The sequence below is a fragment of the Phaenicophaeus curvirostris genome, chromosome Z (genome assembly GCF_032191515.1).
Source record: "Phaenicophaeus curvirostris isolate KB17595 chromosome Z, BPBGC_Pcur_1.0, whole genome shotgun sequence".
In the NCBI taxonomy this organism is placed as follows: domain Eukaryota; kingdom Metazoa; phylum Chordata; class Aves; order Cuculiformes; family Cuculidae; genus Phaenicophaeus; species Phaenicophaeus curvirostris.
The window spans coordinates 12094713-12155660 of record NC_091431.1 but is presented as its reverse complement, the minus strand read 5'-3'; the positions used below and the strand labels follow the sequence as shown (position 1 = coordinate 12155660).

The 60948-nt window shown below is 44.5% G+C and overlaps 2 protein-coding genes across 2 annotated transcripts; both read left to right on the top strand.

Moving 5' to 3' along the window:
- The first annotated feature begins 1692 nt into the window (after positions 1-1692).
- Positions 1693-29180, top strand: ACOT12 (acyl-CoA thioesterase 12). The gene is given in 16 exon segments (XM_069880651.1): positions 1693-1783; positions 3683-3752; positions 8049-8109; positions 9198-9254; positions 9257-9316; positions 10953-11097; positions 12963-13113; positions 16467-16480; positions 16483-16536; positions 16539-16590; positions 23458-23604; positions 25471-25529; positions 25910-25992; positions 27433-27516; positions 28500-28568; positions 28860-29180. Coding segments are annotated over 16 exon segments (1518 nt in total).
- Positions 29181-47135: 17955 nt separating this feature from the next.
- On the top strand, positions 47136-48616 carry EMC4 (ER membrane protein complex subunit 4). The gene is made up of 5 exons (XM_069880019.1): positions 47136-47243; positions 47333-47432; positions 47535-47688; positions 48252-48412; positions 48532-48616. Exons 1-5 carry the CDS (start codon positions 47176-47178, stop codon positions 48565-48567), a joined length of 519 nt encoding a protein of 172 aa, XP_069736120.1. The 5' UTR covers positions 47136-47175; the 3' UTR covers positions 48568-48616.
- The last annotated feature ends 12332 nt before the right edge of the window (positions 48617-60948 follow it).

Sequence of the window (60948 nt, the reverse complement as noted above, 5' to 3'; positions counted from 1 at the left end):
AGTCCAGATCATTTATAAAGATGATAATAATAATAATAATGATAGTAGTAGTAATAATCATCATCATCATCATCATCATCATCATCAAAGCCCAAACTGACAAACTTCTAAAAGTTTGTGGAATCATAGACTCATAGAAACACAGGCTGGAAAAGACCTCCAGGATCATCATGTCCAACGATTCCTATCTGCCACTAAACCATGTCCCTGAGCACCTCTTCTAACCATCTTTTAAACACCTCCAGGGAAGGTGACTCAACCACCTCCCTGGGTAGCCTCTGCCAGTGCCCAATGACCCTTTCCATGAAAAATTTTTTCCTAATGTCCAGCCTAAACCTCCCCTGGTGGAGCTTGAGGCCATTCCATCTCGTCCTGTCCCCTGTCACTTGGGAGAAGAGGCCAGCACCCTCCTCTCTACAACCTCCTTTCAGGCAGTTACAGAGAGCAATGGGGTCTCCCCTCAGCCTCCTCTTCTCCAGGCTAAACAACCCCAGCTCTCTCAGCCATTCCTCATAAGACCTGCTCTCCAGCCCCCTCACCAGCTTTGTTGCTTTTCTCTGGACTCACTCCAGAGCCTCAACATCCTTCTTGTGGTGAAGGGCCCAGAACTGAACACAGGATTCGAGGAGCGGTCTCACCAGTGCCGAGTACAGAGGGAGAATAACCTCCCTGGACCTGCTGGTCACACCGTTTCTGATACAAGCCAAGATGCCATTGGCCTTCTTGGCCACCTGGGCACACTGCTGGCTCACGTTCAGTCGCTGTCAACCAACACACCCAGGTCCTTCTCCTCCAGGCAGCTTTCTAGACAGACTTCTCCTAGTCTGTAGCTGCACAGGGTTGTTGTGCCCCAAGTGCAGGACCCGGCATTTGGCCTTGTTAAACCTCATGCCATTGGTCTCAGCCCAGCGGCCCAGCCTGTTCTGATCCTTTTGCCAAGCCCCTTGCCCTCCAGCAGATCCCCTCCTCTCCACTGCAGAGCCCCGTCCCAGTGGCCGCTGGGGGTGATGGATCACAGCTCACTCTGCTTGTGGGAAATTATGGGACATCCCATAATTTCCGGTGTCAGGACGTTCCACTGTTTGTTTCCCAGTGTTGGGACATCCTAGTGTTTGCTTGCCGGTGTTTACTGGTTATGGGACATGCCAGTGTTTGCCGGTGCTGGGACATGCCGGTGTTTACTGGTGATGGGCGAGAAGGAGATGGAATTTTGCCCTTGTGGAGCTGGGAGAGGAGGGGTCCCAAGGGAAGGTTTGAGCCAGCGAGGGGGAGTGTGTGAGATTTGTGGGTTCAGATAAGGAACAGGCATCCAGAGAGTGAAAAATCTCAAGGGGCTGGGAGAGGAGTGTGAGGTCTCAGGGAAGAGCAGAGAGGTGATAGAGTGGTTAGTGTGAGGAGAGTTTAAAAAAGAAAGCAGCCGAAGCGGAAAAGGGGAGGGAGAAAGAAGCAGTTTAGAAAGAGAAGTACAAGTATAAGAATATTGGTGCATTTGGGGAGGAAAAAACCCAACCCGCAAAGCAAACCAGCATGCAGAGCGCTGTGTCTGGTGTAACCCTGCTTCAAAAACTTTTAGAATCTCCTCAGCTAACTTCTGGAAGTGAAAGCTGCATCTAAAGCACCAAGAAAACCCTGCCATCTCTGCTGTCACTGAACTCCGTTTCCAAGTACAGCTGCATATATTAGCAGCCCATAATGAGCCTTGCGGAGAACAGCGAGTATATTTGGGGAACTCATGTCTGGATGGCGTCTCTGTGCGATGGGGTGGCCGTGGTGCGCCTGCTGCGTAGGCGTGTGCTGCACTTGGCGCAGCTTTACGTAATCCACTTTTCATATATAGAAAGAGTTGGGATCCTGGAGAACATGTCCCACACGATAGCCCGAAACCTATCTGGTGTGTAGCAACTTCCCAATGCTATCATTTTTGGTTTGGGTTTTTTTTGAGATCTATTCTAACACAAAAGAGTTGCTTGATTTCAGCACTTCAGTGATTTACCCTGTAACAGCGCTCTTTATGGACAGCCTCTGAGCTGATCTCAGCAGTGCCCAAACTTGAGTCCCTACTCTGCAGTGGCAGAGTCCCAGCTGCTACAAAGGCTCATCCTTGCTCCCTGGACTTCTTTTAAGCTGTGATGATCTTCCTCAGCTGTCAATCCACCACTGGAGTTCACTTTCAATACGCCTTTCATAATTGCATTTACTTGCTTGGGATTAGGACAGCAGCAGCCATTCACCCCATAGTGCTAATCCTGTTGCACACAAAGGATTTTTAACACCTTTCCTTGCTTTACTTTTTGTGTCACAGCAAACTCAACATGTCAGGCAGAGATTCACTCAGCTTTACCATCTTTCTACCACATTAGTGACAGCTGGTGCTCGGGCTTTGCACCTTCCTCATGTCATATCCTGCTGCTTTAGATGTGATCTGCCTGGCTGGCAGCTTCCTCATATTTGAGACAACTTGTGACTATCACCATCTTGCATTACCTGTCACAGTGGTGACCTCAGCCTCTCAGTCATTACTAACCTCTTCCCTTTCATCACAGTTTGCTGTGTTCCTGGCAAGTGACTTCATATGGTTTTTCCCTCTGTTTTCAAAGGGACCTCCTCAGGTACTGATCCAAGTTGTGCACCATCCCCTCTCTAATTCCTCCAAGCTTTTTCTTGCAATGCTCTCTAAAAAGATCGAGCTGCTTGGCAGTGAGATCTCTTGCCTTGTGGATGCTGCTACCTTCTAGGTTTCCTGCAACTCCTCTCTTTTGCCTCTGTTACTCAGGCAACCTCCTGTAGCGGCTATTCCCTGTGTTTATACAGCTCCTGATGTGGTGGAGATCTGGCCTGTGACTTGGAATTCAAGAGGCTACAGTCAAATAAGTAACAAATCACAATAAGTAACAAATCACAATAACTTACTGCAAAAACATAACTATTAGGCCATTGAGTATTAGTAGTAAAGAAAGCGTTTACCTTTTCCAGATTAACTTTCATAATTAATACATATAAGGTGCACTTTCTTTTCATAATTAAATGCATCCTAGAGAACACAGTTCATATTTCAGTAACTTACAGTATTGGTATTTTACAATAAGTAGATACTTGGTTTTGATGTTTTTGAAATCTAGTTTGTATTTGTTTTTATTTAACTTCTGCATTTTTAGTACAGCACTGAGGACATGTACTTGCCTGCTTTCCACTGTTGTGACCACACTAATCAGCCGGTCAGTCTTTTTCCTGTGTCTGACAATCCTCAGCTGATATAAAACTTCCACACTGTTAATATAGCCAGATTTGGGACAACCTCTTTTGAGGGACATTGCTGAGATTCCTGTAGGCTTGATAATGCTTTCTGACTCTTTTTGTCCTGCAATGTGCTTGTTAGCTCTCTCTTACCAGAGTGTTCATTTTCAGAAAAAGACCTTAAGCAGAACTTTTAACTGAGTGGGATCATCATCATCATCTAGTCTCATCTCCTGATGTTACTCTGATACTATGGTAAATATTAACTTTAATCTTCTTTAGCTGTTCTTTTTTTCTAGGACATCCACTGCAGACTTGCATTAGGGCAATCAAAAAAAGAACTGGGACCTGCTGTGTTTCATCGCTACCCCTCATGCAGAAGGATATAGGTGAATGGCTTGCTGCAGATGCGGTGTGGTAATTGTGTGTCCCTGTGTCTCTTTTGAAGCTGGGAAACATGCTGGTGCGTCTTGCATGACAGCATCTATGGATGACATACAGTTTGACTAGTCTGCCAGGCACAGAACCAGCTAACAACAATCAAATGTTTTCATTCTAGAGATTCTTATTTGGCAGAGATAAACTAAGGCATTATAAAATCTGAGGCCAGTGAACCCCCTAGAGTCACACAATTAAGTCTCAGAATTGCAGTTTTCTCTCTGTGATAGCCTGACCCACCTAAAAAAGGGATTAATTTCACAGGCCAACAGTAAGCTGTAGTTACTTTGACTTGGCCACCTAGATACCAGGTCAGAAAGTGATGGCCTACTAATCTTTGGCTCTAGTTTAAGTGAACTAACTGCAGGCCATTACTTACCTCTGTTAAATAAGGTATACATACCTATAACAGTTATTACATGAATTTTTTATTGTTGCAAGTGCTCTTTCAGTTTGTTGCATACTACTGCTTCCTTTCAGCTCTTTTAAAACAATATGTGTTCTAACAAAGCAGAAATGTTTCGCACTTTTGATCACCAAACAATGACCAAGCCTACAGGATAATACAGAGCTTAATTTGAACAGGCAGCACCAGCTGTCAGATGTACAGCTGATGTCAGTTTAAAATTGCACCACACGAGTGTAAAATAAGCATCCACTCACACTTCTAAGTACCTTTTAGACTGGTGGTCATTAGGTTGAGAACTAGAACCAGTAACAAAGAAGAGAACATGGTCTGCAGTCTAGAACTGAGAGAGAAATTCTTTGTCTGTCTTACAAGATTCAAGTGTTGATCCTGCTTGTAATTGTTCTGTGTTTTGTTTTGCCCTTAGCAAAACACCCTTTCTGTGACAACTGCAGTCAAAGAGTTCTAAGAATGTAGTCAGGGTAATGTTTTTCTTTCAGGCAAAACAATTCAGAGTTCAGTTGCATTAGAGCAATTTTTTCTCTTGTTTCTGAGAGCAGAACAGAACTTCTAAAATATAATGAAAAGCCTTACAAATTTGTTTCCAAATATGTCTCTTCTTCTCCTCCCACTTATGATGCCAACATTTCATATTTAACAAGAAGTTAGAGTACAAGCCCAATAACTGTGAAGTGGATTCAGCAATTATTTTTTATCCTTAGGTCATCCCTAATATCCTGTTTGTAGCTTACTGTGTAGTTTCCTCAGTTCTGCCAGCTCTTGTTGATTATGCAGACATCTTGCATCAATAACAGAGCTCTTGCATCTCCGTCTAGTAAATAAAAAAGGTGTTTGCAAGTTACCTGCTCTAAGGTTTCATTTACCTAGGTCAGGTTACTGAATGTTCTGTAAGGGTTAACTCCTCTGTGCATATTTCTTTTCAGCTGACAAAGAAACAGACGAATTCATGTATTGCAAACCTCAGGTTTATGTCATGAGAACAAATAAATCCCTCTTCCTTGTCTTTTCATATGAGCAGTTAAGTGATAGCAAGAAAATCAGATTTTAAATTGCATTTATTTAAATTTTGTGAGTGCTCCATATGTGAACCATATTCAGTTCATTCTTATCTATTTCAAAAGCTTTCGGCTGGTTACAACTGCAATTGTGGTGTTCCGCGACTTCTGCCCTTACATATCTTTTTAAATGCCCTAAGCTGATCAGTTTTCTGGGCTTAAATAAATCAGTTTGTCCAAAGTCAGAATACATGATAAAAGGTAGAATATTTCACTTTGAAACAGCTCCCGAAAGCTGTTTCCCTGTAAGTTCTAAGTTCTGCTATCTTTATTGACTGCCCTGGAGCACCAGGGCAGATGCCAGTCAGTCAGACAGAAAATCTAATGTCTGTGAAGTCCAGACCCACCTTATGGTGGTGGGTCTCTTAGGCTGAGTCAGGTGACATCCAGCTTTTTTCTGTTGTTCCCAACCCTGCAGTTTCCTCAAAGGTGGACAGACTTAGGCGTACCTCTCTCAACCTCTCCTGAGCAATGTTCACGCACAGAGGAAGGGAAGTCACCAGGGAGGTGTCACCGACAAAGGTGAAATAAACCATCTTTGGAAAGAAGAATAGTGCTCTGCCAGTAAGCCTGAGGTAGAGACCTATTGCAGTCCATGCTGGGACCTCATGGACTATCCAGTATCATGATGTGCTCAGCAGGGACCATGATGTCCTCAACAAGCATTTGTAGAGACTCTGAAGTCTCTGTCTTTTTAAAGCTCTCTATCAGTATCTGTTCTGTTCAATCGTAGAGGTTATTTAAGTGATATTTTATGTCTTTTTTCACCTTGTTCTTGTCATGGCCTCTACTGCTGCCTTGCTGTAATCCTCTTGGGAGTTTTAGGATAGATAGAGTCTTCAGAGGTGTTTCAGGGTACTTGGCTGATTTCTGTCTCTAAGCTTTCTAAACCCTTTTTATAATTTTATATAAAGATAACTTCTTTTCCAAGCTTGAACATAAATATTTCATTACTGCTCCGAACACATTCTCCTTTTTGTAAATGAGCTGTGCTTCCCTTAGCTGTGCAGTTTAGAACTATTAGGTTATGATGGTGCTTTTTCTTTGTAGTGAATGATAGAAAAAATCCTTCTGAATGTTCTTCAAAAAGGAACAAGGGTTGTGTATCTGCAGATGGTCTTAATTCTTTCCTCTAACCATTGTCCCTGTCTACTCAAAGGCATCCACTTGTGTTCTTGAATGTGAATAAGAAAAAGTTTCTGTGTAGTTGGTTGTTTCTGTCTGGTACAGGTTTCCTGTTCCCCATTCTAGTGTTTGGTAGCAATTCATTTGGAGTTCTGACACTAAGAGAAGCAATTTGAATGTCAAGACCCTATCCACTAAATTAGGAAGAAATTACAAAGATTTTTTTTTTTAATATAAACTGAGTTCATAACTGTGCCAAATCCAAAGCTGTAAATGTCTGTCTTATAGGTACTTAGGTGGTCTCAGTTGCATTTTGCAGTCTCAGATGCAGCAAGCTGCTCTTTGCCAGTTCTGATCTTTAGCAGTTGTAAGTCAGTTTAAATTTCCTAAAGTGAGTGGACTGATGCCCAGTTATTGTGGCTGTGGTTCTAGCTTAACCATGCACATCATGTCCTTTTACTACTCTGCATCTTAAAGCTTTAGGGGAAACTACTTTCTTTCCACCCTTTCAGCGTCACATTCTATTTAGGGTGTTAAGGGTTTGAAAACAAGGTTTACTCTTGTTTATCAACATGTAAATTCTGTTAGGAAAGAAATTATTTTCTCATTTAAATTTGATTCTATACAGGTAAAAAGATATATTTCTGTCGAGGTATTCTGTGTAGTAGAGTAGTTGTTCAGGAGTACATTGTTAGGACAGAAGGGACGTGCTGCAGCCCTGTTATTGGCCAAAACTTGGAAAGGGAATTCTTTCCCCATTCTTCTAAGGCGTCAAAGAACACATTTTGTACTGGGGTTATTTCCTCATATGCATGTGTCTGTATGCTAGGGTATGCACATGGAGTATTTCTTTTGTGGATTTGCAGCTGGATATACTTGATGATTTGGTGTAACTTATAGCAAGATGTACTGCAAGTGCAAAAGCAGAATAGAGACCAACATTTACTTGGGGACTGCTAAGAGAAATGAGAAAATATGATAAGTACATCCATATAGGGCTTAGATATTATTGATAGTTGATTGTGATAAACAGAGTATTGTATTAAGAGTATAATAAGAGCAGGTGTTGGAAACCAATCTGTATGACAACTACAAGAATACTGCTCAGTTGTCCCATGTGCAGACCCAGTCCAGCTGAATCAACAGATTGTTTAAGAAATGTTAGACTCAGAACACAGGTATTAGATTTTTATGACTGGAGGAGGGACATGACTTGTTGAAGCATCACTTCTGAGGGAGAACCGAAAGAAGACAGCAGAGATGAATTATCAAGGTAGACTTTTGCGGACCTTCGAATTAATGAAGAATAAAGAACTAGGAGCACATGGAAAACCACCAAGAACTTTTCAAAATACCTATTGTATAATGCTATATAAATACCTGAAGATTTTGTGTGGGCCTTTGTCACTTACTGAGGTGGTGGCTCTACTTTGAGCTGTAAATAAAGCAAGCCTGGAGTTACCCAGTGCCTGGTGAAAATCCTCTGACAGGGAACTGGAACACATCTGAGGTCATACAGACATCAGCAAGGAGAAGGGGGGGCTAGTATTAAGCTTATGCAGGTTTTGAGTGACTGAAATTGTTATTGAACTCGACGGAAATCCCAGTGATGAATAACAGTGCTAAACTGTTTCAGTGCATTTTCAGTACAGAATGGAAAACACAAAAAGAGATTTTCTTCACTACTGATAGGAATACCTAGAAAGGCAGGTTCAAACCCTTATGAAGAAGCATGGTTACATAGCATAAGAGGTTATTCTTCTTTATAGAATTGGACAGATAATTACCATCAAAGCAAAGGTGAGCAGAGCGTTCAAAACCAGCATGGAGGTAAGAGGTCATCACTGTTATTCCTGATGATATTTAAAAAATAGAAAATAGGTGGGAGAAGCAGACGTATGCAACATGCATCCAGTCTCCTTTGTTCCAGAAGGAGCTTTGCGCAGACATCTAAACAGTAACAGTTAGTGCTTAAAGAAACTCCAGTTTCATAATGACTGTTACAATTGCATGTTTCCTGTAAAATAATCCATGTGAAAAATAAAAACTGGACCCTGGAGACTTAAAATCTTTGACAGGTGCAATGGACAGAATGGGATAGGTGGTGTTTATCCAGCTTGAAGATAAGCAGTCTTTAGATCAGAGCCAGGATGCACTGAATAGGTAGACTACTAGGTATTTTTGAAACTTTGGACGCAATATCATTTATGTCAGGCGCATGCATGTTCTTACTTTTCATATTGTAACAGGCATGGGATGTATTGCCCAATCACTTACTTGAAATCAGAATTGAGCATTAAGGGTACTTTTCTCTGCATTGTGCCTGAGTCCAATTCCTGCTAATATTAATAGGAGTTGTGCACCTCACAGACAATGAGAACCAAAAGGTTCTGAAAATTAGAAAAAAAATCTGAAGCTTTGATGCATGTCAGGCCTGTCTCACGGGATTAAATACCGTATTAAATTGTCAAGCATTTCATTGTGTTTTGTGTGTTTATACAGATTTTTTTGCTTATACAGATCTTAGAAAGATTCAGATGGGGACTCCAAATGGCACACAAGTAAATGCAAAGAGGTATCCATAGAATCATAGAATAGTTTGGGCTAGAAGTGACATTAAAGATCATCTGGTTCCAACCCCCATCCATACCCATGGAACTAAATCTAAGCATCATTCCTATTTTTATTTTACCCTACAAGTGATGCTAAACATACATACACTGTTGTTGTACGAAAGAACTTTTAAGAGCTCAGTGAATATTGTCATGGTTTTATGTGTTCAGAGATGTATCAGTGAGAGCAGAGAAGGGTTTTTTTTTCCTCTTTTCCTGTAGGTTTTTAGAGACTGCATGTGATAGCATTTTGTCTCAACTCAACTGACAATGATGTAAATACCTTTTTTGTCTCCTTCCTTGTAGGTTGGCATCGAAGTTACAGTGTGAGAAGTTTTGACTAATGTTGAAAAAATGGTGAGTCTGAAAAAATGGTGAGTCTGGCATATGCAACATATGTAGCCAAACCAGCTGGTGCTGGAAAGGTATTCTTCCTGTTTTCTTCTATGCTTGAAGTTACTCAGAATGAGTTTCTATGAAATAACCCAAGATTTCTGGTTGTAAAACACAGGAGGGTGTTCATACCTGATTATCCTGATCAGTAACGAGAAAACAGCATGAAGTCCAGACTATACAGAGACATTCTTTTTTTTCCACATCTCTGCTCTGAAATTGTTAAGCTATTTTTATTGTTTCCACTTTCTCTTCAATATTTGCTAGTAACAGAAATGGTGTCTTTGACAGTATTGACAGAGGCAGGCACTGTAAGAGAGATCCCCGTGAGTCTGCAAGGTCTCTCTCCTTTTCAGAAATGGATACGTTTACATCTTGAAACTTGCAAGGGTGTTGGAGATGAAGTTGCTTTATTGTGCATGCTGTCTTTTGAGGAGTTTATTCAAACATTACTGTTCAGATATAAGACATTATTTTTAAGCTAGCTTTCAATCTAAATTAACTCCTTACCATTTATGCTAATTAATTCTCATGTCAATGTTGTTTTTTCTTGCCAGTGCTTGGCTCCCTGGAGGTATTTAGAAATCAGTCATGGTACTGCTTAGTCCTCACACTGTTGTGTGAAACAGGCACAGCTCTTTTAAGGTTTTCATATGGGAAAGGCCAAATGTTCCTCAGATCCTCTTAATAAACTCCCTTTGTACGTAGTATTCTACTTTCTTGAACACGAGTGACTAGAATAATGTATCTGACTTTCCTGTCTCATTGAATGTGTTATGACAATGAATCTTTCTTTTAAACATCTACTTCAGATTGGCAGAAAGTAGTCATCCTGTGAGCAATTAATATATACACAAAATTTCTCCTTTCTGTTCTGCAATGATATATTGCAAGTTGCTGAAAAAACAGATCTGAGCATGTCTCTGAAAGGTTAATGGCTAAAGTGGTTAACCTGAAATAAAATAGTATAAAATAAAGATTGTATAATACTGGTTTTATATCATTTCCATGGGATCAACCTTTTGAGCTTTTGCCCAGATTTACAGAGAGGTTAATTCAGGATTAAATTGGTGATGATTAACTAAGATTAGACTTAAAACAGAAATACCCCAGAGGGAGTTTGAGACATTGGTTCAAATTAATTTCTCCAAGACTTTAAAGAACATTTTTTCAAATCCGCTTTTTGGAGCAGCTATGGCTACAGTTGTGCAGAAAGTGACAGTATGCACTCTCAATCTTTTAACTGGGCCATCTGGAAGAAGCTAGGAAGCTCTTGAGGAGGGACAGAAAGGAGACAAGGAAACTGCAAGAGGGTTTGAGTAAACACTTAAAAGACTGAGAAACATTAGCGGCATCACTGCAGGACACAAAGTGTTGCATTTTTCTTTGTTGCGGTGCTTGTGCCTTATTTTATGTTTTCTCTCTGTTCTGAAGCCAGAGCTTGTAGACAAACCACACAGGTGACTGATCAGTGGTACATTATTCTGAAAGGATAATATAGAATCTCTTGAACTTGAACTCTGTGTTTGTTTACATTAATAGAATTTGTCATCTTGGATAGCTGATAGTAAAAGGTTGTAGAAAATACTGATGCCATTTTAAGTTCAAGTGCACTTTGCTATGATTATGGCATTCAGGTTTGTGATTGTTTTTTTTTCATTTGCATAGATTCAATTAGAACCTGTCAAGCTTCTGTCTGCAGAAGACCACCTGGAGCACACTCTGGCTATTGAGAGTCGAAGAATCTGACTGCACTATAAACAGGTCTTTCAGAGCCTAATGCAGAAGAGTAATGAGGAAGGTGATTACTGTGGTAATGGAACAAATGACTTATGGGCAGCTAGAAGGGAGGAAAAATCAGACAAAACATCTGAGTAGAGCCCCTTGAAGTTGTGGTATCCTGTAGAAAATCATGTGCCATATTTGTAAGGGTTTTTCTAATAGAGTGATACTTCTTTGTCTTTCAGAAATCACAGATTTAAAAATGCAGTATTGAAGGCCAAGCATACATTAAACAGATGTGAAATGCAGGTCTTGACATAGGTTATATGTGTAAGGTTTAACAGTTCACATGGAACTTTGCCATACAGTGATAAAGTCCTATGACTCTAGTTGTAACGTGGATAGGAGGATAAAATTCATTCAGGTTTATGGCTGTCTTTGCAAGAAGGCGCTAAGAACTATGTGCTGTCAGATCATTCCCAGCAAGCAGGAGTTACTCCATTACATGGGGTTCAAAACAGGTAAAAAAGATTGAAGTTCCTCGTAACCAAAGTAGAAAAATTGAGCCAAGAAACTACAAGAGTCCTTCTTTATTTCTAAAGGTAATCTCTGTTCCTAAAGACAGTTGTGCTCAAAAGTTGCTGTGTTCCCCTGCAAAAGAAATTGTTCACAACAATTACAAATACACTGGTATTTGGAAAATCTGAGCTGTAAATCCATGTGTAAACAACAGACATTACATTGAGGAAAGATGAAACCTATTGTAAATATAAATTCTAAACTTAACAATTTACTAAGATGGTGTAGAAGTGAAGAGACTTGCTTGCTACAAGCAAACAAGTTATTTGTCTTCATGGCAACTGTCTCATGGAAGACAGCTTAATACCATGAAAGACAAATCAGAGGTTGATGGTTTTGGTTTCCACTGCATTGCCTGGAAACTTCCTTGAAGGATCTGATCAATGTTCTGCTCTAATTCACCTCTTAAAGGAGACAGAACAAGTGAAACAGGGGAAAGAGAGAAGAAAATATTGCATGTATAGGCTGCCAGTTAACAAAATAGGTATAAATCATAGCCAGAAGGTGAAGTTTGTTGTCTCTGTTGATCTTATGCAACAACTCAAGTAGGTCCAAACTGCAAGTTAGTCAAATGTATCCACACATTTATGTAACCATAAAGTTAGTTAATTATGGCAAAAGTCGGAAGTACAATTCAGGACAAGAAGCTTCTATCAAAGACAGGCAGTTTTGAAATGATTGACATAATCTCATGCCTAAATCTGTTCTTGCAAAATATAACTGAAAAAAACAAAGATTAAAGTGAGGATGTATGGTTAAACATGTGAAAGTGGAACTGGAAGTGCTCAGATAATGGAAGATGGTTACTGACTAAGATCATATTTCTCTTTTGTGTGTTCTATATTTTCTTGAGTAATCACAAGATTCGTAACGTGTTATGGAATAATGATGTTATACTCTAACCTTACTTAGGTACATTTGCGCAGTTGCCGGTCGTTCATGGTAGTCAAAGCCTACAAAAGGCATTCAAATGAGTGATAAACTGCTCCGACCACATCTATTACAGATGATGCATAGCAACCGTGCAAGGACATGCTGAGCCATTTGGCTGCCTGCATTCACAGCTAGCCAGCTTTCACAGTAACTGCTTCAGACACAGAGCCTTTGAAGGATATAGTCAGGGCTGGGAAGGATCACTGTGCTGTGACAGACTGTGGGCTGTGCTGTCCCTGGTCTTTCACATCTTTTGGAAGAACAATAAACCTTCAGCCTCTTGCTTTCCTTGCAAAGAATAGAGCTCTTCAGTGTCTTTCTTTTTTTCTTCTTTTCATTGTATCTGAAGCAAATTGCACACTTCACTTGCTGGGTGTCTTTTCTTCTTGGCCATCAGAATTACTAGCTGACATAGTTTATTAATTAATTGCAGCCGTATATCAGATATGTTTGAAGAGGAAGATGCAGTTTCAACTGAGCTTACTTACGTACAGAACATTGAGCTTGTCCAGCCTCCTCATGCAAACCATCATGGAAACACTTTGGGTGGCCAGGTCGTGGCTTGGATGGAGGCAGTGGCAAGTATTTCAGCAAGGTAGTTTTCTACATCACAGTCTTTGCATATGATTCTAAATGGATTTGTTCTATGAAAAATACAGACCCAAACTTTTATGACTTTTCTTTCTCCTCAGATTGCAGTTAGCCTCTGAACTATTGGTGTGGTACATATCCCACAACTGTGGGAGTCAAAGATTATTCTTCTTCTGTTTTACATGCATACCCTGAGGCAAAAGAGGCCATGTTATCCTCCTGAAACTCTGCAGAGAATCAGCATTTGAAACAGGAATAGAAACCTGGCCTCCTTGTGGTTGTTCCAGTGTTCTAAATGCAGAGTCAGTCATTAAATCAGGATAAAACTGATGCTGAACCTGTATCAAATGATACTCAAAAATGAGCAGCCTTCTAACCATTAGTCTGCAGATCCTTATGCAGCTAGAAAGAATGAGTCAGAAAAGAAGAATCTAAAGGAACAGGTTCTGTTTTGTTTGTGTGCACACAAAATGGATGCATAACCTTCAGCAAGTTATTTAACCTTTCAGTATCTCTGGGTCCCATATCTTGTGGGTTGTAATATTTTTAGCAGTTTAAAGAGCTCTTACCTGTAGGTAACATAGCTTTAAGCAATAAGTGCAAAGTATTTTTGTGATACTGCCTGGCATCACTTGTTAGAATGGCCTAGACATAGAAGCGTTTAATTTCTCTTCCTCTGGAATCAAACTGTTGTTTTTCTCCCTCCTTGTTCTTGGACTCTGTACAAAGCTTCTTTGTAAGCAACACTTGAGATTAATTTTGAATTCTCCTTGCATACCAAGTGACCTAATTCACTGCAGGGATGTTAGATATGTTTTCGCTTTTTAACTTTAATAATTAAATGACTTCCCATTCATTATTCATGTAGTTTTGATTTGTAGCCGGTAGTTGTACTGATAACAACCGATCTTCTGTAGTGGTTGGATAAATAGCTTGCTTTAGTCACATTAGAATGCACTGACCTTACCCCAGTGTGTGATTTCATTGGCTTCAAAGGGATTGTTTCAGATTTTTGCCCTAGTATGACCCAAAATATTTACCTGTTTTCATCTGATAAATTTCACCTAGTGAGAGTCACATTTAGGTTTTAGAAAAGGTGGAAAACAACATCAAACCCAGTACTGAAAAAGTTTTCTTTTAAATAATGGATGTCAAACATGATTTGCCATGTTGAAAATCCCAGGAATAATAGCTGATAACAGGAGGGTGTTGAAAACAGAGATTTCGTAGTTTACATTTGAGAAATAGCCAGTATCACTACGAACTGTTTGTAAGGCCACACACTACCAGACCTGACCTTTGAAGGTGCCTGTTAAGAGTTGCTATGACCAAAAACTCCGATGGAGGGAGAGAAGAGGAGGGATAACCCTTGACAAAGAAGTTTCTAAGGGCATTTTACAGTTTATTCACCCTCTTTCTCCCCTCTATCCTTGCCCTCGTGTTTTTGGCTGGACAGTAAATAAAAATCTTGCAGGTAGAAATAAAACCATTTGAATATTACTAATATTAGTTTGGACTGCAACTGCGCTTTCTTACACTTGAAGTAAAAGCATTCAGGCCAAAGATTTTTTTTTGAAAATTGAATATTTAGGCCAAATATGTGGTTTGTTCCTTTGTTACTTTCAATAATATTGTGTTTGCATCTTTATATTGAATATTGTTAATAAGATCAGAAGAGCAGATTATTTTTAATGAAATTACAAAGTCATTTGAATGTATTAGTCTATTAAAAAGGTGTACCAGTCAGTTAATCAGCTACAGATAATTGTCTCTGTTCAATCATACTGGCACATTAGTTTGCAGAGTTCAGTTGAGTTGAAAGCTAGGAATGCTATGAAGCTGTATTTTCGAGTTTAAAAACTGCACGATGGAAAGTCTTTTTTTGGCTGAGAATGTGAGATCTTTATTGGGGAGTTTTGTACACATGCATGGGGACAGAGCATGTTTTCTCAAAGGATGAAAAAAAATGGCTTTACTGTATATTGTTCCCCGTTAATGTGATGCAGAGATTCCAGTAAAGAGTGGGGCTTTGACTACATTTAGAACTGCTGAAGAAATCTAATTTTTGCTCCCTCCAGAGAGGTTGAAAACTAGATTCCAATTTCACGCAGCCTTAATCTGTATCTTACAGAAGACTTTTTTCTGGAATGTCTGTCAAGGTCAGAGAAGTGTTGTTTGAGTTCCCTGATGTGGATGACAGAGTATTGGCAGAACATTTCCTTTAGCAGTGTAGCTGGGTTTGATCAGGTGTGTATCTGTTTGACTGCTATCCTGATCCGAAGTGCAGTTTTTCTAGTGTTCTAGTGGAAAGGATACTGACCTGGCACAGACAATATTCTGTACTAGGCCAGCAGAATTTTACCAGAGTGGCTGCAGCCTATTTCACAAGCAGTTCAAAAAGATCCTGTAGGACAATGCAGCTGAACCTGACTACATCTAATGGAACACAGTACAAGATCAGGGCTGAAAAAAGAAAAGGCAGGTAAGTTGGATGCACTATGCAAATGGAAGGAAGCAAGGGAATAAAATTACTGATATCTGTGTGTTTGAAATATACTGCTGTGCCCTTAGCTTCTGAAATTTAACCAGCCTGTTCCGTGTTTCTGAACTGATCTGTGATCAGTTCAACATCTTTCTACCCCTTGGTATGTGCAAAGATGAGTTTCCCAGCTCAACGCTAGCAGTGAACTGCACATAATTCAGTAAACCACACCCAACTAAAAAAAAAAACAAACCCAAAACAAATAACCGAAAACCCACCATGCATTAGACAGCTGTATGAGTAGCTTTTTATACTATTTCATATAACACCAGCAGAAACAATCTGATAAACAAGTTTTAAAGTACAAATATTAAAAAGAATAGATAGATTGACATTGCTTTGCTTCAACATTGTTTCTGGTGCTCAACCTTTATACTCAGGCTTATTTTAGTTGTTTAAAGGCTTTGTGCTCCAGTATTTTTACATACTGAGCAATATTCTACTCCCCATGCAGTCATATAGAAATTAATGGAACCATGAAGTAAGTGGTTACTCTATAGGTAAGGGATTCGTGGTCTGGCTCCAAAAGAAGGTAATAGCAAGCAGTGAGAATTAAGTAGTCGGTGTTTGTAAAGTGTGTTGAAAATGAAACAGCGTGACATAAGTGGTATCATTATGTTTGAAGGTCGTATTATATGCTGTTGTAGCTGAACATGTTAACTGTATTTCAGTGGGTTGTGGAATAAATTAGTGTGATGCAGTTATCTTCTAGATTGTGCAAACCTTGTTGCCCTAATCACTGCCCACTTAAAACCTGACAAAGGAGGTTCTTTAACAAAGCTGTATGTTTTGCTCTCTCTCCCTTTCTTTTTCAGCTGCCTTTGTCGTTCACCTCAATATTGAAATCAGTCAATATGTTTAAATTCTGGCGACCATCTGTTGTGGGCTGTGCCTTGTCTTCAATGCAATTGTGAACAATTCATTTCAGAACAGGAAAATGTCCTAATCTACTTGTCTTCCTTGACTTTTCCAGCAATAACCTTAACTGTATCTTTCACGTTTCAGCTATCAGTAGAATTTGTGTAATTGAAGGATTTATTTTTTCAGCTGGAGCTTGAGGGATATATCTGTCTGTCTGTGTGTGCCTGTTTTACTTTTCTCAGTTTTGAAAAAAAATTATGCTCTGAGTTTCAGTTTAAAGATCCTTTGTAACCAGATGCTAATCCTTCATTCTCAGGCTATAAATATCTCTTTGAAATTCAGGGATTTTCAAGGGATGAGTTGGGCCTACAGCTTTGCTTCTTCAGAAGGCTCCACCTTGTTGCTAGGATCTTCCTATCTTGGCATATGTTGACAGATGCCGGTTTTATTTCTTTTTGGTTACTGGCAAAATTCATATTTTGTTTTGTTTATTTATTCCTAATGTTGGTTTGGGTGTATGCAGGGGTGAGTCTCAGCAAATGCAGTTTGGAACGAATGGTTACAACCTGTGCTGAAATTCTATGTTTCGTTGAGTATGTGGTCACTGTAAGCATGAAACAGACTCTGGCACACTCAATATCTTGCTCTTGGAATTTAGTGGTGTGGCTGTTGACTAGTTGTGCACAGGTCCTGCTGATTTCTACTCTCTCTTTCTCTCTCCTATGTATGTGCTATCTCCCCTGCAGTTTTAGGGCTTCTGTTGTGTTTCATAGAATCATAGAACTGCTAGGTTGGAAAAGACCTTTGAGATCATTGAGTCCAACCACACCTGTCCACCACTAAATCCCTAAGCACCCCATCTACCTGTCTTTTAAACACCTCAAGGGATGTTGACGCAATCTCCTCCCTGAGCAGCTCTTCCAGTGCCTAATAAGCTTTTCAGTGAATAAATTTTTCCTAATATATAATTTGAACCTCCCCTGTGTGCCATTCCCTCTCATCCAATGACCTATTGCTTGGGGGAAGAGACCTACACACACCTCTCTACAACCTCCTTTTAGGTAGTTGTAGACAGTGATAATGTTTCCCCTCAGCCTCCTTTTCTATAGGCTAAGCAACCCCAGTTCCCTCAGCTACTTCTCATAAGACTTGTTCTCCAGACCCTTCACCAGCTTAATTGCCCTTCTCTGGACATGCTTTAGGATCTCTGTGTCTTTGAGGAAGTGAGAGACTACAAAGCATTTGAGGTGCAGTCTCACCAGTGCCAAGTGCAGAGGGAGAATAACCTCCCTGGACCTGCTGGTCACACCATTTCTGATACAAGCCAAGATGCCATTGGCCTTCTTGGCCACCTGGGCCACTGCTGGCTCATGTTCAGTCGGCTGTCAACCAACACCCCCAGGTCCCTCTCCTCCAGGCAGCTTTCTAGACAGACTTCTCCTAGTCTGTAGCTGCACAGGGTTCTTGTGCCCCAAGTGCAGGACCCGGCATTTGGCCTTGTTAAACCTCATGCCATTTGACTCTGCCCAGCGGTCCAGCCTGTTCAGATTCTTTTGGAGCCTCCCTACCCTCCAGCAGATCCACACTTCTACCCAGCTTGATGTCATCTGCAAACTTGCTAAGGGTGCACTCAATGCCTTCATCCAGGTCATTGATAAAGACATTGAACAGGGCTGGACCCAGCACTGAGCCCTGGGGACACCACTTGCAAGTGCCCTCCAGCTGGAGTTAACTGCATTTATCACAACTCTTTCAGTTTGGCCATTCAACCAGTTTTTTATCCAGCAGAGGGTGCACCCATCCAGGCCAGAGGCAGCCAGATTCTCAAGTACAATGCTGTGAGGAACAGTGTCAAAGGCTTTACTAAAGTCCAGGTACACTACATGCACAGCCTTTCCTTCATCCACTAAGAGGGTAACCTTGTCAGAGAAGAAGATGAGGTTACTTTAGCAGGATCTGCCTCTGATAAACACGTTTACTGGGCCTGATCACCTGGTTGTCTCATGTATGCTGCGCAATAGCACTCAAGATCACCTGTTCCATGACTTTTCCCAGCACTGAGGTCAGACTGACAGGCCTGTAGTTCCCTGGATCCTCCCTCCAACCCTTCTTTTAAATGAGCGTCATATTCAGAATTTTAGAAACACAGAATCATAGAATAGTTTGGATTGGAAGGGACCTTAAAGATCATCCAGTTCCAGCTCCCAGACCATGGGCAGGGACACCTTGCACTTGACCAGGCTGCTCCAACCTGGCCTTGAACACTTCTAGGGATGGGGCAGCCGCAACTTCCCTGGGTAACCTGTGCCAGTGCCTCCCCACTCTCAGCATGAAGAATTTCCTCATTATGTTTAGTCTAAATCTTCCCCCCTCCAATTTAAAGCCATTCTCCCTCATCCTATCTCCATAAGCCTTTGTGAACAGTCCCTCCCCAGATTTCCTGTAGCCCTTTCAGGTACTGAAAGGCCACTATAAGGTCTCCTTGGAGCCTTCTCTTCTCCAGGCTGAACAAGCCCAACTCTCTCAGCCTGTCCTGGTATGGGAGGTGCTCCAGTCCCCTGAGCATCTCTGTCGCCCTCCTCTGGACACATTTCAGTACTTATCCATATCTTTCTTATGTTGGGGATTCCAAAACTGGACACAGGACTCCAGGTAGGGTCTCACGAGAGTGGAATAGAGGGGTAGAATCCATGATATTGCCAGGCACAGAAGTGGGGCTGACAGGTCAGTAGTTCCCAGGGTCATCTTTTCTACCATATTTAAAAATGGGCACAATGTTGCTCTTCTTCCAGTCACCAGGGACTTCTCCTGATTGCCAGGACTTTTCAGATATCATGGAGAGTGGCTTGACAACCACATCTGCCAATTCCCTCGGGACTCGGGGTTGCATCTCATCAGGTCCCGTAGACTTAAATATGTTCAGGTTCCTCAGGTGGTCCTCTCCTACGCTAGGAGGGGCTTTACTCCCCTGGTCCTCTTCTTCTTGTCCATTGACCCAGGAGAGGTGAGGAGTGCAGTTGTCGGTGAAGACTGAGGCAAAAATATTGTTGAGTACCTCAGCCTGTTCCTCGTCTGTTGACATGAGGTCACCATTTTCATTCATCAGTTAAATACACTTCCTTTAACTTTCCTTTTCTGATTGACGTACCTGTCGTTGCCAAGTGCAGCTCCAGCTGCGCCTTGGCCTTCTTGACCCCACGCCTACACAACCAGGCAGCGTTCCTAGACACGTCCCAGGTTATCTGTCCGTGCTTGCACTGCTTGTGCCTTTCCTTCTTGCACTTCAGTTTGACCAGCAGGTCTTGACTCAGCCACACTGATCTCTTCCGTTCTCTGCCTGGTTTCCTTCATCTGGGGACTGAGCACTCTTGTACACCATGGAAAGCATCCTTAAATATTTTCCAGCTCTGTTCGGCTCCCTTATCCCTGAGGACTGCATCCCAAGGGGGTCCTACTGACTAACTCCTTGAAGAGCTGGAAGTGCTTTCCTAAAATTTAGGGTCGTGACTCCTTGTCTGTCCCATATCTCTCAGGACCTTCAACTCCACCAGTGCATGATCACTGCAGCCCAGGCTTGACAACCTCCAGTCAAGTGGAACTTCCCCAGTCAGCCAGGACTCCTCGTAGGTGATGGAAAGGGGTTAGGCGAGCATCTCTGACAGCTCCCATAATGCCCTTGGGTGGATCTTGTCCAGCCCCATGGACTTGTGAATGTCTAATTAGTTGAGCAGATCTCTAGCAATTTCCTCTTGGATCACTGGGGTTTTGTTCTGCTCCCGGTCTCTGTCTCCTGTCTCAGGAGGTCGAGTACCCAGGGAACACAGAATCATAAAATCATAGGATCAGCAGATTGGAAAAAACCTCTTAGATCACGAAATCATAGAATCATAGAATCATCAGGTTGGAAAAGACCCATCGGATCATTGAGTCCAACCATTCCTATCAATCACTAAACCATGCCCCTCAGCAGCTCGTCCACCCGTCCCTTAAACACCTTCAGGGAAAGTGACTCAACCAACTCCCTGGGTAGCCTCTGCCAGTGCCCAATGTCCATTTCCATGAAAAATTTTTTCCTAATGTTCAGCCTAAACCTCCCCTGGTGGAGCTTGAGGCCATTCCCTCTCGCCCTGTCCCCTGTCACTTGGGAGAAGAGGCCAGCACCCTCCTCTCTACAGCCTCCTTTCAGGTAGTTGTAGAGAGCAATAAGGTCTCCCCTCAGCCTCCTCTTCTCCAGGCTAAACAACCCCAGCTCTCTCAGCCGTTCCTCATAAGGCCTGTTCTCCAGCCCCCTCACCAGCTTCGTTGCTCTTCTCTGGACTCGCTCCAGAGCCTCAACATCCTTCCTGTGGTGAGGGGCCCAGAACTGAACACAGGATTCGAGGAGCGGTCTCACCAGTGCCAAGTGCAGAGGGAGAATAACCTCCCTGATTCTGCTGGTCACGCCATTTCTGATACAAGCCAAGAAGCCATTGGCCTTCTTGGCCACCTGGGCACACTGCTGGCTCATGTTCAGTCGCTGTCAACCAACACCCCCAGGTCCTTCTCCTCCAGGCAGGTCTCAAGCCAGACTTCTCCTAGTCTGTAGCTGCACAGGGTTGTTGAGCCCCAAGTGCAGGACCCAACATAAAACCTCCTGCCATTGGTCTCAGCCCAGCGGTCCAGCCTGTTCAGATCCCTTTGGAGCCTCCCTATCCTCCAGCAGATCCACACTTCCACCCAGCTTAGTGTCATCTGCAAACTTGCTAAGGGTGCACTCGATGCCTTCATCCAGGTCATTGATAAAGACATTTAACAGGGCTGGACCCAGCACTGAGCCCTGGGTACACCACTTGTCACTGGCCTCCAGCTGGATTTCACACCATTTCCCACCACTCTCTGGGCCCGGCCATCCAACCAGTTTTCCACCCAGTAAAGCGTGCGTCTCTCCAGGCCAGAGGCTGACAGTTTCCGAAGCAGAATGCTGTGAGAAACTGTGTCAAAGGCTTTACTGAAGTCCAGGAAGACCACATCCACAGCCTTTCCCTTGTCCAGTAGTTGAGCCACTTTATCATAGAAGGCGTTCAGATTAGTTTGGCAAGACCTGCCTTTCGTGAACCTGTGTTGACTGGGCCTGATCACCTGGTTCTCTTGCATGTGCTTCATGATAGCACTCAAGATCACCTGCTCCATGGCTTTCCCTGGCACTGAGGTCAGACTGACAGGATCCAGTTCCCTGGATCCTCCCTGCGACCCTTCTTGTAGATGGGCATAACATCCCCCAGCCTCCAGTCCAGTGGGACTTCCCCAGTCTTCCAGGACTGTTGGAAGATGATGGAAAGGGGCTTGGCCAGCACATCCACCAGCTCCTTCAATACGGTGTCCAACCATCCCTATCTGACACTAAACCATGTCCCCGAGCACCTTGTCTACCTGTCTTTTAAACACCTTCAGGGTGATTTAAACACCTCAACCATCTCCCTGGGCAGCCTCTGCCAGTGCCCAATGACCCTTTCTCTGAAAAATTTCTTCCTTATGTCCAGCCTAACCCTCCCCCTGGCAGAGTTTGAGGCCATTCCCTCTCGTCCTGTCCCCTGCCACTTGGGAGAAGAGCCCAGCTCCCTCCTCTCCACAACCTCCTTTCAGGTAGTTGTAGAGAGCAATGAGGTCTCCCCTCAACCTCTTCCTCTCCAGGCTAAACTACCCCAGCTCTCTCAGCTGCTCCCGAGGCAAAGAAGACATTAAGTGCCTCAGCCTTATCCTCATCCTTTCTCATTACTGTTCCCCCTGCATCCATTTGAGGATGGAGATTTTCCTTGGCCTTCTTACTGTTGTTGATAGATTTGCAGAAATATTTTTTATTATCTTTCACAGATTTGGCCAACTTAAGTTCTAGTTGGGCTTTAGCCCTTTTGATATTTTTTCTGCATGATCTCGCTTCATTCTTGTAGTCCTCCTGAGATGCCTGCCCCTTCCTCTCAGGCTCATATGTTTTCCTCTTTTTTTCTGAGGCCCACCCAGATCTCTTTGCTTAGCCAAGATGGTTTTCTTCCCTTCTTGCTCATTTTCCAGCACGGCTTGCTCTTATGCCACTGGGATTTCCTTCTTGAAGAGCATCCAGCCCTCTTGGGCTCCTTTGCCCTTAAGAATTGTCTCCTCAGGAACTTTATCAACCAGCCTTCTGAACAGTCCAAAGTCTGCCCTCCAGAAGTCCAAGGTGGCCAATCTGCTGACCCCCTGTCTTACTTCTTGTAGAACTGAGAATTCCATCATTTTGTGATCGCTGTGCCCCAGGCATCCTCCAACTGTCACATCTCCCACAAGGCCTTCTCTGTTTGCCTCACAGAGAATGACTCTTGGGAAAATGATGGCACCTCTCTTCTAGGCTGTTTCCTCATTTACAGAAATGGCACTTTGGGCCCCAGACTCTCTGGTTATGCTAGGGGTCCCCTCCAGTGGGAGGATATATTCAGAAGTTTCAAGAGGTGTAGCAAGACAAGCCACTAGAAGGCAGAAACTAAAGTAATTCCTCCTTCAAATTTTGTGTACGGGACAAATGTTACCCCAGCATTGCTGTTTTATGTCCGCCTTCTCTGCAGGTATATTTGGTCCCCACAGAATCCCAGCAAGTCATGAATTACCTTCAGACTATGCTTCCAATGAATGACTAGTCAATAGCATCCAGTTCATTTTTGCTGTTTATTCTCACAGTATGCTTACTGGTGTGCATATTTTGCTATTTGGCTTAGTTTTCCCTCTTGTTATTAATGCTATTTATCTAGTGTCAGCTTTATTTTATTTCTGAAATGTGTCTGTCCAGACTGAGTAGTTTATTTTGTATGCTATAGACGTATTTGAAATAGGCTTCCTGCACACAGGAGGGTGTACAGCAACCCCTTGTAGCGTGTCTCAGGGCTGCTTCTGCATCACTTGTAGTAGTTCAATAATTAATTTAAACTTTCATTTCAGTGTGGAGGTTGGTGTCCGTGTTGAGGCTTGTAACTGTGAAGAATGAATCAAGGACCAAGCACGGCATATAGACAGTGCATTTCTCATTTTTAATGCTGTAAATGACAAAGGAGAGCTGCTCACGTTCCGCAGAATCAAGCCTGCTACAAAGATCAGCTTTTATCCTGAGGACTAGGCTGAATGCATACATGAGGTTATGTGGTACAACCCAGCACACTGTGTGTCACACAGCCAGCCACCACAACTTTGCCTGGAAAGCAAGGACTAAACAGGGCTGTGCAGTGAAATAAATTTGCTTGCAGAAGAGAAGAGCTCTAAATGAAATGTGTGCTTTTGCATGAGGGTTCATCGTTGTTAACTGCAGTCATCCAAACCTGGGAGATGTAGTGGAGGGTAGTCATTACAAATTCTGTAAAGGAAGCATCTGTTCTTCACAGATTTTTGCACCTGCCTCTATCTGTCTTGTGCAACCTTCATTGATCGGAAACTGCCCAGATAGCAGAAAACTGACTGAAACTCTTAAGTGTTCAGTGAATAAAGTTATTTTTACAAACCCTTAATGAAGATGAGAAATAGTTAATAGAGAAGTCTGTAGGAACAAATTCCATGACATAGATGGGTTTCTTTGACATGGAGATCTTGGTGTGTGTTTCCCTGAGTGGTTCCTGAAGCACTCCGAGTAGTTTGAATGTTATCGTTGAAATAATTGTTGTCACGTCAACCATCATGAACCTTCCTGCTCCAATTATGAGATTTTTAGAGAGCCAGGATAGACAGAAATGAAGTGATTATTTAACACCAGGGAATTTAGATTTTATAGGATGGCAACTAGACAAATAAATCAGTCAAGGTGTTCTATGTACTAGACAAGGCAACAAGGTTCGCTACTACTCATTACAGGCTGTACAAGAGGGAAAACGAACTCTTCCTCATTAAAAACAAAAACAAAACCAAACATGCGGGCAAACAAAAAAAGCAAACGAATTAACCTACCAACCAAACCTAAAACAAAATTCCCCAAAAAACCATAGCAGCTTAGCTTCTGTCAGGAAAGCCTTAAAGATCTGCCTAGAGGGACATCCAGAAGCTAAGCATCAAGACTGGAACACATACATCCTTGAGAATCAAGCAACCAAATCTTGGAAAAATAGTATGTGCTTGTTTAATAGGAAGTGACAGCTGATATGGTAGTGCTCTACAAAACAGGCAAGAGAAGCCTTCAAAAGTATGATGCAGTCCTTGGTTTAAGGAAGGCCAAGATCTGGAAATTCTTATCCCAGAAGTTACACGTCAGTTCTTAAAAGCAGAGAAAAAGAAGCTTTTCCCAAAGCAAACTCTTCAAGATAACAAGTCCTATTGACTTGTAATGCAATTTAGTGTGGTGCATGCTCTTGTGTCACTTCCATGACTCAAAAAAAAAAAACCAAACAAACTCCACCCTGGCAGACTAACAATAAGGAAGGGAAAGACCTGCCGCCTTGAAGGGCAGATCACACCATTTGTACAGTGCTTGCTCTGTGTCTCACATCTGTGTGTGCTAAAATAGGAATTCTTCTGCACTTCCTTCATTCTTTAACCATCAGATGACAGTGAACTGGATAAATAGTTCAATTGGTGGGTGGCACACTTATAAAGAACAGAATGTGTGCGGTGTACTGTGCAGCTGCCACCGGTTTAGGACCAAAAAATGCTAGGAGTGTGCCACTGTGATAGAACTTTTTTATTGGATTGGTTTTGCGAACTTCAGGGAATATTGTCAAGGGAATACTGCTCAGGGACATGGTGTAGAGGCAGATAGGAATGTTTGGACTCGATGATCCAAGTGGTCTTTTCCAGCCTGGTGATTCTATGATTCTAAGCCAAAAATGAATTGCTGACTTGTCTTAATCAAGGAAAACTCCATAGACTAAAATTCTTCACTTATTTGTAATACATCTCTAGTATTTGTCCATCTTTAATAAATAGTTTTTAGTTGCTTTTAGAGAGTGACCTAAGATACTTAGATGTTTTTATAAAGGATGGTATGAGATGATACCATGGAGCTATTCCCCGAAGGAGAAGTTGACTAGCCAGGTATAGCTGAGTTACAATGAAAACTTGGTTTTGAAAACTTATCTTCTAAAAAAATGATCATTTGCTAAGTAGTCAAAGTCTCCTCAAATATAACAGTTGTGTTTCTTAACTTTATAAATAATATTGCCTGAGTTGCATTGAAATTATTGGAGGCTGCTCATCTCAAAAAGACTTTGCTTGTTATGTTAATTCGGTTTCTCATCTTTCTTGGCAATAAAAAGGTGTTATTGCAAAACTGTCTCATGACCAAAACTTGATAAAATATCTATAAATTACCTAGAAGACACTTAAGCCTATAGAAATGATTGTTTCTATCATATATTGAAGGAAGTGTAAAGAACCAATTCATGCTATTCTATTTCTTTTAACATTTGTTTTGGAAAATGCACTCTGTCTGCTGAAGAGGACAAACCTTCTGATCTCTGGGAGAGAAGCAATCAGATAATCTGTAGATTGTGTCCTGTTGGCTACTTGCATTGAATGGTGTATTTGTACACACTTTTTGGATGTTTAAAATAGTTGTACGGCCTGTATCAGTCTCCAAAGTGGTCCTGCTGTACTTAAGCATTATGCTAAGCATAGAAGAATGGATAAACGTGTAATAAGATGAATGTTGTTTTTATTTCTGATAGAAGAGAGTTGATGATTTAAGAGTAAGTTTCATACAAAACATAAGAAATGTCATTAAGATAAGACTCGCTTAGCAAGTGGTCCCTCAAACAGCCAAGCAGGTCTCCTGCAGATTTATATGTCGGTGCCCTCAGCTTTTAAAAAGCTGAATTCTCCTGTAGAGGAATTAGCTGGTTGGTTTTTTTTTTCCTTTACCTGGCCACTGACTTCCTAAAAATTACTGTGATGAGACCATTTACTAAATAGCAATAGCTGGGGGTGAGACATGGCTTTACCAACAGAGACATGAACGATGAAAAAGTGTAAGCTTTGTTTCTATGGGAAAGACAGGTGAAAAAAATACATGTTCTTTCCTAGATACTCTGCATTGAATAGTACCTGTCTCTGGCACAGGCATGCTAGGCCATAGAATGTGCCTGCATCATGAAATGAATAGTGATAACCTGAATTTAGGTGAATCTATAGACACCCTAAATGTCATTTCAGTGTTGAATTTTTGTGGTTATATTTTCATTTTATTTAAGATGTCAGTGACTCACAGAAATTTTACTATGTCTTTTTTCATTATATGAAAAAATAAATAATTAAGAATTATAAAGCAGGAATTGATTCGCTAATAACAGTGGCATCTCCACTACATGCAGTAGCATTTCTTTTTTCAAAACAAGAAATATAGATATGCACACAATGATAAAAAAGACTTACTTAAGGTTTATTTCACATTTAAAACCTGTCATTTCAGACTCTGAGGTTGTGTTCTCTTTATACAGTGGTAAATGAGAAATCCATCCACCATAATCAAGCATAAATAATGGATATGTTTGCACTTGCTCTGCTCTAAGCCTGCTGTGTAAAGCTGTTGCCAAGAGAGACCACAGCTTGATAGTGATGAAGAGGTTAATTTTCTAGTAGTTTGTAATTACTTAGGAGGAGGATGGACAGAACTATTAATTTACTGGCCTGAGAGGTTACTTGTGTTATCTCTCCAGTGCTCACAGTTTTTCTCCCCTGCTTTACAATTGCTTTACAATTTTGTTGTTGTTTAATTAGGGTTGTTCTGCCAGCAGCCCTGTGAGCACACAATCTAGGTATTGAAAGTATTTAATTCAGAAACCACTGGATTGTGTTTTGTGGAAGGAAAACACTTACGAGAAAATACACATTTGTTTGCAATTGAGGAATGATGATAGAAAAAGAGCATCTCATATCTGCAATGTTTTGTGAAACATACCTTTAGCCCTTCATTTTCAAGAAATGTATCTTACATTTCAGGCATATATGAGTTACAGCAATATAGCCACTCTGACACGCCTAGCAGCAAAACCAGGATGGGAGATACCCGGCACATTGGATGATGTAAGTGCATAGCTGTGTTAACACCTCCATAGCCACTTCAGTCATGTTTCATCATAAAGGGTGGGTGGAGAAAAGCTACATTTTACATTTGTATATAAATATATTAGCTTGGCAGTGTCTAAAATTCCCAGAATTTCTCTGAAAACTTACAAAGCAACCTCTGATTCTCCAAAGTGCTGTGCAGCGTGGAAGTGATAGGGAGCTTTTCTGAGGTGGTTACAAAAACCTGAAGGCAAAGCACCTCTCTGTTAACCGATCAGTGTTATAAGCTCAAAATCAGTAAGGAATCTTGTGTAAGCTAGTTTTAAGCTAGGAAGATGCTATTAAGAAAACCAGTAGCAAGATAATTTAGCTGGGAAGACTCAGTTCTAACCTAGTCATGGTGTATGTTTTCCAGACTGTTGAGACTCAGCTGTTAAGGTTTGGTTTCTGAAACATGGTTACTGACTGCCAGATCACTTTAAGATCAGAGACCTTTCGAGACAAGAAAAGACTGTTAACAATCTTTTAATCTGACCTACTGCGTGTCACAGGGTAGGAAACATCACTTGCTGATTTTGCATCTAATCGATAAGCTACTTAAGTAAGATCATATCGAAATCATAAGGAATTCCAGTGACTGCAAATTTGCCACCTCCATATGTAGGCTGTTCCAGTGGTTAATAACTTTCATTAAACACTGTTGTACCAATTCAATGACGGAGAGCACTTGCTGGAAAAAGCAATCTTGAACAATCAGACATTAGGCATTATTTTTTCAGCTTCTGCTAAGACTGTATTTCCATCCATGTGAAACTTCGTTTCTAAGTTTATTGGAAGTGCCACAATGTCAGTTTCTTTCTTAACACTAAAAGCTTCAATTCTGCGATAGAACCAGCACAAAATGTTGTCTAGAAACTACTTAATATGAAAAAAACAAAACCACAACCCATGCACATTCTGGATGGCATTTTAAATTGTGTGTTTTTACTTCTTTCTCTCAGGAAGCCACCAGGGACCTTTCAGTATTACTAGAGTCTGCAACTTTCTCCTGGTTTAGGGGAGTCTTGATGGTAAGACCTGCATCTAAGCCATTTAGGCCTTACCTGGCGAAAAATGCTGAGTCACTTTTTCTGGCTATTCTTTCATCTAATTGAAGTAGGTACCTGAAATCCAGCAAAACCTGGCTCAGGCAGGCTATATGATGCAAATTACATTGATGCTGTCTGTGGATGGAGAGTAGCCATCCTTTCCCATTGCTCTGGACATTTCTGCATAATCTGGCACTGTCAGTCATTAGACTGCCTGACGGGAGGGGGTGGTCCCGGCGACTACTGCGGGAGATTTAAACGGTCCCTTGGGAGCACAGCGACCTGGGGCGTGGCAAAGAGGAGCGTGGCAAAGAAGAGAGGGGCAGTTTGAGCAGCAGTTTGAGCAGGCAGGGCAAGAAGGCAGGGCGCAGAGAGGGGCTAGAGACTAGCCAGAAGACGCTGAAGACCATGGTGGCCATGCGGCAGAAGATTAAAGCTGCACCGGCTGCTGCAGCAGGCAGGATAGATGCCACCACCCAGGTGGAGCCTCAGTGGGTGCATGTAGCTACCCAGACCCTGGGCTGCAGGCTGTGCCCCCCTCCCACACCAGCTCGTGCCTTTGGTACTGGTTCCACTTGTGAAAGCTGTGCTTGAGTGGGGGAACTCCTTCACATGGTGGAGGAGCTAAAGGAGGAGGTAGAGACTGAGGAATATCAGGGAATGTGAGAGGGAGATAGACCAGTAGAGCAGTGCCCTCTCACTAACTCAGCGGGCTGATGGAGCTGGTGCATCTGAACATCACCCACCTGCAAACTGCAAGGCTCGGGCAACAAGAGATGGGGAATGGCAGAAAGTTCCTGCCCAACGAAGGATACCTGCTCCCCTCACCCAGACAACAAAACCCCAGATCCCCCTAATGAACAAATATGAAGTGCTACAGGTGGAATCCAACCCTGAGGATGAGGATGATGGCTCCCACAGCCTAGAATCTTTCCCTAGGCTGCACCATCCTCAGAAAAAGACAAAAAACACCCTCCATCAAGAAGAAGAGGAGAGTCATTGTTGTAGGGGACTCCCTCCTAAAAGGAACGGAAGGACCCATCTACAGACCGGACCTGCTCCACAGAGAGGTCTGCTGCTTACCGGGGGCATCAGTGAAGGAGGTACCTAGAAAACTTCCTTCCCTGGTCCAAGAGATGGACTACTATCCTCTGATAGTAGTCCAAGTTGGTAGTGATGATATAGAGAACAGAAAGCCCAAAACCATCAAGAGAGACTTCAGGGCCCTAGGGAAAATGATGGAGGGCTCTGGGGCTCAAATACTATTTTGCTCCATTCCAAGGCTAAATACGGAGGAGCAGGAAGTCAAGAAGAAGAATTCAATTAATGCCTGGCTCCGAGCCTGGTGTGAGGAGAGGGGCTTTGGCTTCTTTGATCATGGGGTGGCTCACGCACCCCCAGGCGTTGTTACGAAGGATGGGACACGTGTGTCTCCTAGGGGGACTAAAGCCCTTGCTAAAAACCTAGCTAAGTTCATTAACGGAGCTTTAAACTAGATGTGAAGGGGGAGGGGGATGAGACCAGGCTAGACAGGAGCGAGCCTGGACGTGGGGCACCGGTGACTCGGAGAGAGTGTGCTGGTGAGGACTACCAGTGCATTGCCACACAGCACGTGGGGGTGATTACACCTGGGGGTGGTAAAGAAGCTACGGGCACTCTGGCGCTAGCTAGAGTGACACCACTGGTAAGAATTGTAATATTCTTTGAAATCTGTTTGCATCCTGTGAAGTACTTTCAGGCTGCAGGAAGATAGCTGATAGCTGGCACAGAAGCTTAGGCACTACAGACAATATTGGGAAGAGTTATTTGGCCTGTTGTAATGTACAGAAGTTGATCCTAAGTAAACATCCACTTAACCGTGTGATAGTCTTGGTACAATTTGATTTGTTCCTCTCAAAAGCAGACTGTCACCCAGAAAAGAAGTAACAGTTGGTTAACAGTGTTTTCTCTAGGAAAAGGATGTGAATTATATGTAGGGGTGCAAGTTGAGAAATGTAAATTTTGCTCTGCTGTGCCTCCTCAGGCATAGATTTTTCACCTTTATAATAGGCAAGATCTTTCCTTTCTATGCAGAGATGGTTGAAATATTCCAGAATCCTCATCGTAAGAGTTATTTGGACTTAACATGAGTGCTAAATGTATCATCTGCATACGCTTTGAATGCTTCTTTGGATAGTCAGGTAGGAAAAAACAAGTAGTAATGATTTCTGAACCATGATAACGTGTTGGGGGGAGGAAAGGGAGTTCACAAAACATAGAATCATAGAATCACCGGGTTGGAAAAGACTCACCAGATTGAGTCCAACTATTTCTATCAATCCCTAAATCATGCCCCTCAGTGCCTCGCCCACCTGTGCCTTAAACACCTCCAGGGAAGGTGACTCAACCACCTCCCTGGGCAGCCTCTGCCAGTGCCCAGTGACCCTTCCCGTGAAAAATTTTTTCCTAATGTTCAGCCTAAAACCTCCCCTGGTGGAGCTTGAGGCCATTCCCTCTTGTCCTGTCCCCTGTCACTTGGGAGAAGAGGCCAGCACCCTCCTCTCTACAACCTCCTTTCAGGTAGTTGTAGAGAGCAATGAGGTCTCCCCTCAGCCTCCTCTTCACCAGGCTAAACAACCCCAGCTCTCTCAGCCATTCCTCATAAGGCCTGTTCTCCAGCCCCCTCACCAGCTTCATTGCTCTTCTCTGGACAAGCTCCAGAGCCTCAAAATCCTTCTTATGGTGAGGGGCCCTGAAATGACCACAGGATTCAAGAAGCAGTCTCACCAGTGCCGAGTACAGAGGGAGAATAACCTCCCTGGACCTGCTGGTCACGACGTTTCTGATACAAGCCAAGATGCCATTGGTCTTCTTGGCCACCTGGGCCACTGCTGGCTCACATTCAGTCGCTGTCAACCAACACCCCCAAGGTTTTGCTCCTCCAGGCAGCTTTCTAGCCAGACTTCTCCGAGGCTGTAGCACTGACATGTGGGGTGCAGACTGGGACACCCACGTCTCCCCACTCTCCATGGATTTGAGTTGTCTTTGCAGTGATCCATGGGTTTCTCTGCATTTCACCCTATTCAGAGCAGGGCTGGACCCCCATGTTGGCAAAGCCAGGGCTGGGGTTCTGAGTTGGAAACTGGCGGTGTTTTGGAGTGAGGAGCTCCCATAATGGAGTGCAGGAACCAGGGAAGCTGTGGCAAAATGGGAAATCCCCCCAAGAATGGGGTAAATCCCTACTCCAGGGGCTTCTTTCCTGCCCTTGGCAAGCTGAATTCCCACTCAAGGTGTTTAATCCCTTACTTAAGAGGAGATGATAACAACCCCGGGGGGTGGGGGGGGTGGGGTGGGGGGCGGTCCCTTCCCAAGGGGGCTTAAATCCCACTTAAAGGCATTTATCCCTCCTCAAAGGAATTAATTGCCTCTTCCAACATTGTTAATCCCCCAAAAAATGAGTTAATTCACCCTCCAAGAGGGCTGATCCACCCTACACATATTTTTTCCTCCTCAGAATGTTTTAATTCCTCCTCCAGTGGGTTAATCCCTTCTAAAGGAAGCTAAATTCCTCCTCTAAGCAGGTTAATTCCTCCTCTAAAGCAGTTCATTAGCCTTTAAGGGTGTTAATCCCTCCCCAAGGATGCTAAATACCCTCTCCTAGGGTCTTAATCCTTCCTCAGGGATACTCGATCTCCACTCTAGAGTGCTTAATCCCACCTCCAAGAAGCTCAGTCACCCTTCCAATGAAAATCCCCCCCAAAAATACTCAGTCTCTGTCTAAGGGTTTTCATTCCCCATAATCTCCCTCTCCCCTCTAACAGGGTTAATTCCCTCTCCAAGAGGGATAATCCCTCCTTTGCATCACTCAGTCCGCCCTCCAAAGGGCTCAATCCCTCTCCAAGGTGGTTAATTCCCCCCTCCCAGGGGCTCAATCCCTCCCCAAGGAGTCATTCCCACTCTGGGGTTTGGATCCCTCGGGAAGCCATTCCCAAGCTGTACCCCAGAATTTATTGGGGGTCACTCAAGGGGCCAGTGCTCCCCATAGGGCTCATGCACTGCCAGCGCAGGTCAGGCAGCAGCTCCTGGTAACATGGGAGAAGAGGAGCTGTGGGTTGGGCTTGTGTCAGGACATTTCCGGACATGCCATGCTCCAGCACAACAGCACAACTGCACGTGGGGTGTTGCACAGGCTTGTGGTGAGCCAAGTGCAGGACCCATCCAGGCCCCCAGTTTTGCATCCAGCAGAGCCCACTGCACCTTCTCACAGTTCTCCCTGCTGTCCTGCTTTCCTGGATGTGAGCTGGTTGCCCGTGTATCCAAAGGTGAAGGAAACTGTGGACTACATCTGCATCTTTGTCAACCACCCAGAGAAGGTAATGCTGTCTGAGCAGAGCTACTTCTCCCAGGTCTCCATCTCCAATGCTCTGGTCCTGCTGGCCATGTGTGTCCCCCTCTCACGCTCCCTGTTTTCCCTTTGTGCCAGGAGAAGATGAAGTTTCTGGACAGTATCAGTACTCTTTGCCAAGCTGCCAAGACGTACTGTTTGTCACAAGGCCTGGACATGTTCTGCTGTGGCTACAAGGTGGTGGAGAAGGTTGACAAGCAGAAACTCAGAGGAAGAGGGCAAAGCTTGGGCAGAGTGAGGGGAAATGGCCTCAAGTTGCGCCAGGGGAAGTTTAGATTGGATATTGGGACAGTTTTCTTATGGAAAGAGTGGTGAAGCATTGGAAGAGGCTGCCTAGGGAAGTGGTGGAGTCTCCATCCATTGAGGGGTTCAAAACACGTGGAGATGTGATGCTTTGGGACAGGGTTTAGTAGGCACAGTGGGGTTGGACTGACTGTTGGACTGGATGAGCTTAGAGGTCTTCTCCAACCTTAAAGGTTGTGTGATGCTGTGAGGGTCTGGTGGTACTGGCTGTGGCTGGCTGCCAGGCCCCATACCAGTTGTGCTTTGCAGGCACTGCTGCAAGAGGAGTGCACCGAGTATCTCCACTTGGAGCTGTGGCAGAAAGCCATGTGTGCAGTCGCTGGATTGAGGTACCCAAACATCCCTTCCTGGGACACCTGAAGTCCCTGTCCACACATACAAAGCCTCCAGGCACTGCTCCCAGCACCAGTGCCTGACTGGCCCCTCTCTCTCTTTGCAGCTCTGTGGAGAGGGTGCTGAAGGACAAAGAGAAAATCCTGATAGAACCTGCCTGACAACACTCGTCTGTTGCTATGAAAGTAAAGGATCTGTTCCAGACAGAATCAGACATTGACCCCCACACCATGGTAAGTGCTGAGTGAGCTACAAGGAGCCCCCTGGCCTTCCTGGGCTGTTCCCTGGCCAACCTGTGCTGCAATGACACCAGGTCCAAGGCAGGGGCTTGCTCACCTTCATCCCTTCATCCCCTCTCTGTGTTCTGGTCACCTCCAGCACCACAGGATGCTCTGCACTTTGGGTCTCTGCCAAGCACACATGGGAATCCTGCCTTGGCACTGGGAGGTGGGATCAGCCTCCCAGTGGTGAGAGGGACGGTAGGAAATCCTGCCACAATTCTTTGTCTTCTTTGCAGACTCTGGACATGATGATGGAGGAGCTGGTGTGCATCATTTTGGTTGCTAGTCAGAGAGGAGCTGCAGAACCATCTTCCAGGTCTGCACGTGCAAGGAGCTGAGTCCCAAGGGGGCTGCCTCCCACCCTGGGGGGAAGGGAGTGTCCACTCTGGAGTCGATGGTCCCCACCTCAGTGTCAGGCAGAAACAGCACTGCAGGGAGGGTGCCCAGTTCCTCAGGGAACTAGGGACTGCCCACCAGGCTCTTCCTGAGCATGGAGGGTGGCATCTGCCTTCCTGCTTGGCCACAAGATTGGCTCATGGGTTCTGTCTCAAGCCCAGAAGCCTGCAAGCTCTCCTAGGGCAGGGACCCCACTGCAGGCTTTGCTGGATAGCAGAGGAAGCCTTCATGGCCTGGGCAAGCCCAGCCCAGGAGCTTAGAAGTGCTGCTTCTGCTGGAGCAGGACTCTGCTCCCAGAACTCACCAGCACCTCCTCTCTTCCCAGACACTGATGGCTTTGAGTGTAGGATTGATGGTGTCCTTAAAGTTCAAATCCAATTCTCTGTTGTCAATTCCTTGTTGTTAGGGGTTTCAAGGACTGCAAGGAAGGTGAGAGAAGAGAAAGAGCTACCCTCACCCTCAAATCCAACCCTCTGCAGCCCCTGGAATTTGCAAAGCATCATTTCCCTTGTGTCAGGTCACTGTGCCCCATGCCAGCCCAGTGTGCCCAGTGCCAGCCCAGTGTGCCCAATGCCCAGAGAAGTCATGGCTGCCCCATCTCTGGAGCTGTTCAAGGCCCGGTTGGATGAGGCTTTGAGCCCCTTTCCCAGTGGGAGGTGTCCCTGCCCATGGCATGGAGGTGGAACTCCATGGGCTTTGAGGTCCCTTCCAGTTCATAACATTCCATGATTCTATGAAATTTGGGAAGATTTGAAGTGAAAGTCAAGGTTTTGGGGAGTTTGAAGAGAGTTGTGAGGAGATCCTGCATGAGAATCACATTTTTGTTGTGCTTGTGAGGGGATTTGAAATAAAAGACATGTTTTTGATATGTTTGTGAGCAGCTTTCGGGTGAAAGTCATGTTTTGGGAGAGTCTGAGGTGAAAGTGCTGGTTTTGTGGAGTTTGGGGAGAGTTATGAGGAGAAAATCACATTTTTGGACCATTTGTGAGATTATAGGCAAAAATCAGATTTTGGGGGTGTTTGTGAGGAGAATGTGGTAAAAATCACATTTTTGGGGTGCTGGTAAGGGGATTTGAGGTAGAAGACACGTTTGGGGGGCATCTGAAGGGAGCGTGTGGAGAGTTAGATGAGCGTAGGGCCATTTTCTCTTAAGACACAGTCCCAGGACAAGAGGACAAGGGCAAAGGTTTTATACCTAACCCTAACCCTAAACCTAACCCTAAACCTAATCTTAGCATTAGCACTAATTCTAACCCTAATTCCTAACCCTTATTCCTAACCCTAAGCAAGCCTAACACTAATCGTAACCCACACTGTAATCCTCAGCCCCTAGTCCTCTATAACCTCTATAACCTCTAACCCTTTCTTTAACCTTTAACCTAACATCCTAACCCTAATATCCCCATCCCTAACCCTATCCCATCTTAAAACGCTGAACTTAAACCTGACACATAAACATAAAACCAAACACTAAACCTAAAACCTAAAGTTACTCATAAGCCTAACACTAAATCTAAAACCTAACCCTCTATTTAAACCTTAATCTAACCCCTAAATGCAATCCCAGCTCAACACTTACCCTAAATTTTTACAGAGAAAATATCTGTACACTGCAGTAGTGTGGCATTGGATTTGAGTATCTGTGAAATGCAGTGCCCATCTGTCCAGCTCATCTGACTTATTGTGGAGGGCAAGGGGGCGACGCAAATGGCACATTTTATCTTTTTTAAAGGCGGTGTTGTTGATAGATGCCCAATCCTGACTAAGTTTGGTAGGAAAGCATCCAATTCCAGCCATTTCTTGAGCTCAGTTACAGTTTATTTTGGCTGATATTCTTTTGTCTGTCATCTTTTGTTCCTACCCTAATGCCTTCGCAGTCATGTAGCTGACACTTTTCTAGTAACATTCTTCCCCTTTACTATCCCATTCCTCTGCTGTGGAACTGAAGTTTTCTCAGTGCAGCCATCTTCACAAGGGAGGGGCAGTGACTGCAAACAGTAATGTTACTTTTTAAACACTGCCTCCTTTTGTGCTTAAACATTTTATTATTTATGGAGCACACTGTCTGGTTTGAAAACTATGTGTGGTCTGCCTGAGTAGATGGTTTATGTCTGAGAGTTTAGGGATTAACAATATCCTGCTTTAGAGCTGACTGCACGGACAAAAGTTAATTTCAGGCAACCTCCTTAGGGAGTGTTTTATAAGACAGCCCCATGGGGGCTGAAAAGATAAAAGAAAGCCTAAAAACATTTTTGCAACAAGGTTTTGTTCCACTTTAAAGGCTTATAACTCTGTCACTGACTTTATTCCTTTTCTGTAGGGTGTCTTGTTTCCTGTTGGCGCAGGGATGGCTCCTGCTGTCAGCGCTCCATTAGTGAACTGCAGGGTCTGTTCTTGACATTGTCATGGTGCTTGTTTTTTTTATAACCTGGCCATCCTTGGGGTAGTGCCCTAGACTGGAGTGGAACAAAGGCCCTACACCATCCTTCTTCCTACGTTTTGCCTGGTAACAATATTCTACAGAGCTGGTTTTCTGCTTTGAAAATCAACTTAGTCTGTAGAAGAGCACATTTGTGTCATCAGTTCTTGTTTGGAGCCCTCCTGAGGGAGAAAGACCATGCTTTGCAGTGATTGGGAGCCAACCTCATCTTCTGGTTCTCACTTCATTGCTCTGTGCCCTGGTAAGGATCACAGCTCTTCTTTGCTGTGCATGGAGAGGGAGGGAAGGGTAAATCAAGTACCCTCAGGAAAAGCTTTATACATTATTTCCTTTAAAAGAAAAAAAAAACAAAGCAAAAAAAAAAAAACAAAACGCCCTAACAAAACCAAAACCCCACAATTCTAGCACCTACAGTTCACAGATAAGCCAGATAATTCATTCTCAGGGTGCAAGAGGAGAGTTTTGCATGCATTTGCCCCGATCTTTTGGAATAGTGAGATTCTGGATAAGATTTATGCTATTCCCTGGAGTCCTCCACTTGCACCACTGCAGTCCTTTAGACAACAAGCATTGGCTACCCACTGTAACAAACCCTGGCACAGGTGCCACCTGAATAATTCTCCCCACCTCTTCCTCTGCACATTTTTTGAAACAGCTGCTGGTATAGCTTTTGGTACATTTTCCTGTCTTGTAATCCACAGCCTCACAAGAAATAGAGTTTTTGACAGTTTTGAATGTGTAAATGCTAACCGAGGCAAAACTTCCTTAGCTGTACCAACTAGCAGTAGAATAAAAAAGATCAAGTTTTGAAGGTTTCCTTGAAGAATCATAGAATCATAGAATAGTTAGGGTTGGAAGGGACCTTAAAAATCATCTAGTTCCAACCCCCCTGCCGTGGGCAGCGACATCCCACTAGATCAGGTTACCCAAGGCCCCATCCAACCTGTCCTTGAACACATCCAGGAACGGGGCAGCCACAGCTTCCCTGGGAAACCTGGGACAAGGTCTCACCACTCTCATTGTAAAGAAATTCCTCCCTATGTTTAGTCTAAATCTGCCCCTCTCCAGTTCATAGTTATTGCCCCTCATCCTATCACTACAAGCCTTTGTGAACAATCCCTCCCCAGATTTCTTGTGGCCCCTTTCAGGTACTGGTGGGTCGCTGTAAGGTCTCCTCTGAGCCTTCTCTTCTCCAGGCTGAACAACCCCAACTCTCTCAGCCTGTCCTCATATAGGAGGTGCTCCATCCTTGTAGACCTCCTCTGGACCCATTCCAACAGCTCCATTCCCTTCTTATGTTGAGGATTCCAGAACTGGACACAATACTCCAGGTGAGGTCTCACAACAGGGGAATAGAGGGGCAGAATCACTTCCCTTGATCTGCTGGCCACGCTTCTTTGGATGCAGCCCAAGACACAGTTGGCCTTCTGGGCTGTGAGCACACATTGCAGGCTCATGTCGAGCTTCTCATCATAGACCAGCACCCCCAAGTCCTTCTCCACAGGGCAGCTCTCCATCACATCATTCCTCATCCTGTACTGAAACCACAGATTGCCTGGATCCAGGTGTAGGGACCTTGCACTTGGCCCTGTTAAACCTCATGAGATTCTCACAGCCCCACTTCTCCAACTTGTCCAGGTCCTTCTGTATGACATCCCGTCCTTCTGGTGTGGCACCTACACCACTCAGCTTGGTGTCATCTGCAAACCGGATGAGGGTGCACTCAATCTCACTGTCAATATCATTGATGAAGGTATTAAACAGCTCTGGTCTGAGTATGGAGCCCTGAGGGACACCACTTGTCATGGATCTCCATCTGGACTTCAAGCCATTGAATACAAACATTCAACCAATTTCTTATCCGCTGACCAGTCCACCCATCAAATCCATATCTCTCCAATTTTGAGAGAAGGATGTTGTGGGAGACAGTGTCAAAGGCTTTACAGAAATCTAGATAGATCATATCCATTGGTTTACCCGTGTCCACTGCTGCGGTCACCCCATCATAGAAAGCCATTAAGTTGATCATACAGGACTTGCCCCTGGTGAAGCCGTGCTGGCTGCCATTCATCACCTCCATGCCCTCCATGTGCTTTATCATAGCTTCTAGGAGGATCTGTTCCCTGATCTTCCCAGGCACAGAGGTGAGGCTGACAGGTTGGTAGTTCCCAGGGTCGTCTTTTCTACCCTTGTTAAAGATGGGCACAACATTACCCTTCTTCCAGCCACCAGGGACTTCTGATTGCCATGACTTTTCAAATCTCTTGGAGAGTGGCTTGGCAACCACATCTGCCAATTCCCTCAGGACTCTGGGATGAATCTCGTCAGGTCCCATGGACTTAATATATGTTCAGGCTCCTCAGGAGGTCATGAACCTGATGCTCCTCTACAGTGGGAGAGGCTTTACCCCTCTGGTCATCAACTTGAGGGAAAAAAAGTTGCTGAGTACCTCAGCCTTCTCCTCGTCTGTTGATATGAGAAGCAAATAAGAAGGTCATAGGAAGAAAATTGAAAGTCATAGAAAGGAAATAGGGTAACTGACAGACAAGAAATATTAAAAAATAAATACAGTGAACGGGATAAAAGGCATTTAAAAAATGTAAAAGCAATAGAGTACAGAACAGATGGGAAAATATTAAAAACTATGGATAGACAGCTTGATAAAGCTAGACATAGAAAGAAAATCTAAAAAGCAGTAGGGTTTAGAATAGACAAGAAAATAAATTTAAAAGTAAAGACAGCTAACTGGGAAATTTAAAAAGCTATGGTACTAATGAAGTAAAAGAAAGGGAAAAAAAGTAAGACAGCAAACTAAGTAAATGAAGACAGAAAGAAAACGTAAAGTAGGGCAGAGGATAGAACAGACAACAAAAAAGAAAGATAGTGAACTGGGTAACTATAGACAGAAAAAAAAATTTAAGCAATAGGGTACATGATAGACAGGAACGAATTAAAAAATAGGGACAGCAAACACTAAATTAAGCACAGGAACAAAATTTAAAAGCATGGAGATAAAGAAAAGAGTGAGGTTTTTTTTTTTTTAAAAAGGGCATAAAAATAAGTAAACTGAGAAAGAACATCTTAAAAGTGGCAGGGTGCCTGACAGAAAGTAAAGAATTAAAAAAACACGCAGTGAACTGGATATATATAGATAAAAAGTAAATTCAAAAAGCAACAGGGTTAAGACAATAAAGGAAAAAATAAACAATAGGTAAAATTAAAAAAATGAGTACAAACAAAACTTTAAAATCCATGGGTTACAGGACAAACAAGAAAAAAAAATTAAAGACTGTGAACTCAATAAATTAGACATAGTTAATTTTGGACAATTTTCTGTAGTTTTGGAGGAGTGCTATTTTATAGAGCATTATTTCCAGAGGACTGATGGGTATTCTGGCTCTCTGGGAGGCCCTTGAGTGCATACAGAGCATTTTGGGGAGTGTTAATGCATGCTCTCCATGCCATGCGCCAGCTGAGCAAATCTGGTATGTGGAAGGAGGAGATAATCAGAAGAGTAAAAGCAAGAAAACTCATGGATTGTGATAGAGACAGTTTAATATGTAAAGCAAAAGTCAGACACACAAGCAAAGCTATATAGGAAATTCATTTACTACTTCACATCAGCTGGCAGGTTTTCAGAGACATGTCCAGGGAGGCAGGGTTCCATCACATGTAACAGTTACTTGGGAATACAAATGTCACCACTCCCTTCCTTCTTCTTCCTCCAGCTGTTAGTGCTGAGTGTGAGCTCATACGGCACGGAATACCCCTTTGTTGAGTGGAGTCCTGGCCATGTCCCCTTCCAGACTCTTGCGCACCCCAGCCTGATTGCTGCTGGGGCAGCATGAAAAGCAGAAAAGGCTTTGACGCTGCACAAGTGCCACTTGGCGGTGACTAAACCATCCATGTACTAGGAAACATTTCTTCATCAAAAGGGTTGTCAGGCATTGGCAGAGGCTGCCCAGAGAGGTGGTAGAATCTCCATCCCTGGAGTGATTTAAAATATGGGTAGATGAGGTGCTCAGGGATCTGGTTCAGTGGTGGGGACAGGTGCAGTTGGACTCAATGATCTTAAAGGTCTTTTCCAACCAAGCAATTCTATGATTCTATGATTATCAACACTATTTTCAGCACCAATTCAAAGCATAGGCTCATACAATCTACTATAAAGAAAATTATCCATCTCAGCTAAAATCAGCACATCTACAAATATCTTTATCTGGCATGTGATAGATGTGTGTGCAGACAGTCTCTTGAACAGCGCCTCTTGCTGCTTCACCTCTCTCCGCTCTCTGCTCCCCATGGTGAGGACATGCACAGCAACCAGCCCTGACAGGAGGTCCCCATTGCTCTGACATTTGCCCTCTGGAAAGCCCCAGGAGCCTTTTCTGGGCTCTGCAAGGATCCATATGGGTCCCTAAGTACCCCCAGAGTCTCCAGGACTGTAGCTGGGCTTTGCAGGGGACTGTAACAAGTCCCAGTTGCTCCTGAGTGGCCAGGGGCCTTGGTCAGGTTCTGTAGGGACACGTGTGGAACACTAATTGCCCTACAGAGCATCCCAGGGCCTTATCCAGGCTCTGCGTCTCCCCACTGGTTCTCCCCTGGACCCGGCCACAGCCACTTGCCCCATGCCCAGGGCCAGCAGACATAGCCAAGGGCACAGCGGGATAATCAAATATTTGTTCATTCACACACATGAGAAAAATGGCATTGAGTTGGTGCTTACTTGTGAGCTTTCCGCCTTGACCATTTTCTCCCCTGACCTATGTCCTTTGTCCATTGACACATTGAGATGTGTCATTTGTTGCTCAGTTACTTACTCTTGAGCTTTTAATCTTGAGCTATGACCTCTGACACTCAGCCCTTGAAACATCACTTACTGCTTGGTCATTTACTTGACCTATGATCTTTAACATTTGACCTTCAACCATTTAAAAACCTAATTTGACAAATGATCATTTTCTTTGTTCTTTGACCCTTGACATGAGGTACAAGAAATGCAAGAAAAAAAGTAAAAAACAGGGACAGGGAGACAGATGCAGACATAGAATTAGAATTTAAAATGTGATGAGGTACAAGAAACACAGGAAAATTCTGAAAAATAGGGACCAGAAGATAGATAAAGGATAGATACCCCTAGGCAGGTAAAGGAAGATCCAGAAATAAAATTTTGAAGGTGAGGGGGTATGAGAAACATAGGCAAGAATTAAAATAAAGGGGCAGGGAGCTGGATAGAGGGAAATATTGAAAGAGATTTCCCAACTCAACATAGCACATGAAACCTAGGAAGAGTAAGAACAGAGAGATGGGCAGAAGGAAACACAGGATATTTTAAAAGGAATGGGGTTCAAGAAACATAGACAGGAACTGAAAAACAGGAGCTGGAGAGAGAGAGGGAGGGAGAGCGAGAGAGAGAGAAACTGAAAAGGACACAAGGTACAGGGCACAGCTGGCAGAAGGGGAATTTTTGGGGAAACAGACAGGTAGGTATGCAGGCAGAGGGAGAAGGAGGCAGGGAGGAAGGCAGAGGTATAGAGAAGGGTGGCAGAGATCTGCTGCAGCCAGCAAACCTACGCACGCACCGCATGGGGCTGCCATGACAAGCAACCAAACTTCAGCCCAGCCAAAACTGGGACAACCTCCACCTCATATCCCACTACAGTAATGTACTCAGGTTTCACCCTGTGCCGTATATCACAAGCCACCACCTCTTTCTCATCCTGCAATAGCCATATAGGCTTCGGGCCCTTCTTCTATGTAAACTGTCCTTCTAACATCCATAACATTTCCATAAAACACCAATCAACAGTCCACAAAACTTCTGCCAAAGTTATCTAGTCTATGACTTGGGCTCCACCTGTTGCAGTTATCACTCAGGACAGGAGATATCCTCTGATGTCAGCTCTTCCTATCATTGTGAAGCAGAATTCACCAAGTGTTTGATTGTTCACCCACTAAAAGGGAATGTGAACTGAGTTTAGACCATCGTGAGACAGGGTTTGTTTCACCCTGCTGATTAAGTATTGTTGCAATAGCAATCCTAAAAAGAAGAAGTGGCATAGGACCACCAAAGACAGCTCAGGTGGGGTCATGACTGCACGACCATGGCATCCTGCACAACTCCTCCACCAGTTTGAGTGGCTCCTGCTACAGTGATTCTGATTATGTAAGGAAACATGGGTTGTGGCACTTTGACATATCCCTTCTGCTCCTTGAAGTTGCTGAAAAAGGGCTGCTTTGCTAAGCCACAGGGTGGAGAGGGGCTAGATGGAGGCCTGGTGGCCACTCCACATCAGCGGCCACATCAAAGCCCATGTGTGGGCATGGATGAGTTGGGGAGAATGAGCTCGCCATTATGTCTTTGACACTCATTTGCCTATCAGGATGACTAAACTGGCCCCTGGTCACCCACCCCCCCTTATCAGAGTTACACCATAGCTACAGAACAAAGACTCAGAGATGATCCTCAAAGCAAAAGTATTAATAAGATTTGTGAATAGAAATCTACATAAGTTGTACTCGGATGATTTATAATATAAGTTTCATGTGATGGAAATGGCCTGATGTATGACCCTGTAGTTTTCTGGATCCTTACACACTGATGGGGGTTGCACTGGCAGGGGAGATGAAGCAACCCACTGTGTCCCTTACTGTTGGCACCAGTGATGAAAGGTAAAGAAGATAAGGAGCTGGGCTGACTGACACCCTAGTTGTTATCACTCCAGTATGGGCTATAAGAGAATGAGAAGAGCAAGTCATGATCAGAGCTCCTTCTCAGCTGGTCTGAGATCCCCCACCAGCGTCAACATCATATGAACACTGGAGCATTTGCAGAAACTTCACTCGCAGCAGTTTCGGGGAAACATCGAAAAGACTTTTATCAGTGAACTCTCTACAGGTCATATACTCCCTCACAAACCCTTACAGGATGCTCATATTGGTCTAGACGTAAGCTTATACTTTTGGCTTAGAATTGTAACATTATAGGTAATAAACTAAATGTTTAAATAGAGTTCTGGGTCCTACCCTGTCTCCCTCGGTGTGTGACACACCTTCAAGGCCATTCTACCACCATGTACATTTGATGTCCACATGGTGTCCCCTGACACCAGAGCATGGGGTTTAATGTGACAGCAAACTCCTCCCTTGGCCTCTTCTCCAGGAGAAGAACTGGTCACCAGCCCTTGAAGGTGCAGCTGCTCCAGTGGCAACCTCTCCATGAGGTCCTGTGGCAAGTATAGGAGACAGATGGGAGGTAAAGCAGGACAAAGGAAAGGAGATAGAGAGGGAAAAGGCATGGGTGAAGGAACAGGGGGGAGTTGGAAAGGGAGTGAGGGGCAGGTGGAACAAGGCAGAAGAATGGGAAGTGGAGGCAGGGATGGGAAGGACATGGCAGAGGAAGGGGAAGGACATGGCAGAGGGAGGGTTCGGACAGCATGAAAAGAGGGAGAGGGAAGGAGGAGGACAGTGGTATGGTAAAAGGCAGGAGAAAAGGGGCAGGGAGGAATAATAATAATAGAACGAGGAGAAAGAATGAAGAAGACGGGGTAGGACAGGACGGTAGGGAGGAAAGAGAAGGGAAGAGAGGGAGAGCAGGGAGCAGGAAAAGATGGGACGACAAGAAGGACAGAGAAGCAGAGAAAGAAGGGAAATACAGGGTGAGAGAGAAGGACAAAATAGTCAGAGAGGGTGAAAAGTACAGAGAGTGAGAAGAAGGAGAAGAAAACCCAAACCATAACCAAGGAATCAAAAACCAAACCCGAACTAAAATAAAAACACCCCACAAAAAATTAAGAAGAAAGAAATTGTAATACTGTCCTAAGGAATTTAAAAAACACAACCAAAACCAGACAAATGAAAAAAAAATTAAATAAAAAAAGAGAAAACCCCAAGAAATAAAAAAAAGTCAAATCCCCCTTAATTTAAAAAAAAAAAAAATTAAGATAGCCCCCAAAGGACTATGAGGAGGAAGAAGAAGCAAAATCCACCCCAAGGAAAGAAAAAAAGAGCAACTCCAAGAAAGCAAAATAATCCAAGAAATTAAAATATCTCAAGACATTTAAAAAAAATAAAATAACCCACAAGACAATACAGGAGAAAAAAAAAAGAAAGTAAAAAGAAAAAAACACCCGAAGAAATGATTTAAACTGCTTGAAGAACTGTGGGTTTAATTGAAAAAAAATGTGGTAAAAGTCAAACTGCTAACAAAGTTTGATGGCAAGGTTCGCTCTATTATTGTACTGCACAATCATTTGAACGGTGATTCCAAACTACCAAGGGGGAGCCAAAGTTACCAAGACACAAATCATAATTGCCATAATACAAAGTTATGCACAGTATCAGAGATCTGCCATTGAGGAAAAGAGTCTCTGCCTCAAGGAGCAACCTTGAGAGATATCCCAGCAAAAGTGGAGATCACTACCAGGTGGACAGCTGCTTAGTACAGAGAGCTCAGATACGGTTCACTTCAGCTGTCGTATTTTGGAAGAAAGTGGCCATTTTGTAGTGAAAACACACGCAATGGTAAAGGCGCGTGAGGCTCCCTGTGCCCCATCTTCCTCTGTTCCTTCGTAAACCTTCCAAGCTCATGCATGACGCTCAATCTCTTGCTCTGCTCCTTTGCTCCTTGTGGGTTTTCAGAGGACGGACTCAAACAAGAGGAGTTCTTGGCCCTGTTACAGCTGAGGCTTTCACCTCCTTTGGAGCCAAACCACCACTAGGTTGGTTAACGAGTCAAGTGCATCCATCACACCTCCAGAAAATAAATTAGGAAAAAACTTGAGACACCTCCAGGAAATCAAAATAAGCTCGGCAAGAAGATGATGCTGGTGTGAGAATCAATTGATAAGTTTTGCTGCAGCTGGTTTGTGTGTTTAATTATCTCATCATTTCAATCCGTCTTGTAAGATGTAGCTATTTTAGGCTAAGAGATAGCCTGTCTTAGGGCTGTGAGAACGTACCAATACGCTTAGTTGTCTTGTGAGATGCAGCTGCTGTAGGAGATAACCTGAAGGGAGTCTCCAGACATGGCTGGGTAATCAAAAAAAAATAATGAGCATTCTTTGAAGATTTATCTGGTTCTTTGTCTAAAACGAGTATATATACCCACTGCTTTTGTAAGATGTTATGCCTTTTTCAGAAGGGTGTGAAAAACAGGCTATTCAGTGTTTTGGCAACTGCTTTCACACCAAAAAGAAATGTATAAAAGTGGAGAGGAGCTGGGACCAGGGGCACCTCTGGCTAGATGCGGTCCAGCCTCAGCCATGTGCCCAGCGCTGTATACCTTGCTTTGCTGACTTTATTCCACAATAAAAGACTCTCAGAATTTTAGTTTCCAGAGTGTGTTTTTAACAAAGGGCATCCGATTCAGTGCTGAATTGTAAAATAAAAATATTATTGCCTTTGCTTTGAAGACTTTGTCCTTTTCAATATTTCACCAGTGAATGAGTGTTTCTCACGCTGTGAAAAAGCCAAACTCAATAATCAATGCAATTTGGTTATTAAGCAGGTATTCCTTTAATACATAATACGACACCAGACACAGAGGGAATTATTTCCCCTAACATATGTCTGTCCATTGAGGCTGGCTGCAGGACTTTTATACTGGTTAAACACACATATTCATATAGATTCCAGGAAACAATGGTCACATGTTCCAGGGAAATATTGGTTAAACATATGTAGAAGTTATTATCATATTTATCACCCACTCTGTAAGCCACAGTTCTTTTGTGTCTTCAGAATCCTCTGATGCTCTTTATCTTATCTCCGTCCTCCTTGTGTCCTCTTGGTGAGCTCAGGTTTGTCCTTTGTTCCTGCGGTGGGACTGTCCTTGTTTAAATTAGTAAACAAGCTCAACTCCTGTTACAGTCACATTCTTTCTTACTGCAAGCTGGCCACGATTTGATTTTTCTCCTTCTTCTTCTTCTATTATTATTATTATAATTATATTATATCATATCAATTATATTATTATTATTATTATTATTGCTTAAGCTAATTCATTCCCTTAGCATAATGATTTATTCCTCCCTTCAAAGAGAAAACAAGGGAAAAACAAGAGAAAAAACAGAAACCACTCCAAGAAATAAAAAAAAAAAACAAACCACAAGCCCAAGAAATTTTTAAATAATCAAAATCACTCCCAAAAGACTTAAGAATAAAAACACACAAGAAACCGAGCCCAAAAGCTTTGGGGGGGAAAAAAGGAAAGAAAAACCCAAACCACCAAAGGCAGAGGAGGGGTGAGAGAAGGGGAGAAAGGGTAGGGAGGTAGGACCGGGCAGCGGGCGGAACCCTCAGCCCGCGCCACAGTTCCGGGAGGACAGGGCCGGGATGGGCACCGCAGGGGGTGGGGCGGGCGGGAGGTCGGTTGCTGTGGTGACAACCTCACGTGACCACTCATCCGCCTACGTGGCCCCCCACGTGACCCGCAGGTCGGTCCCTGGCAAGATGGCGGCGGCGGTTCGGGGCCGGCGTTTCAAGTGGTCGCTGGAGCTGGCGGCGGCGCCGGGAGGGCGGTGAGGCCTGGGGGGCACCGCGGGGCGGGGCGGGTCTGGGCGTGCAGGGGCATCCCCGGCCTCACCCACTCCCCTCTGTGCCCTCCCAGGCCCCGCGGAGCAGCCGAGAGCCGCGGGCCGGTGGGGTTCGCCGAGCGACAGCTGGGAGAGGGCAGCGTCCACGAGAGCGACAAAATCCTCATGGAGAAGGTGGGCGGGGCGGCCGGGAGGGAAACCCCTCGGGCCCCCGGGTCCTCTGTGCGGGGCACGGCCTCTTCGAAGGCGTTCGCCCCACATCCCCTTTCCCCGCAGCGCTGCTGGGACGTGGCACTGGCGCCGCTGAAGCAGATCCCCATGAACCTGTTCATCATGTACATGGCTGGCAACACCATCTCGATCTTCCCCGCCATGATGGTCTGCATGATGGCCTGGCGCCCGCTGCAGGCCCTCATGTCCCTCTCTGCCAGTGAGTACAGCCCTGTGTCGGTGGTGGCTCCCCGGGTGTCTCCCCACAGCCACTGCCTGCCCTGGAACAGCCGCCCCACATACCTCTGGCAGTCCCCTGCTCTGCATCTACCCTGGCCCCAGTCATCTTGTCAGCTATCCATACGTATCCCCACAGTCATCCCTACAACAGCCCCCATCACACATGTCCCTCTGCAACAGTTGCACCCGTGTGTCACCAGAAGTCATTCCTGTGACAGTCACCCCTTATATTGGTTGCCCCACATAGCCCAAACAGCTGCCTCCATATTAGTTGTTTCCATGTGTCCACTGAGAGTCACCCCCACGTCCCCCTCCCCCACGCAGACCCCTGCAGCTGGCCCTGTGGTAGTCAGTCCCATGTCGGTCAGTCCCGCGCCTCCCGCATGTCACCCAGCAGGCATCCGCCCCACGTCTCCCCTGTGCTTCCCCCTGGATCTCCCCTGCCACTCACCACCACCGTTACCCCCGGTCCCTCACCATGCCAGGTTTGTGGCATGGGGGTGACAGTGACGAGGCTCCTGTCCCACCTTCTCACCCCCGCAGCACTGAAGGCCCTGGAGAGCTCAAGTCGGCGGGCACTGCAGGGGCTGGTGTTCCTGGTGGGCAATGGGCTGGGGCTGGCGCTGGCCCTCTACAAGTGCCAGGCCATGGGGCTGCTGCCCACTCGCCCCTCCGACTGGCTGGCCTTCGTGGCCCCCCCACAGGTGTGTCCAGGTGCTGGGGTCCTCCCACCCCACCCCTGCTCCCCTTAGTGCCAGGGTTCCCCCTGACCCAGGTGCCACGGTCCCCACACTCACACCCTTTCTCTCTCTTCCCTTGGCAGCGGATGGAGTTCACTGGGGGCGGCCTGATCCTGTGACCTTGTGTGCCAACCCACCAATAAAGGAAATAGCAGGCTGATCACCTTATTTTTGGGGGTAATTCTGAGGGTTTGGGGCCTCGGCCCAAGTCGGTACTGGAGAGGTTGGAGCGAAAAACCTTTCTTGGTGGCAAGCCATGCTTGGGAGCAATGGAGCCTATGCTGGTCATGGTGGGGCTCATACTGGGAGCACTGGGAGTGCACTGGAGGAGCACTGACGCCTGTACTGGGAGTGCCTTGGGAGCCTTGGCAGCCACACCGGGCATGCACTAGAGCTGCAACCAGAGCATCAGGGCTCATAGTAGGAACCTTAGGGCCTGTAGCAGGAGCACTGGGAGCTTTAGGGGGATGCACTGGTAGTACACTGGAGCTGCACTTGGAATCTCAGGGCCTGTACAGGGAGCCTTGGGATGCATATTAGGAACACTGGGAGCCTTGGGGCCTCTACTGGGATCATAATCGGAGAGCTGCAGCCTAGGCTGGCACTGTACTGGGAACACTGGGTCCATAGTGGAAACACTGGCTCTCATACTAGGATCTTAACTGTAGCTCATGGTGGTAAAATACTGCAAGCACTGGGGTCTGTACAGGGGTCGGACAGCTGCAGTTCAGGCTGGAGGTCATACTGAGAGTGCTGGGGCCCATACTGGGAGTGCTGGAGCCTTGCTGGGATCGTTCTTGAAGAGCTATGACCCAGACTGGCATTGTACTGGGAGCGTTGGAGCTATATTGGAAAAACTTGGCCTATACTGGAGTCATGCCTGATGACCTGTGGCCTAGGCTGGCATCATGCTGCAGGCACTGGTCCTTGTCGCAGAGGCACCCACAAAACAGCCTGTCAGTCCGTGAAAATAATGAGGATTTACTTTGCACTCCGACAAACAAAAATAAACCATTGGTTTGGATGACAGTCCGGCATTATTCATACACAACTGCCTTACAGATTTCTAAGTTTCACTAACAGTCCTTTAGGAGGGTAACCCAAAATGTCTACACACACTCGCTGACTCACAAAAGGAAATCTCTCACTCAAAGGTACCTAAAAGACAGGATCGCTCACCCAGAGGGGTGAGGACTTGCTTGAGAGTATATGCAGAAGAAATAATGTCTGAAAGGGGGGTGAGGGAGCCCAGTCCTGGGAAAGTTACCTTGGATGGCATCTCAGTCCCAAGGAGTGAGTCCTCACTGCAGGCCCACAGCTCTGAGGAGAAATTGACTCAAATCAGCTCTCCTGCTCAGCAGGACCTCATTTTACACCATAGTCCGTAGTCAAGTCTGAGCTGTGGTCATTCTGACTGAGAGCTCTCCCTCCTTCTGGGGCTGTGGGCCTGGCAACAGGCCCCTGGCTGCAGCAGCAAACAGCTGCAGACATAAGGACTGGAGTTTCAGTCAGTTCGTTGCTGACCTTACTGCTCTCTGCAGTGAAAGAATATATCCACTCCTGCCTCAACCCTGTCTCCCAATTTGCCATCTAGCTGCCTCATGGGTGCCCTCGCTGTCCTATAACACCTCCAGATTCCCATCACTACCCCATTTTTGCTTCTCGGTCTTGTTTTGCCTCACTTTCCCTTGGGTTTGCCCCATTTCTGCCTAGTTTGCCCTGGTTTTGCTCTTTTGGCTCATTTGTGTCCCATTTTGTCCATTTTCACCCTGTTTCCTACTACTACTTCTTCATGTTCCCACACTTTTTCCTGGCTGCCTCACATTTTTTCCTGCCTTTATTCTATTTGCTTCATTTTTGCCTATTCCCACCATTCTTGCTCCCATAACTGGCTAGATTTGCCTCATGTTGCCCCATATTTGCCTTGATTTTCCCCAGTTTTGCCCATTTTCTGTGTATTTCCTGTTTTCTATGCCTTCCTTCTCTTTCTCTCTGGTTCTGGTTTTTTTTTCCTTTTTTTTTTCCTGGCTTTACTCCATTTCCACAGTTTCTCTCCTTTCCCCCCCCTTCCCAACCCTTCTAGTGACCCCTAGTACAGCCCAGTCCCCCAGCCCTCTGCCTTCCAGTATCATAGAATCACTAGGTTGGAAAAGACCTCTTGGATCATTGAGTCCAACCATTCCTATCTGCCACTAAACCATGTCCCTGAGCATCTTGTCTTCCCCATCTTTTAAACACCTCCAGGGAAGGTGACTCAACCACCTCCCTGGGCAGCCTCTGCCAGTGTCCAATGACCCTTTCTGTGAAGAATTTTTTCCTAATGTCCAGCCTGAACTTACCCTGGTGGAGCTTGAGGCAATTAACCCTTGTCCTGTCCCCTGTCACTTGGGAGAAGAGGCCAGCTCCCTCCTCTCCACAACTTTCCTTCAGGTAGTTATAGCGAGCAATGAGGTCTCCCCTCAGCCTCCTCTTCTCCAGGCTAAACAATCCCAGCTCTCTCAGCCGTTCCTCATAAGGCCTGTTCTCCAGCCCTTCACCAGCTTCGTTGCTCTGGAACCAGTGCTTCCCGGTGAGTCTCAGTATTGCCCAGAGCCCCCCATCCCAGTACATCCCACTGCCTCCCAGCACCCCATACTGCTCTCCTAGTGCTTCCCAGTACACTCCAGCGTCTCTCAGTGCCCTCCCAGGCCACTGCAGTTCTGCCAGCGGCACTCATAGGGAAGGGCTGCAGTGGGGAGTGCCCTTCTCCTCCTATTTCATGACACAGGGACAATGGCACCTCTTGCTTCATCAGCCAGGACGTAAATGATGTCACCCCCCACAATACGTCACCCATGTTGTGTCCTGGGGTGTGACACCCCAGGTGACCACCTGTGACCACCTGTGACCACCTGATTCTGTCTGTGGTGACCACAGACAGAATCCCACCTCCCCACCATGGGTGGGGGCACACAGCAGCCCTGGATTCTGCTCCCTCCCCAAGAGAGTACTTGACCCAAAGATTGGAAATAATGGAGAGAAGCAGAGAAGGAAGGGAATATCCTTGTGCTGCACATAATCCAGTGGCTGTGGGAGTGGAAGGGCCTGTACATCACTAGAAAAATGCATGGCAGAGGGCAAGTACATTTGTAAGATGGATGGAGGGGTGGATAGATAGCTGTGCCAGAACCCAAGCAGCAACACCTGGGGGAGACAACAGGCAAATACTGAATAAGAATGGCACAGGAGGTAAAAGCAAGCTGTGCTGGTTGATAAGAGGCTTGACGTGAGCCGGCAATGTGCACTTGCAGCCCAGAAAGCCAACCATGCCCTGGGCTGCATCCAAAGAAGTGTGGCCAGCAGATCAAGGGAAGTGATTCTGCCCCTCTATTCCTCTCTTGTGAGACCTCCCCTGGAGTATTGTGTCCAGTTCTGGAATCCTCAGTGTAAGAAGGAGATGGAGCTCCTGGGATGAGTTCAGAGGAGGCAACAAGGATGATCCAAGGGCTGGAGCACCTCCCATATGAGGACAGGCTGAGAGAGTTGGGGTTGTTCAGCCTGGAGAAGAGAAGACTCAGAGGAGATCTTACTGGGACCTACCAGTACCTGAAGGGGCTACAGGAAATCTGGGGAGGGACTGTTCACAAAGGCTTGTGGAGATAGGATGAGGGGCAATAACTATGAACTGGAGAGGGGCAGATTTAGACTAAACATAGGGAGGAATTTCTTTACAATGAGAGTGGTGAGACCTTGTCCCAGGTTTCCCAGGGAAGCTGTGGCTACCCCGTTCCTGGATGTGTTCAAGGACAGGTTGGATGGGGCCTTGGGTAACCTGATCTAGTGGGATGTCGCTGCCCATGGCAGGGGGCTTGGAACTAGATGATTTTTAAGGTCCCTTCCAACCCTAACTATTCTATGATTCTATGATTCTTCAAGGAAACCTTCAAAACTTGATCTTTTTTATTCTACTGCTGATCGGTACAGCTAAGGAAGTTTTGCCTCTGTTAGCATTTACACATTCAAAACTGTCAAAACCTCTATTTCTTGTGAGGCTGTGAATTACAAGACAGCCTGATCCAGCAGGAGGTGTTCCTGCCCACGTAGGGGGCTAGAACGGGATGATCTTTAAGGTTCCTTCCAACCCTAACTAGTCTATGACTCTATGAAAACTGGGCAAGCAAAGAGGTGTCAGTGGCAGGGCTTCCATTACTTAGAGTTATCACTTGTTTTAAGAATGAGGCATCACCAGACATTGCTGCAAACATGTGCCAGCCACAACATGGAGGCAAGCACCAACCTCCCTCACACTTATCTGTCACTTAAAAAACATTACAGGAACATGCATTGTGGCAGCTGTCAAAAGTGATACCATTTTGACTGTATTTGCATTGAATCAGCCTAATTGTCCTGAGAAGGGATCACAGATTGCATCTGGGTCAAGGCAGGGTCACACCTGTGGTTCAAGGGAGGGGATGGGGGGATGAGCTGTCCCCTGGTCCTGCTCTCAGGAACGCTGTGGGCACCGCAGGCTCTACACATTCCTCAGTGACATCTTCCTTACTGCCCTTCCATGGGGGAAGCGGAGATTCCCCCCAAGGTGGGTCAGGGCCCTTTAAGGGGTTGGGCTTGGTGGGGGCAGAAGTGGGGGCTATAGCTGAGATTCCTTGCCAGACTGCAGTCTGACATCCCCCTCAACCTTGTGCTGCATCTCTCTTCTCCTTGGAGAAGAAACGTGCAACTGCCTGGCATGTCAGAAAGCCACAGTCGCACATTTCCTATCACCTCTCTTAACAAGGAGATGGCTTCATCTCTCAATGTGCCTGAAAACACCTTCCTAGAAGAGTCTTCAACAGCTCACCACCACCACTTTGAGCCTACTCCTCAGCACGTGTATTTCTTCAGGATCAGATGTATGCAGAATCACTGACAGGTCAGCTGTGTTAAGTCTTGAAACATGCTTGCAAGTGGACAAAATATGTGTGCCCTGTACATGATTTTAAGGATATAGTCAAGTGAAATTGGCTTGCTAGAAACAGTCACATCCCTGTACTTCCTGAAGACTCTGCCACTCTGCCTCCAACCCTGCACAAAGGCCCAAATCCAGAAGGGATCTCTATGTCCCTGAGGACAGTCAGCTGAGGATTCTGGCTGGTGCAGGCACAGGCAAACTCTTCCATGTATCTCATTAGTCCCACCACACATATTTTAACTTCCATGCAGTTACCCACTGCTTTAATTTGTCAACTGGACAGTATAATCCCACAATTTATTCAATTGTACTCGTTCCATTTTACAGAGATACCTCAGTAAATGAGCTCAGGAATACCCTGGTTTTCATTCTTCAACAACATCCAGAGAATTAAACAGGACTACATTGCTTTGTTTGACTGCAGTGGGCATCCAGGGCTCCAGGGCCACACATCAGCTCTAAGAAGTCTCCAAATTCCTTAGTTACAATTCCAAATTAATACACAGTTTCCTAGCCTGCACTTTCAACCCCTGCCTGTCTCAGGGATGGCTATTTGGGAACCTTCCTACAATACACCACGCCTCAAGCTCAGAGGTGACACACAGGCCTCAGGGCTTGTCCCCACTCCTACCCCTCCAGCTTCAAACCTACATATGCGTCAAGAACAGCTTTCTGCAGGGAGGGTCAAGCTTGGAAGGGCAATAATTTCCAAGGATAAGTCTCTACATCATTTGCAATTTCTCTTTTCTTTGATGCCAGCCAACAATAGTCTGCAAAGTGAGTGAGGAGTTCTGATTGTTGTGTGTTGTTAATTTGTTCTGTGCTCCGTGAATTGTTTAATGTATGACAGAGTGCTGGAGTTTGGCAGGAATTTAACACTTTGGATACTGGTGGGAGAGAAGTGGGTACGCCGGGGCGGGCTCAAGTAGCCGACCTGTGCCACCAAGGAGTTTCAAGTACTATGCAGGTAAAACTAAGCAGGACACTTGCTCACTCTGAAAAGCGAGGGGCGCTGCCAGAGACAAAGCGCTTGAAGTTTCAAACATTTATAAAACTTACAAATGAGTTTTGAAAATATCTAGCAAAAAGGAAAAGAGAAAAAAATGGAAAACCCCAGCCTTGCGGCTGTGTGTGTGTATGGGTGCCCCCCTTCTGCTTCTTTGCTGGGTCCGTGGCAGTTAAACACGTTATCTCTGTAGGGAGATACTGGGTTATGAACAATTCTATTCGTATAAGAATAATGAGCAAACAAGCTATTGTAGGGATTCCTAAACAGGCTTTATCAAAAGATGGGAGAAATTATCCTTAAAATTTTAAGAGTGCCAACTATTGATCTATCCAAAATTTGTTGTGTGATTATTTCTGCGGACAGTTCTATTGTGTATAACTGGGGAACAATACGTTCAGGTTTGGTATATGTGTGTGTATATTCTGTTTATCAGTAATGTAAGAAAGGTTGAACTACTGCCTAACTGGCAAGGACAAAACTTAATGTAATTTAACAGAAAGTATGATCAGTAGTGGAAAAGAAAGTTTGGTTCCAGAAATCTGGGATCTTGAGGGGAAAGACCGGGAACGGGTTAAAGAAGAGTGTAAAGAGAAGTTTTAGTGAAAACTGAGAAAGAAAGAGGTGAAACTAAGGAAAAGGCAAACTAAAGAAACTAAAAATGGAAAACCAAAGAGCCCTCTGGGGCGTGTATTAACATATTGGAAGGATGTTGTTTGGAACTGGGAGCACTGAAAACAAAAAGACCCTTATTAAATATTGTAATCAATGGTGGCTGCTTTACAAATTGGATGGTGGGGCAAAGTGGCCACTTAATTAGACAATAGATCATAACACCGTCTTACAATTAATACTGGGTTTGAGGAGAGAAGGAACGTTGGATGAAGTGTCTTACGAGGATATGTTTTTCACCCTCCATAATAATCTGGAGTGGCAAAGGGACTGGGGAATTGTGCCGTGCCCCCACAGGACCCTCTGGCACTCGCCCTTGAGTGAGAAAATAACAAGGAATCTGGAGGTAAACTGAGGCAATTGTTGTTCAGTGTGCAGCATTGGACAAAAGTGCCCAAAGTTAAACAAAACACGCCAGGCACCAGAACAGGATCTAACTGATCTGTTTAAGCCTCCTCCTCAATCACAGGAACAAGATGGGAAGGACCCCGACTCCTCTGGATAGCCCTGTATCCTTCCACATCAGAAAAAGTCTGCTCCAGTGGTCCTGCAGGTAGCTCTCTGGGAGGCAGTAGGACTTGATGGACAGCCAATGCTAATCAAGGTACATTTTCCACCGTCAATTTAGGAGCATGGAAAGCGTTGCCCGAGACTACCGGAATGATCCAGTAAGTGCAGCCAAATATTTTCCGTTTATTATAAGACAGCACAACCCCAATAGGGGCGATCTACAGTTATTATTGGAGTGTTTGACAGAGACAGAGAAACAATTAAACGGTCTTAAAGACTGCGGGGGATTTGGCCAAAGGTTATTATAAACGAGAAGGGGTGGATGTTAAAGATTATTTCCCTCTTCAAGACCCAAAGAGGGATGCGAACAGGAACGCACATAAAGAAAGGCTGCAAGCATATCAAAGGTGGCTTCTAGAAGGGATGGACAGAGCCATTCCCAAAACAATCAATTGGTCAGTATTATATGCAGTTAAGCAAGGTCCTTCCGAGTCACCATCTGAATTCCTGGATAGATTAAGAGATGCAATGTACCACAGCACACCGCTAGATCTTGGGTCGGAGGTAGGAATACAGCAAGTAGTTTCTTTGGGTTTGAGTCACTCAGCAGGGTATATCAGGTATAAATTTCAAAGCTGCGTTCCATAGGAGATAGGAACCTGCAAGTATTGTTGAATGAGGCGAAAAAGAAATGAAAGAGAGCGGAGTAATCAGAAAGAAGAGATAGTGGCCCATGTGAAGGAGGATTGAGGGAGATCTGGGAAATCCACCCTAGCAGATCGTCTGGTTATAATGAAGCTAAGGAAAAAGTAAGATAAGGTAGAATTTTAATTGATGCCAGGGCAACATATTCAGTTTGAAACCAAGCTTTGATACCCCTGGGAAATGACTGCATGATGGTAAAGGAAGCAACTGGCCAAAGAGAAAAGGCATATTTTTGCAAACTTCTGAAATACAACTTGGGGAAGCAATGGGGTATACACCAATTCCTGTACATGTCCCAGTCCCCTGAAGGCACTCTTGGGGAGAGTTCAAATCTGTTACTGTTGACTTGTTAATCACTACTAATCATTTGTTATCTTTATTGATGTAATAAGTTAAGTTTAAGCTTGACTCCACAGAATATTCCAGAGTTTGGGCTTTCACGGTGACTACAGCTTGTGCTTAGCACCTTGTTGTAAAACAGTGGGTAACTAAGCAGAGACTGTGAACGTAGACCAGCCTTTGTGTAAAACTCATGTCTCCAACAAATTACAACAGAGATTCCTGTAACTTTAGCAGTTTATCAGGGGGAGGGTTGAATACTCTCCAAGAGGATTTCATACATTTCCTTTCTGTTTTCTCTGTGTACTCAACTAGTATCTCTTGGTTTTTGGGAAGGGGAGCAGGTTTCCCTACAGATACTTTAAGTGCCACAACTGCTTAGTGATAAGGACCGAATGTTAACAATGAAATAACTGCTAATTTCAAGTGGTAACATACAGTGGCACAAACTTTTCTTCGGTCTGTTCTGAACCTCCAACCACAAGTTGCGCTCTTTCTACAAAAGACAAATAATACACTATTCTTTAACACAACACTCTTGTTATGTTATTATTTAGTGTTACATACCTGGGAAGAAGGATAAGTACTTGAATCCCTGCATAAAATGAGTCCCAAATTCAATGTAGGTCTCTTGGTAAAGGACTTTCTAGTTTTTCTTCATTTCTTCTGGTTCGAAATGTGCAGAGTTTATGGGGAGAAAGTAATTTGTAAAACCCTTTGAGGTTGGTTTGGAAGCTGTATGATTAATTTCTCTCTTCCTCTTCATGAAGTGAGCCCAGCCACCAGGAGTCCAAGGTGTTCTCCTCATCCAAAGGCAGAGCCAGACCACTCACAACAAACCGACAGCTTTCTGAACACGTGGAGGCAGACAGCACATGTATGTGCAGTGCTTTGGAGATGTTCTGTGAGTTAAGGGAGCTGAACTCCTGAAGTGAAATGTGCAGTTTGCCACGCCACTGCAGGTGTCTCACTAACTGGCACGTTCCTGCTAACTGTCTTTAACGTGGAGGGAGAAGACCCTCCTCAAAGAGAGTCCTTGTAGAAAATGCATAGTCAATGTTTCTGATCTTGATAAAGGTATTGAGGAAACCGGTAGAATTGAAAACGTTAGGAGAGATTGGAATTTACTTTAAGATTGTACACCACTGGTCATTTGTGTGCTGTGGGATCTGCTGCAGGAGTTACAGTTTTCAAACATGATGCATCCTCAGTATTCAGGCTCTGAAGATTAAGGAGCTATCAGTGTGCCTTTCCAGCCATCCTTTCCATCTCTTTCCTAGCAACAGACACTACTTCTGTTCTCAACGTGAAAGCTTGAGTATCTCATGTGGGCCTTGAAGGAGGAATGACTGCTCACTACAGGGAACTACAGAACATGAGGTGGAGTATCTAGAAGAGATGTGCTGTCTCATGCAATCCAAGTGATTCTGTAGAGTGCAGTGTTGTCGCATGGGATACCTGGCCAGTGTGAGTAACTGTTGCCGTCAGAGCTGTCCTGAGTGAAACTTAAAACTCCAGGGACATAATTGTATTTGACGCTGTTAGATGCAGATTGGGTCACTCTGTGCAGTTGCAGCCAGTTGAGAAAGTGCTTCAATCTGAAATCACTGCCGTGTGGGTACAGCTGGTACCGCACAACTGCCCACATACCGTTAGTCGACAGAAACATCACAAACTGAGCACGCAGTTGTGTGTGCTGAGTACTCTGTACGCTGTGTCCTGAAGGCACAAACTTTCCTCTGTAGTGGAGAGGACATTGTACGTTTCTAACTTGACATTCATCGGGCATCTGAAAGGAAAAGCAGCGCGTCACTCTCCTCTGTTTCACCAGGCTCGGTTTGCAGTTAGTCTGTTTAGTAATTAATAAGGCAGTAACAGGCGGTTTTTAACTCTAGGTCATTGAAAAGAGTGCAGCTAAGGCACAAACCTCAGAAGCAGCACCTGAACCATGTCAGCATAATCTTACTTCATGGTTAGAAGGAGAAGAAGGTGTTGAGGACCGATAGATGCATCCTAGTGACCAGCTCCAGGTACCTGGGTCAGCTAAAAGAGGCAGAAGAAGAAAGATGAGTCATCAGAAGCTCCAGAAATTTCTGACCTTGACTTGCCTAAATCATGGCTTCTTCAACGAGAATTTAATAACCTTCCTGCCAGTCCTGGAAGAAGTGCTAAGAAAAGGGAGCAAGAGCTCTTGGGAGAGATGGAATCTCTCTCTACATACATTCATTTGGGAAAAGAGAAGTCCTTGACCCTCCTTCAAGAAGAACAAGACAGAGACCATCAGCGTTGGAGGAGAGCTCAGGGGAGGAGTCAAGACCCTGCGAAACTGCTGTCCATCAGAAACTGTTGAAGAAAATGAGACGTTCCTTTTCCCCTCTCATCTCACGAAGAAACCCAAAGGTACGTGCTCTAGGTTTTTATGTGAAATAGGGTGTTTTGGTTAACCACAGAGAAGAGAATGTGAGGATGGGTTTAAGCATTGGAAAGAATGTAACAAACCGAAACCAAGCATCTGGAAAAGGGGCAAGAAATATCACCACATGGACTTGTGAAAGCACCAGTAAGTACAAACTCTAGTTGTCTTACATTCTTGATTTTTGCGCTTCTTCAAGTCTTACTTTGCAATGACTTCCCTTTCTCTCGGAAAGTATGGCTAAAAAGAGGGCTTTACATTAATCAGCCAAACAATTCATTTGGTTCTCCTTCATGAAAACTACCTACAAAAATCAACTTTAAATCTCCTTACATCAAGAATTAATAAGTGTTGCTTTCCCTTGAACAAAAGGCACAGCAGCTTGCTTTAAATTTACTCGGTGGATTTTGTGTTAATTTCAGAATTTGAACTGATAGGGCAGTGCCATCATATGAGATGGAAGGTTTCATTTGTGTGAAATGCTTTTAGAAATAACTTTGTCTGACTTCTTGATGAAAGAAAAAATTATCTGCACTCTGTAGAACTGTAACATCTTGTGCATGAAGAACATCTTTTGTTGCCCTAACATAGGAGCTTCCAGCTGAAGAGGATCCCAAATCCGTAGCTTCTGTGGAAACGTAAAACTTGAAGAGAAGTGGAACTGCAACATCAAAAATGAAGCAAGCAAGCAAGCATGAAATTCTTCTTGAACACTTCTTTGCATTCCCTTATTGTGGTATTGGTTCAGCTGTTATCCACCTATCGTCTTCCTCCTCCACGGACTGTGAACTTCTGCTCTGACTTTACAAGCCTGTCCAGGTTGCTGTTCTCATAGGCCCCTTCTCCCTCACTTAGCAGTGTCCTTTTCTAAAGGAAACCATTAGAAATGAGAGGGAGAGAAGGGAAAAGAGCAGGTGTCTACTACTCTTTGCAATGATGTCATGCTTTCTGGTTCTTAAAAAACCATCCTGAGGATGTTTGCCTCTTCAAAGCTGGGGTAAGGGACTCCAAAAGTGCATATCAATGGTGACTAGGAATGCTCGGCCCAGTCTGGTAAGGAATGAAAGTAAAATGGAGTTGATTTCTGTAACTTTTCTGCCTTGATTCTGTCTATAAATAAGACCATAAACAATTCTTTGGCTGTGGTCTTGTAATACCATGGATTATTTTTTCCTCTCCTAAATACTGTTTGTGGTAAAGCCAAATCAGTTTGATATTTCTGCTTCTTTTCAGAACCACACGGAAAGGAAGTTCTTGGTGATTTCCACCAGTGGAAATCAAATTCATCTCTCCATTTGGAAGTCCAATGGATGGAACAAAAAGCAGAGAGAGAAAGAAGCAGCATATACGTCAGAGAAGACTCTTCAAAAGAACCAAACCAGACTTTCTAATTTTCCACACCCAGTTGTGCGTCCAAAGATTTAAGTGTAACATTTACACCACTGATTGTAATGTCATCAACCTTGTGTGGATTAGTAAAACAACAACAATAAAAAATCATCAAACTTGGAAAAGATGATTTATATAAATTATTGTAAAATTTCATGAACAGTCTCCAGTAAGTAACTTCATGTGGCACTTGATTTCCTCACTCAGTTAAGTCTTCGGTTTTGTAATTTGTCAGATGGCTACAAGCTGAAGCCACATTGTGCACCTGTACCCATGGGGCCATCAGCTCCATGAAGAGGAATTAAACCAAATCTGTTTCACTTTTGACTGTCAGTTGGCACTTAAAGCATTATCTGACTCACATTGACTGATTTCATTTGCCCTAATATTTGTACATGCCCAAATAATGCACTTCATTCCCCATCAGAAATCCTCCTGTGGAAGACTACTCTCACGGTTGTCAGCGCAGCACTTTTCTTTGCTGCAATGTCATCGGAGCCCGTGTAGCCAATCATCAG

Excerpts from the sequence above, each read along its gene's own strand:
- EMC4 (XM_069880019.1), top strand. The coding sequence starts at position 47,176 with ATGGCGGCGGCGGTTCGGGGCCGGCGTTTCAAGTGGTCGCTGGAGCTG. Across the intron at positions 47,689-48,251 it reads CCTCATGTCCCTCTCTGCCA|CACTGAAGGCCCTGGAGAGC; the intron begins GTGAGTACAGCC and ends TCACCCCCGCAG. Across the intron at positions 48,413-48,531 it reads CCTTCGTGGCCCCCCCACAG|CGGATGGAGTTCACTGGGGG; the intron begins GTGTGTCCAGGT and ends TTCCCTTGGCAG.